The following is a 72,089-nucleotide window of genomic DNA, read 5'->3' on the forward strand; positions in this document are numbered from 1 at the left end:
AATTAAATAATGAGCTGTGCGATTATTTGCTTAATGTCTGTCTCCCCATTGAATTTGAAACTCTGAGGGAGCAAAGATGATGTTCATCTGGAGCTTGGCACCGTTTCTGACACCTGAGGCCGTGACGGATAGTGATGGTGATGATAATGCATGAATGGTCAGCTGTAGGACCTGGAGCGGTTTCCCCCAAAGTATAGTGTGCAAGATAAGCACCTAATGGGCTTTAAGCAAATAAACAGATAGATAGATAAGTAAGTAAATAAATAATAGTATTTATTATATGTAGCCTCTATATATTTATTCTTACATAAATACATATTTTTAAATTGTGGTAAAATACACATAACATACAATTGGCCGTTTTAACCATACTCAAGTGTACGGTTCAGTGGCTTACCTACATTCTCATGGGCAACCATCCCCACCATCCGTCCACAGAACATTTTCCATCTTGTGAAGAAACTCTATACCCCTTAAACAGTAACTCCCCATTTTGTCCTTCCCTTGCTCCCAGCGACCATCATTCTACATTCTGTCTCTATGAATTTTTCTGCTCCTAGAGGAAACACAATTTCCTCTAGGAAATTAAAACACAAATTCTTGAGCCTGATTCCCCAGCTTTCAGATTCGGTCCGTCTGGGGTGCTGCCTGAGACTGCACTGTAGCAAGCTCCCAGCTGATGCGGATGCTGTAGAGACAGAGACAAGCCTTCGAGAACATGGCTCTGGAGAATCCCAAGGTCAACACTTCATGCTCGGTTTTGTTGCATCTCCTGCAACTCCTGGACACATTCGGAGTTCTGAAAATGTTGGTGGCAGGTGGGTTGATTACAGTCAGCTGTCCATTGAAGGACAAGTGAGCTCTTTTGATTGAGATGTAGGATCTCAATTCTGCTCATGGTAGTCTCTTGGGAGACTTTTTAAAAAAAATTATGAATATATGGGCCTCATTGCATACAAATAAGCTAGAATCTCAGGGGGTGGGGTCTCGGTATTAGTATTTATTGACACTTCCCAAGTGATTCTGCTGTGAAGCCAGGGGTGAGAATCACCAGGCTAAGGAAAGAGGTAGTTGGAGGAGTGCCTGGGTGGCTCAGTTGGTTAAATGTCTGACTCTTGGTTTTGGATTAGGTCATGATCTCAGGGTCATGAGAGGAAGCCCTGCACCAGGCTCTGTGCTCAGCATGGAGTCTGCTTGAGTTTCCCTCCCTCTGCACCTACCCTGCTCGTGTACTCTCTCTTTCTCTCTCTGAAATAAATCCTTAAAAAAAAAAAGGCAGTTAGAAATTGGAAAGACAAACACTTCCAGGGACGGCACCCTTTGATTTTAATAGAAACACCTTTGTGACCTCAGCATGGAAATTATTATTTGTCCAACCCTGGAGGAAGGGGAGGCACACCTTCTGAGTGTAAAAACCCATTCTCTAGGGACCAGTGAAGTTTTCAGAGATCTGAAATAATGGGAAGAGCTATCAGTATGGGGGCCGACCAAGTCCCAGCCAACTGCCCCCAGAGCCATTGTTTTGGGGCATCACCTCGTATTTCCAGGAGTGTACACAATCGTCTGCAGGTATGCCTTGTGGTTCTCTCTTAACCCTCGTTCAGATGTACAGCCATCGCTGTCTAGTTTTCTCAACCATTTTGGAATAAGAGTCTTTTCTTTATTTATTGGTGAAAGTAAGCAAAGTCTTGGTTAACATGCAGCCCCTCTTGCTAAATTCAACCTGGCTAAGGCTTCGTTCTGCAAAGGAACCTGCAAACGAAGCTCTGCCTACTCCAGAGACAAGTGAATCCGGACAACATTAGTTCTAGGTCAATGCTACTCAAGGTGTGCTCTGCGGACCAGTGTCGACCGTGACCTGGTACTGTTCTGCCATGACATAGATATGGAACTTGAAACTCAGTATTTAGACATGTGTATGGCAATGTGATGATGAGGGGGCATCCGTGTGTGATCAGAAGACTTCCCTTGGTGAACGGGGAACTGACCAATCCAGGAATTGTTGACCCGGGTGGCAGGCTGGGTGTGGTGTGACCTGGGGATACATGCAGAGGGGTAGGGCCACACGTTGGTCGGTGATTGAATTCAACTGCTCTTTCCCATTTGTGTATTCTAACAAGACTGTATATTTTTGTTGTGAAATTTTTTTTGGCATTTCCTTGGTGACTACCAAAGTTGAGCTCCGTTGCTTAAGTTTATTGGCCTTTGTGTATCCTATTTTTTCAAAGCAGCTGTTCAAGTATTTTGCCCATTTTTCTATTGAGTTTCTATTAGGTTTTCGATTTTTTTTCTTACTGAAGAGTAGGAGTCATTTCGATATTCTGGATATTACTCTTTTTTTTTTCAAGAATTTATTTATTTATTTGACAGAGATCACAAGTAGGCAGAGAGGCAGGCAGAGAGAAAGGAAGGGAAGCAGGCTCCCTGCTGAGCAGAGAGCCTGATGTGGGGTTTGATCCCAGGACCCCGGGATCACGACCCGAGCTGAAGGCAGAGGCTTAACCCACTGAGCCACCAGGCACCCCTGGATATTACTCTTTTGTTGGATGTGCAGAACTTAAAAAGTGGATGGGATAGACAGAACTAAAAACTTTAAAAAGATTTTTCACCCAGGTAGTCTGAGAAGCAAGACCATGAGGATTAACCTGGTGGTCCTAGTCATGGTAATACCTTGCAAATTTATTTATTTGTTTATTAAAAAAATTTTATGCATTTGAGACATAAATGTTTATGCATTTGAGACAAAAATGTTTATGCTTTTGAGACAGATACAGAGATAGAGAGAGAGAGCACAAGCAGGGGGGAGAGGCAGAGGGAGAAGCAGACTCCCCACGGAGCACGGCTCAGAGCAGGGAGTCCGATGCGGGACTCAATCCCAGGACCTGGAGATCATGACCAGAGCCGAAGGCAGAGGCTTAACCAGCTGAGAAACCCAGACGCCCTACAAATTTATTTTTTAGGGTTAGAGATAAGAGTTAGGAATTTACATAATATCCTCAAGCAGGACTATTAAGGTGTAAGAAAATGATGTCCAATTCAAGTAGTTTAAGCAAGAAAAGGAATAAATCAACTGCCACATCTGGGATGGACTGAGGCCTAGCTAGAACCAAGTGTTGGAGGGGCTGGCTCTCTCTTTCGCTCTCTCTAGTTCCCTCTCTCTTCCTCGCTCCATCTTCTGCCCTGCTTTCTCCATGTTGACTTTATTCTGTGGCATATTCTCTCTTTCTGCTGGAGAGAATGGCTCTCAGAAATAAGACACGGTTCTTACTTGTCCTACCTTTTTTTTAAATTTTAATTTTATTTATTTATTTATTTATTGGACAGAGAGAGAGATCACAAGTAGGCAGAGAGACAGGCAGAGAGAGTGAGAGGGAAGCAGGCTCCCTGCGGAGCAGAGAGCCCGATGCGGGACTCGATCCCAGGACCCTGAGATCATGACCTGAGCCGAAGGCAGCGGCTTAAACCACTGAGCCACCCAGGCGCCCATTTGTCCTACTTTGAAGGACACCTTTTGTCTCCTGAAGTCTATATAAATTTTCCCAAAGGACTTTGGTGGACCATGTTTGGACTATGGAGCCACCAAGGGACCAGTCTAAGTTCCCCCATAGTGTGGGGGGGGCAGAACTGTGAGCCTGAGAACCAGAAAGTGCTTGGATTCAAGGATAGTCAGTACACAAAGGGAAGAAAGGGATGTGGAGTAGATCCACAAAAAAGTTGATATTCACTCCTTCACCTGTAGAGGCAAAAGGGAACCATGGGAAACTCAGGAATGAGGCTTTGTGATGTTGGCAGAGGAGGAGGAAGCTGTCATGTGAAATATGTGTCTGGCATCACTGGACGGTAGGAGCCAGAAGCGACTGGTGGCAAGGAAAATTAGTAGGTGAATGTACATTTTGAAACATGCTTCTCTCTTCATGACCCTCTCATTTATTTATGCACTTAGTCACCCAATAAACACCTGTTGAGCACAAATCTTCTTGCCAGCCTTTCCCTCATAATGGTATTACTGTGATGCATGAGACAGATATAGTCCATGACATCATGGAATATCTCAAAAACGTTTTTTTTCCCAAGAAAAAGGTAATGTAGACTTATCACTATACAGGGCATGAGCAGAACCAGTGGGCTGGGCCATGCTAAGAATTCAGAGGGCAGCAGTTTTTATCAGTGGTATCTTCCACCAGAGATGAGGGATGAGATAATCCCTGCTGATAGGTATGGAATTTATCTCTGAGCTTCCTGGCAGCTAAGACGAAAAGGAAAATCTGTTGGATTATCTCACTCTCATTGTCTGATGCCAATTCATCATGGAAAGGTAAGTACTTTGGAGTTCCTTCGGTTCAATACTTGGAGGAATTTACTAAATGGGCCTATATAAAAAATATATTGAGTAACATCATAAGATCTTGTCCCCTAACCTGACAGAATAACCAGGAGCGTCACACAAGTATTTCACACAGCTGCGTTTTGTGCCTACTCCCCCTCAGTTTTTCCCCAAAACAACACGAAATCAGAATGACAACACATCCCTGGACATAAAACGCTCCTAGGGAAATCTTTTCAAATCTTCTTTCTGTTGCTTCTATATCCTCTTCCGTACACCTATGGTTCTACTGGCACATCTGCATGTCCCTGAATTCTGACTATTTACTACATATCTGTTCCCTCATCTTGCCTCTCTGCTAGATTTCCATTGCTTAAGCGCAGGTCCCATGCCTTTTAAAAGTCTGTATTCCCAATGTCTATCACTGTGTCCCGTCTAAGAAGGTGAGTGTGGTGGGAATGGATGGAAGGAGAGAAGGAAGGAAGGAAAAAAGGAGGGAAGGAAAGAGAAAGAAAGAAAGAAAGAGGAAAGGGAAGGAGGAAAGGAGAAAGCGAAAGGGAAAAAGGAAGAGGGAGAAGGAGGGTATCTCTCCCAGGAGAAGAAACTCATCAAAGAGGTCCCCAGGTCAGGCTAACAGAAGGCAGTTTGGTCTAACGGAACGTAGGCAGTGAGTAACACAAGGAGACTTGTGGGAAGGCTATTCAGGAAAGCATAAAGAGCTAATGAGGGCTAAATTAAAGATTGTTCTGTTTCAACAAAACTTTAAGAACTTGACATGTTAAAAAAAAATCAATGCCCAGTGGGGATTTCCATCCATCAATTATGATAAAGAGAGAAGGAGGTCCTATCTTTACCCACATTTTTCTGTTGTCTCACCAAGGGCTGTGGTGGTCCCTGGGGTTTGCTGTTCAGGGACAGGCAAGGCCCGGGCCTGTGGGTGTGGTGATCCCTGTCTTTGTGCCCAGCAGGCATGGACCATGTGTTTTAGGAGGGGGGAGATGAGCTCAGGGGCATCACGTATGACCAGAGCCATTTCCAGCTCTCTGTTGCCTTAGGCACACTCTGATTTTGATGGCCCCACCCTATGTCATGTCAAAAATATTAAAGGCACTCACATTATAGCAAAATTTATTTTTTTGCTATAAAGGAACTTCAAAGGACTTTTATGATTTTGCTTTTGAAATGAGATGCTCCGAGTAACTCATTTATTTTGTGATTAGTCATGGTTTCTCAGGTTTCACAGTTAATTGTGCATGGCAACGCAAGAAAATCGAACCTACAAATTGCATTCAAGTGCTGTAAAATTTGAATGCATTCTACATTTAACAAGTAATGACATTTGTGTATATCAATTAAGCATTTACGTGTCTTTCATTTGCACTTTGCTTTTAGTGTTTTGGAGCCAACGAATAGTTTGGATCTCAAGCATCTTTGTGAGCCCTTGTAAAGAATGTGGGCCCCAGGCCCTGAGCCTGGGGTAGGCTGTGGGTAAAAAGGCGTCCTATATGACAGGCTGGCTTATGTCATGTCAGGCTGGACACACCTAAGAGATTTGATGTTAAGAGAAGGACGGAGTCATTTTGCTTCGAACTCAGGGCTCACGAACGCCTCCCCATCAGTTCAGGGCCTCATTAAAATGAAGAGAGGGTGAGTTTTATAGCCAACTGTCTTGTTCTAAAGGAGTTCTGGTGTGAGGACACCAGCCTTTAACATTATAGACCAGAGTTCAGGTCCCAGCTGTGCTCTGCGTAACTGAGTCACATGAAAGAATCTTTTGAATTCCAGGGGGACTTAGTTTCCTCATCTGTGAAATGGAGTCAATGCTAGAAATCCATCACCACTCCTAGGGCTGTTTGGAGCTTCAAATGGGGTAATCTACAAGAAAGTCACTTGTTGAAAGACACCAGCTATTAAGACAGCTTAGGACAGTCTTTCTTTTTTTTTTTTTAAGATTTTATTTATTTATTTGACAGAGAAGAGAGAGATCACAAGTAGGCAGAGAGGCAGGAAGAGAGAAAGGGAGAAGCAGGCTCCCTGCCGAGCAGAGAACCCGATGTGGATCTTGATCCCAAGACCCCAAGATCATGACCCAAGCTGAAGGCAGAGGCCTAACCCACTGAGCCACCCAGGTGCCCCCAGGACAGTCATTCTTAATCCTGGCTTCACTTGAGCATCTCCCCGGGGGCTTCCAAAAAGTACTGAATTCTGGGTCCCACCTGAGACCAATTAAATTGGAATCGCTGGAGATGGAGGGCAATAGTCATTTTTTCCTGGCAACTGTAACGTGCAGCTGAAGTTGAAGACAGAGGTGCCCAGCAAGGCTGTCTGTGCCCAGGACACAGCAGCTGTGCCCTAACCAGGCTCATCCTTTGGCACGGGTTTGGCACGCTCTGTCTGCCCGGCTTCTTGGCAGTGGGTTCTGTGATTCTGGCAGAGACTGAAGGGCTCACGATGCATGTGATTTCCTGGCACATGGCCAGGCTCCGCTCCCCAGGCCTGCAGCCTTATGGAGCTGTGTGGTGAGTCTGGGCTAGTGGATGTGGACCTGGCTGGTGGGCACCGCTTCCTGGCCTTCCCCAGCGTATTGGTTTCCTAGGGCTGCTGTAACAAATGACCACAGATGGGGGCTGAAACAACAGAAATTAATTTTCCCACAGTTCTGGAGGCCAGAAATCTGGAACCGAGGTGTCAGCAGTGTTGGTTCCTTCTGGAAGCTCAGAGGCAGAATCTGGTCCGTGTTCCTTTTCTGGCATCTGGTGGCTCCGGACATCCTTGGCATCTTTCGACTTCTAGAGGCATCGCTCCGATTTCTGCTTCCATCTTCCTGTGACTCCTTTCGTGTCTCTGTCTTAAACCTCCCTCTTTTCTAGTGTAAGGACACCAATCATCATACCATAAATGCAGAATAACTTCCTTCCAAGATTGTTTATTACGTCTGCAAGATCGTATTTCCAAATAAAGTCCTGTTCACAGGTACCAGGGGTCAAGACTTGGATATATCTTTTCAGGGCCGGGGGGAGGACCCTTTCCAAACTCCTATACTCCCAAACCAGTGCAAAAGAAAGAAGCCCTCATAGGTCATCCCCCAGCTGTCTCTTCCGGCCAGGTACCTGCTGAACCGAGGGTACCGTGAGGCCTTCGAGGAGGGGGAGGCCACTGGAAGCCGGGAGCCTGGATCCCTGCGTGACTGCAAACTGTGATGCATGGGAGGAAGTTTCCTTCGCTAAACCACTGCAATTTCGTGGTGTTACCACAGTTGGCCCCTCCTGGCAAACACGCAGATTCTGAGTCTTCCAATAAATTTATTTCCTGCCTAAGCCAGCCTGCGAAACTGAGCGCATCTATACACACTACGCTTCCATCGTTTGAAACCCCTACTACTACATCCTCCCACCGGCCTCTCCCGCATCCTCCAGCCAGAGGCTGCTTGCTGTCCGTGCAGGAGAGCACCTTGGTGACCATCTTTTCCAAAGCTCCTGCTTCAGTGGTGAGAAAATTGAGACCTAGAGCCAAGGTTCGGTGGCGAAGGCAGGACCCAGCTTCATCCCCTGTGTTAGTTTCGGGGTGGGGGGAAGGTTGCTATAAAAACTCTGTGGCTTCAAACAACAGAAATGTGTTCACAGCTCTGGAGATCGAGGGAGCATCCGGGTGTTGGCAGGGTCATGCTTGCAAGGGAGGGCCTCCTGGCCTCCTCCAGCTGTTGGAGGCTCCAGGTGCCCCTTTGCTTATGGCCGCGTTGGGCCAACCTGCCTCGGGCCCCACGTTTCCTGGGAGATGTCTGTCATCCTTCTCTGTTTCCTTTCTTTGTATTTTCTCCCCATTTTATAAGGATACCTGTCATCGGGTTTAGGGTCCAGTGAATACAGGATGATCTCATCCTGAGCTCCTTAACGTCATTCTATCTGCAATGACCGTTTTCCCCCAAATAAGATCACATTCGCTGATATGAATGGGGGGAAGACTGGGACACATGAGCCTGATACTCAGCCGAGAGGCAGATGCCCTTTCAACCACCCTCTTCACAGCACTTCCTCCAATTCTCGTGTCTCTCCTCCGTGTACGAACGGCGCACGGTGTGGGGAATATGAAGGAAGTGCAACGAGGTGTGCTAAAGGTTTATTTCCATCAGGCGGGAGTAAACTTATGTTGTATCTAAGATCAGGGTCTGGTGCCTGGCTTACCAGAAACCCACACTCTTGGGGGACGTGAGTGAGTCTTGTATTTACTGCCTTCCCCCCAGCCCGGGCTATCATCTGCGTTATTTCGCTTGGCTCGCGGACTCACCAGCTGGAGGGCTGCCGCCACTGTCTTGATACACAGGAAAATCAAGAATGAGATCGTTTGTCCAGCAGACCCTAAGACAAGAGTTTGAGTGCAAGTTGATTTAGAGCGTGCTTCCAGAAAGAACTGGGAAGAGAGAGGAGCCGAGAGATGGGAGGCGGAGGGCGCCAGCACACGGCACACTAACAGGCAGGTTAACGCTGCAGACAGCTGGACGATGATCCGCCTGGGGGGCCTCTGAGCCAACGATGTGGAGTCGGAGTCAGAGACGTGAGGAAGCTCTACTCTTTCTCCCCTGACTCCCATCTGATACTGGTCCAAAAGGATCCCTCCCCAGCTCTTCCAGTTTGCTGATGGGTGGAGTAAGCTCTGGTGGCTGGAGAAAGCCTCATAAAGTTGCAGGTGTTTTAGCTTGGTGCCAAGGGAATGGACGAGGGCTGGGGGATGAGGCTGGCAAGCAGACGCTGTTCGTCTCCAGAACCTCGCCTTTGCTCCTTCCACCATGCTCGTCGCACCAGCTCGGGGCCAGGCGTGTGGCCTCATGCCAGCCCCAGTGCCTGCTCTCCAACCCGTTCTTACTGAAATCCCCTGCTGTTTGCAAGACTTCCTGAAACCTAAGGCTTTGAGATCAAGTCCAGAAGATTCTTCCCTTGGATGCTTCTGCAGTGTGTGTTTTTGTGTGATGGGTTCTTTGTGACCCAGTGACATGCATCATACTTGAAATATTTCCACTGCTGACAAAATAAATCAGCTTTCCCTGTCGTAGCGCTCAGCTTATTAGGGGAAAATGGAAAAGGGGCATTAAATATTAATGCTGCATATTTTCCTCTCCCTTGGCGTCTTCTATGCCACTGATCACTGCCCAGCCAGCACAGCCTTCTGTCTTTTTTCTCCTGACGATGGTAGGGGACAGAAGGGCCCTTTGACAAGGCAGGGAGGGACCAGAGTGTAAAATGGGGCTCCAACTGGTTTTCGAGGTTCTGGCTTTGGAACGTCCCTATCTCCACCAGATGCCAAAGATTCACCAGGAAACTTCTCTCCAGTGGGAAGCTTGCCACTCTGCTAGTTTAGCTTGGAAGCCTTCACAGCGCAGAGAAAGCAGTTTCTCAAAGGAAAGGTGGTTTCTGATGAGGCAGGCTGGAGAAACGAACCTCAGAGAAGCAGTCGATAAGTCCGGAGCTAACAGACTGAGGAGACCACTGGCTTTGCCCCGTGGGGGCTCCTTTTCAGCAAACATTCACAAAGGTGACCCTCACTGGTTGGGCCAGGCCACTGAGGAGAGAGGTGTGTTGGCACATTTTCGGCCTCAAAAAGAAATGCTCCCGGAGATATGGGTGCTTCATGCCGCAAATTTATGGAAAACCCTGTACAGAAATTAAAAAAAAAAAAAAAAAAGAATCCTTCAGAGGGATCCTTTTAGAACAATGGGACGGTGGATTTCTTAGGATTTTTTTAATTATTTTTTTTCAGTACACAAGTAATGCATTAATCCAATTAAATCATTACACATAAGGCAAGAACAACTTTCCCACTTCCCTTCGTTGGTCCCAATGCCCTTCTCCCACTGCCTCGGTAGCGTGGGAAGGATGGTGACAAAGGGTCAAGGGGAGGAGCGCTGAGGTTTGTATGTCTGCTTGTTCATTTTTGATGCTTCTTCTCCAAAAAGCTTCCGTTCATTGCAGGTGAAATCTCTGTGACTTGGCCTTGTGACTGCTCTCTCTTGTCCCTAGATGGCCTCCCTCCTCCACTCACGCCATTTACACACAGACCCTTCTTCTCATGTGGGGACCATTTTGGCCCTCGGTGGGGGAGCCCAAGAGCTTCTGAGGGCTCTGTGCCCTGTGGCCTCAGCCAAACCAGCCTGGCTTTCAACACTTCCCTTGATGGTCCCTCCCTGTTCCCTCCTCGCCTCCCTGGCCCCAGTCCTCCTGTGTCTGGCTGGGGGCCCTCCCCTCTGGGGCAGCGGACATCATTTCACTGGGTGATCTCTGGCCCTTTGCTGTTCTGTTCCTTTCTCCTTCCTTTCCTCTTGGTCATGCTCTTATTTCAAGACAGCACGTCCTCTGGAAGCATCCTCTTGCCTGTGCCACTGCCCTGGGCCTTTCTTCCTGGGACTCATCAACAGTTTGTTCATTTTCCCCCCAGCCACAGGGCCTTTGAGGTCTGGGTCTGCGCTTCAGGCACCCACACCCTCAGCGCTGGCAGGAGACTCCTGTTTCCCAGACTGGGTCCTGGCACTTCACGCCAGGCCTCTTACTTAACCCCATTCCCGTTTACGGCTAAGCATCTCAGACTGGGGGAGGCTGTGTCTCTTGTCAAAAGTTCCGCAGCTGGTAGGGGTCAGAGGTGGGATTCAAACCCAGGGCGGACTCCCAAGGGTGTGAATGACAAGGATGAATGGGTGACGAACTCCTGCTGATGAAATTCCCTAATTTTGCTTAGCCGGTGGCCCTTTTCCTAGAAGCCCCATATCCCAATCCATGGAGGATTCCCAGGGGGCGAGTCCTGGAGTTTGGGGCTCTCTCAGCTTCCTCTGTGCCCAGGCCCTCGGCGAGGTAAGCTCTGGAGGGTCTGGGGCAGGGCTGCCTCTCCAGCGGGTGTGGGCCTCCAGGGAGCCGGCAAAGCTGTCAGCAGTTTAGACTAAATGAGCATCCAAAGGCCAGCGCCGCGGAGAGATCATGGGAAGACATTATCCACGGTTGTTTACAAGTGAGAGTGAGAGACTCCTGAGTGGCTTTCTTGAGGCGGGAAGACATGTCCCTTGAGGGAAAATTAGGCAAATTATGTTCCTGCTTGGGCCACACGGGCTCAAATCCTCACCGGGGAAATTAACTTGTCACTGACTCGGCTGTCACTTGGGCTCTTTTCATGGCCTCCGTGTTTCAGCATCGTTGCAGCAGCAGGGAGATGTGGCGCCGGGGCCTCACACCGCAGCACTTGCACCGGGGGCGAGGGGGCTTCATTTAGGGTACTTTGCAGGCTGGGTAGAATGTTCCGGCTATTCCCATGAAGGATAATGGTAATCTGTTCCCTCTTCTGCACCTGCCAAAGCTCCATGAGCTCCCCTCCGCTGAGCTGCTTTGACGTTCTGCCTCCCCTGCTCAGAAGGAAGTGCTGTAGTAGAGCGTACGGGTCCCCAGTTCCAAGACGATTCACAGACGACAGCTGAAAAAATGGCTCAGTGGTCAAGTAAATGTGGAGAATACTCTTGCAAGTGTCTTGCTGCAGGACTTCTCAGAGCCTTCATTGTGCTAATGTGTTGAATAACTCTCCTAAAGAGGGTTGACATCACGTCCCTGAAATCTTTATTTTAGAGTAAAACATCTACTTCCAGAGAGGAGTGGTCCATTCCTCGCACTGACATTGGAGTGGAGAAAGAAGGAGAATCATAGAGCAGACCAGATGGGGTGAGAACGTCTTCCTATCCCCCACCTCCCCAGCGGCATATCCTCTGGCCTCTGTCTTCTCATCTCAAAGCATGGGGGATGGAATATCTTCAAGGAATTGTTGAGAAGAGTAAATGAGATAAGGTTCTTGGTGTCTACTGGGAACATGACCAACATTGGATTCTTCTTCCTCCCACACAGACCCAGCACAGTACCCTGTACCACTGCACCTGTCTCAAAGCAGGCTCCAAGGCTGACCTGAGTTGTAGCTATTTTCATATGCATTTTTCCCTTCTCATTAAAGATTGTGAGCCGCATGAGGGCCGAGGCTGTATCTTTGTTCTCTGAGTCCCTTCATGTGTCTGCAAGATACCTGACTCCCAGAAGGTGCCTGACATATGGTAATTACATTCATATCAAATCTTGTCACTTCTTCAGTTACGTGGGACCCCAAGAGTCTACAGATGCCTTAGAGACTCTGCAGAGTGGGATGGAGCCTATGCATGAATAAATGACCTGAGGAGGGGTAAGTGGGTCCTTTTTTATTTTCAAATTCACTGAAACTTTGCTGTGCTTAGATAAATTTTAAACACTGATTTGGAGGAGAGTCATTTTTTTTTGTTTTTCTATTTAGGCCTTCAATTGATTGAGTGAGGCCCACCCATAGGAGGGTGGGCAATACGCTTATTCTGGCTACTGATTTAAATGTTAATCTCACCTGCCAGCCCCACCCCAGAAACATCCAGAATCCTGTTTGATCAAATATCTGGGCACCCTGTGGTCAATCAAGTGGACACATAAAATTAACCATCAATACCTCCTAGTTACCAGACTCAATCTTTATCCTTCAACTTGATTCTGCCTAACTCAAGCAAAATGTCATTTTCTCATCACTGAAACTTCTGCCTCTTCTGTCCCCTGCCCACGCCCTGAGCATTTCCTTCTCCTCAGTCTGCAGTAGAGTCTAGGTGCTATGAGCTTGTGTTGTGGAGCCTGGTTTTAAATCCTGGTTCCTTTGTTTGCTAGTGTTTGACCTTGAACCTTGGTCTCATTGTCTAAAAAATGAGTCTCATTAATATTTATGGTGGAGAAGTTCTTGGTGCTATACCTGAAACCCACTAAGAACAGCTTCTGTGTCTTAGCGACCTGGTCTGGGAATCTCTACCCTGTCTCATTTTAAATAACCATGTTTCCCAGAGCAATCTTTTCTTTTTTATTCTGACCTTTCTTGCTTTGAGAGTGCCCACTCTACTGGTTGGGTACCACCCTCCACGGCTGGTTTCCCGCGTAGTCTATGTACATTAAACTTCTATAAATCTCAGATCATTACTTGGTGGCCAATAATGACCTGGTTTAGAAACTCACAGAAACTTGTATCTAAAGCCATCAAGTAACTTGTAAAACAAATGGTTAACCTCCTGCCTTGCAAAAATCCAAACTTACAATAAAACTTTTACCTGATGTCGAAAAACACAATTTCTGTTTCAACTTACCTTCCTGTTCTCGGCCCCCGGCCCACCCTCTACGTCCCCACCAGAAATCTCCACAGGGAGAGAATTTCAGATAATGTCACAGGACTTAGATCTAACAGGAAAAACACGAGTCCAGCTCCACCTGGCCCGAGAGTGTTTCCAGAAGGTTTGAAGGCATCACGGTCTCGTCTTCCAAATCATGCATCCTCCAAAGTATTTAACTGCAATCAATTTTCGAGTTTTGAAATGTTGCCTGATTTCCCTTACTTCCTATAAAGAAACAAGAAACAAAAAGTGAGTGCACGCACACATATTATTCCAGGAGAGCTGGCGTTTCTTACTGTGAGCCACTTATCGTGATCCAAAAGATTTACTCAGAGGCATAATTAATTGGAACTTATTTCAGTGGAACTTACTTCCCTTCATCTCATTACAGAAACAAAGGAAGATTGTAGGCCAGGGGATCCGTGAGGTTTCACGGGAGCCTTACTGATGAATGAAGTTGGCAGGAATTGACACACGGTCAGAGATGGTTAACATCCAGAAATTCTTACAAAGAAACAGCAATTCTTGCCCATGAACCCCGCTCTGGCTCTTTGATCTTGAGGGGTTCCATGGCTGCAAGTTAAGTGCAAAGCCACCGTGGCATCAAAGAACCCCAATAACCTTGCCCCAGAGAAGGGTTCCTCAAGAACACGGAGGATGAAAAATAGCAACGGCAGTAATAATAAAAACAAAAACAAAGCAACGAAACCAAAGTCCAGAAAATGTAAACAAGCAGAGGGTCCTTTAGGACGATGTTTGAGCTGGTGTGTTCTAAATCTGCCAGCTGTGTGTGTGTGGGAGGACGAGTCCCTGTGGATTCACCACTCGGCTGACGTGGAGATGGACCCGGTTGGGTCAGGGTGGGTCACAGTTGCCCCTTGTCATCAGGTGAGTCATTAAATGAAGGAGAGAGTTGGATGAGATACAGTTTGGGAGGCACTTGAAAGAGTTTTTGATAGATGACCTATTGATTTTCCCTCTGTGCTCTGTTTTTCTTAGGCTCTCTAGAGCTTTCCAAGGCCCTCAGAACCCCAGCAAGGAAGGCTGTGGAAGTTTGAGAGCCCCAACATTTGTGGCAACAATTCGAGATGCCCCGAAATGAGAAGGGGCTCAGGGAACCGACCCTCTCCTTTGTATCCTCTTTGGACTCAACAGACGGAGCCCCAAATCTTTTTAACATTCTTTTAATTCTGGAAGTGGCTGTGGGCCATGAAACATTCCTTTAATTCTGGAAATGGGGAGAAAGGGGGGGCACTACGGCTGTAGAATAAGGATGTTATCACCCGGCACGGCTGGTGGTCAGGCTTCATGCTCAAAATTGTCCAATTAAAGAAATGAAAAAATGTAAGCTCTGTCGGGAAAAAATGCAAATAAAGTGGCTCAGGGTTAAGATTTTGAGTGGTTTGCTGGTTAAAATTATGCTCTTGTTTATGGGGGAAATGGATTTACAAAAATCTATATACAGTGGGGTGAATCAGGCAACCATCTATTATGTTACTGAATAACAACGTAATCCGTCATAATGGTGGCTGGGCAGGCCAAAGCCATTCCAGATTCAGGGGACTCCTGCTTTCTCGTTCTTTCTGCTTTAGCTGTTGGAAAACCAAGAGTTTGGGACAGCTGTCTCTTTCACTTTTCTTTTTGTGTGTGTGTGTTTCCAAGGGTGATGTCTCACAGTGCTTTCTTGCCCCTTTCCATTTTGGGGGCCTGGAGCTGGGCTGCAGAAGCGGGTTCCCGGTCTGTTTGTGTGTGTGCTATGGTGCACCCCCTGGGTCTGTCTTTAGAATCGGGGTGCTTATTGACTCAGTGGCTGGCAGCGGGGGCTGCCAGAGGCTCACAACCAAAAATTGTCCTCCGTCAAAGGGAGCTGCCTCATTTGACTGCCCATCCCTGGGCAGCCTGCGTGCGATGGCTGGTCCCTGGTCAGGGGGTGTGGGGGGGCCGAAACTTTAGTGTCCTGCCTGTATTCAGAGCAATAGCAGGGGGGGCCGTCCCAGTTCCAGAGCCTGAACTCAGCTCCTTCTGCCTCCAAGATGCTGCTCCCCCCTTCCCTCGCAGCCCTTCTGGTGGGGATGGAGGAGAACACCCCCAGAACCCTCCCGCAGGCGGGTCTCCCAGGGTGGGTCCAGGAAGACGGCCCACTGACCAAATGTCGCCTCTTCACTTCCAGCAGGCCGTAAACGAGATTGGGCCGAGGCATCCCGGAGCTGCTATTGCACGATCACAAAGGTGCCTGGTTTGACACAGTCACCGGCGTTTCTGGAAACAGCGCTGGTTTCCTTCCTCAGGACCCCCGAGGGCGCTGACGGTGACCAAGCCACCTCAGGGGGTTTGGGACGCAGGAGCGCATTTCCACCCATGTGGCCTGTCATCCTGCTTCAAATTCTACCTTTTTGCTCCTCATTTCTTTTCACCGGAGGCTTTTCGGGTTTTCAGAGGCTCCTGTTGCAAATCTCTTAAAGAGGCAGTGCGGTGCTGGGGGAGAACCCACGTTCAAGGCCCAGCTCTGCCAATTACTAGCTGTGTGATCTTAGAGCTGATGGAGCACACCTGTCTGAGTGTCAGGAGGCGGGTGTCAGGACTGTCACCTGCCCCCCTGACACAGCAGTGGTGGGGTCTGAGGAGATGCCGCGGGGGGCACCGGCGAGGGCAGCGGGAGAGGCCCAGGCTGGGTGGATGGGGGCGGGTAGGCCTCAACCTGTCACGGAGCATCTCGGCTGACCTTAGCAACCTGGCCACAGCCGGTCTCTCCAGAGAGGACCTCGGAGGAGAGCTGAGAAGGGGCCCTGGGCAGAACCTCTGCTTTGGGGCCCGGGTGGACTCGAGTTCAAATATCACCTCTACCTTCCACGTGGGCAAATGATTTAGCCTTTCTCGGCTTCAGTTTCTTTATCCATGTAATAGCATGATTATTGATGCAGAGGGAATGAAGACATTTAGACACACTGTCCAGAGCAAATTTTAGGAACTAGAGAAAAGCTAGCTTTGAGGAGAGGCAGAACGGAATGGACTCCCAGCTCTGTGACATCCTGTCTCGGAGACTCAGCGTGCTTATCTGTAAAATGCAGTCGCACTACCTAGTGCATGTGCTGGTTTGGGAAGCAGAAGGGAATGCATGCAGGGGCGTCTGGGTGGCTCAGTCGGTTAAGCATTTGACTCTCGGTTCAAGTCATGGTCTCAGGGTGGTGAGATCAAGCCCTGCATCAGTCTCCAAGCTTGTGCAGAGTCTGCTTGAGATTCTCTCTCTCTCTCAATCTCCCTCTGCTCCTCCCACTTGGGCACTCTCTCTCTAAAAAAATTCAATCACTCAATCTTTTAAAAAAAGAGAGAGGATGTACTGAAGGGCCTGGTAGGGGTGCTGAGAAGCTCAGTAGTTACTATTATTGTTGTTATTTTGAGCAGGTTTATCTTTTTACTGAGGGTCCCAAAAAAATGGCAGCTGCACGATGGGCTGATGGAGAAGTTGCATGGATTGTTCTGTAAGGACAGCTCCGGACCGAACGCTCCCAGCTCTCTCACTGATGGTGGGAAGCTCCCCAGTGTCTCCGCCTGCCAAGTTATTTGTTATTGGTTTCCTAGCAGGGAAATAATACAGGGAACTTGGCCACTGTAGGCTGGAGCCTCACTGTTCTGTGGAAACCACCTGATGCCAGGATCCAACCTGAGTGCCTGGTCCAGAACAGGGAGCCCTGCCAGGCCACAGACAAAGGCTCCTTTGGTCCCTCAGCTGGCATTTGCCACTGCCTTGGCAGGATGTCTGCTGTTGGGTGTTCAGATGACCGTCCCTAGTTAGAAATTTCAGATAGAGACTTAGGCCATTTCTGGGCATTGGGTCCCATCCAGGACTTTGGGAGGACGTAAGAAAAATTACACTCTCACTATAAGATACCTCAACAGATTGAGTAAGTACCAAGGAAATCTGCCTTCCTTTAAGGGAGGAAGTCGGTGTTGGGGTGACTTAGAGACAGAGCATGGGGCTGGGTCCCTCTCTGGTGACTTGGGCTCAGGGATTGCTGATTGCAGGGGAAAAAAAGCTTCTCTGATTCAGCTCAGATCGAAAGCAGGGGTTCTACTGTGGGTATTCAGGGGCAGCTCTTGGGACCCCGTTGCAGGAAGCTGAGTGGGGCAGCAGAGCAAGCAGGAAGTCACCACCTCTCTCGGGCCCCTCGGGCAGCCTGTTTCCGGTCCTCAAATACCTGCCCGGTTCACCTCCCCACAGAAGACGAATTCCCCTGCCAGGCTTACTTTTTGCTCCTCCTCACTTCATGTGCCCAGGGCTTTGGCTGCCCTTGGCAATGATTCCAGACTTGACAGCTCAGCTCCTCGCAGCTCAGGGGCATAGTAGAGACCAACAATCAGTTTGCTTAAATAGCGAGGAAAGAGAACCTGATTGGTTTAACTTGGGTCAGGTGTTAGCTCCCGGTCCAATGAGCTGTGATCAGGGAACATGATCCCATGATGAGGCCATCACAGGCTCTCTAGGAAGGGGAGGTAGCTGGTAGAGTAAGTCACAAATATTTGGAAAACTTGGCTGAGCTTTCTGGGTCTTACTTTCCCCAACTGTAAAAGAATACTAATTATTATTATATAGGTCATGAAGCATCAGATTACATCATTTTACAGAAGGACACAGGTTGACCTCCACACCCCCCACTGACCTTGACATCTCCACACTGAACAGATGACCTGTTCCATCATCTGTGGGCACATAATGACAATCCTAACCCCTAGCTCACCAGCTAAAGGAAGTACATTCCTCAAGGAAGTTTTCTAGGGTATTTCTGGGAACCCCCAGGAGCACGTGTACAGTCCACAAGTCTACCGGGGTGGTGGGCTGTCATCCGTCCCAGCCTCCTTGTTCTGCATTATTGCTTCTTTTGAGCACAGCTGGGCACCTTTTAGCATCCCATTTTCCAGGCTGTTGACACTCAACCTTGTGTATCTTTATCCCCAGCATGGATGTGAGCTCCTTCCTTCTGTTCCCAAAGCATAGCTTAAAGAGAATGGAGATGATATTCACACCTCCCAGCTTTATTGCATTATGATCGTCAAATAAAAGTTGTATATATGGAAATTGTACAACATGATTTTTTTAAATGGAAATGATGTAATTTCACTGAATTTTTTTTAAAAAAGATTTTATTTATTTATCAGAGAGAAAGAGATCATGAGCAAGGGGGAGGGACAGAGGAAGAAGCAGGCTCCCCACTGAGCAGGGAGCCCCATGTGGGACTCGACCCATGATCCTGGGATCATGACCTGAGTCGACGGCAGATGCTTAACCAACTGAGCCACCGGGGCATCCTTGAATGCTTGAGGAAAATAGAATTTAACAAAAAGACAAACCTTGGCTTTGTGTAGCTTCTACTGGGCCTTCATGAGACCAGAGGACCCAAAAGGTACCCGGACAATATTTCTGCTGAGGGGTTCAGGCCACTCTCAGGGAGCGGAAGAGCTTCATCTCATCTAGCCCCCTGTGCCCCTCATCCCTTTGGCAGGATTCAGCCCCACTCCCAGGAAGCCTGACCGTGGGAACCTTCATTACCTCTGGAGGAAATGCCCACTCCCACCTGTCAGGTTGCCGTCGGACCCAATCACAATCAACACAGACCTTCCTGGCTTCACCAAGTCTGGGCTCCTTCAGTTTAAAAAGCCCCACAGGAGCAGCACAGCATGCTGAGCCCCGTGTTGGGGGCCAAGCCTGCCTCTCCCTTCTTGAGGGGGTAGATCTTGGCACTCGATCACTTGTGAGCTCATTTTTGGTCAAAAAAACAAACTAATCTCCCAAGAATATACAGTGATTTTTCAAGCATTAGACCCTGAAGTTCCAAGTTTTACAGAAAAAGAATTTCTAACTTTGGGATTCATCTGGAGAGTCTCCAACTGACATTTGTAAATGGTATACATTAGGATGAGAACTCGCCTTACCGGTAGGACCAAACAGGCTCCGTGATGTGGCCATTTCTTAAACAAAGGGAGTGTCTGTTCCAAAGACAAATTCATTTTTCCCCTTCATAAACTACAGAGACTGTCTGACATTCCCAAAATGGCTGCTTTCCAACCTCAAATATTTAAAGCCCCAGTCTCCTCCAAGTGCCTTGTTCTAATAAATGACTTTCTTTGATGCTCCCAGCAACTTTAGGAGGTAAGGTATTACTTCCTTCATTTTACAAACAAGGAAACTGAGGCTCGGAGGTGGGTGAAAATTAGCCTAAGGCTAATCAGTTGCAGGGTGGGTTTCGAACACAACTTGGGCTTTTGTCCTACCTCCCCTTGTCCCTGGACACTTTCCAGGTCCAATGTTCTGAATCGGAGGTCCCGGAGATCCTGGGAATCCCTGAGCCTAGTGTGTGGGAAGGCAGCCTGTGATGCGCAGGAGTGGAGGCCAAAGGACGGCACCAGCTCCCGGCTTCGTGGTGCTAATCAGGTCTGGGGGCTAATGGGAAGGTGGACTTTTGTTCCAAAGTCACGAAGAATTCAAGACCACGGCAGCAGAGCATGAAACCAAATGCAGGTCCTTGCGAATGCTGGGTACCATGTGACCTGGCATCCTGGACCAGTCACCTTGCTCCTGGGAGAAGCCAGGGCTGCAGATCACCCTGGTCCGGAGGAGACCGGGCAGTGTTCTGGGAGCTGCCTACACCTGCTCCCCACACCCTGTGCGTGAGGCGCTCCTCGGAGAAATGCAGACACCTGACCGCTCTGTGCTCCAGAGAATTTTTTTTTCTTTCTTTCTTTTCTTTCTCTTTCTTTCCTTCCTTCTTTCTTTCTTTCTTTCTTTCTCTTTTTTTCTTCCTTCCTTCCTTCCTTCTTTCTTTTTGCAATTTAGCTGCTTTTATTCCTCCCCATATTGTTGTTGTTTTGAATACTTTGTGTGGTTTTTGAGGAACTGGCTGGAACTGCTTTGGGCCTTAACAAGCTAGGAAGCGACTGGAGGCAAGGTGGAGCTTTCATTTGGCACCGCAGGTGTTCCTAGTGGTGGGAGCTCCTGAGGGAGGTGCCCTGTGTGGGGCAGAAGCAGCGTGGAGGGTGGTGGCCAGAGAGCTGTCCTCAGATCCCGGCCACGGAATGACACTTGGAAACATAAAACCCAAGGTGGAAAGTGAGAAAGAATTAGAGAAGAACAAACCCCCAGCTCAGCCACCACCACCTGAACGAGGGGGAGCTGTGGGAACGAGGAAAGGGCTGTGGGATTGTAAGTGGTTAGCAAACCCTGCTGGAAGAGAAGAGGACCCTAATTGCTTCCCCCAGCAAGGGAGGCATTGGGGCCCTGGGCTGGGTCTCCCCCAGGAGGCAGGGCCTGCCAGGGGTGTTTGATTCCAGCTGAAGCCTCCCTAGTTCTCAGGTAACTGCTGTTTGACCTACACCTTCCAAAGCCTGCTTCCGGCTTTCTGACTCAGTGATTCTTGTATCCTGTGGGAAGCATGGGGCTAGCCTTTGGGATACAGCAGCTAACAGTTAGGTGTGGGCTCTGCCCTCCTAAAATTCTCAGCTGGAGGGAGATCCAGAAAAACTAGCAGGCATGGGTCCAGAAAGGGGAGATGTTGAGGCAAGCACAGAGGAGCGGTGCCTCACCTAGAGAAGGCTTCTCCCCGCGGAAGCAAGATTCCTACAGAAATCTGAAAGATGAGTAGAATTTTTCCAGGTTTTGGGGATGGTAGGGGTGAAGTGGGGATTCTGGGCTCAAAGGAAAACATGTGCAAAGGCCAGGAAGTAAGAAAGAGGATGTCGTATTTGCAGGGTGAACATGACTGTGAGGAGAGAACTTTCTATCAACAAATATGAGTTGAGTGCTGCTCCGGGCTTTGAGTGCTGGAGATCCAGCCTGCACACTGGATCATGCCTGTCCCCAGCACATGCTTTTCCAACTGTAGACCCTTAAGCCTGCTTCTCTGTTCCCTTGATTCTTCCCATCTCATATATCGACTGGCTTTCTTCCTCAGATTTATTCTATGTGTTAGCAGAATACAAATAACATTGGAAGTAGCAAGAAAGATGGAAATTAATTTCACTTTCATAAGATTGCCCAAGAATAAGTTGGTTGATGGGATGGCTCCATAGAGGTGAGGACCCAGAATCTTGATCTCTTGCTCCTCCATCATCCCCAAGGAATTGTTCTTGAATGCATGCTCCAAAATGGCTTGCCATATGTCAGATTTCCAAGAGGCAAGATAAAGAAAAGAGGAGTACACACTCTTTTCTTTTAAGGTTGCGGCGTGGAAGTCACGTATGTCATTTCTTTTTTTTTTTTTTAACATACGTCATTGCTGCTCACATGCCATTGGCCGGTGCTCAGTCATGTGACCACACCCAGCTGCAGGGCAGTCTGGGAAATGTAGTTAAGCTGGCTCCCATGTTCAGAGAAAGCTTAGAGGGAAATGGATCTTCAGAGAGCTAGCAGTCTCTTTTCTGTTCTGTATCTAGTTTGTGATTTTGGAGATCTGTCTTTACAGACTAATATTTCAGTGATGATTCCTCTTTGGTTTAGCCCTGGACTTGCCATCTCTCATGTGGACACTAGAAAGGTGGAGAACATCAATCCTGGAAAGCTTTCATCCTGTATCCAAGCTAAAACTTACAATAGACAAGGGGTAAAACATTTACTGGATGTTTTATGTCAATAAAAGTTCTTCTAATGTCAGAGCAAGGGAGGTCTTCTCACTTTATTGAAAAGAGTTTTGTGGATTAGATTGCATGGAAGGTCAGCTCTCACATGGACCTTAAAAGCTCTCCATTGAGCAGAGACAATGAAGGCTGTGGACTTGCCCGTAGCTCTCAATCGAGCCCCAGCCTGAATTCTTCAGGTTTTTTTTCCTTTGAAGGGCAGGGAAGGAAAAAAGAAACGGATGGATTCACAAGGAGAGCTGGTGTGTAGCGAATGCATTCTCTCAAAAGAAGCTTTGGGAGTGTGATAGGTGGTCTATCCCTGAGTGAATGGGTTCAACCAGACAGATGATCCAGATAATCCAATAAAACACTGCTTGTTTTTGTGACTAATCCTACTGCCATACTCCAGCCATCATCAAAAGATGGTTCTGAGTCTTGATGTTCACTTGCTGGTTTGCCTACAATTAAATTTTCATCTCAGCCCTCTGCAAGCTGCCTACTCATGTTCCAGACAATATCATACAAAGTAAGAAGAAATTAAGAAGGAGAAGGATCATTTCATCCACTCCAGACCCAATGCTTATTGTTTGGAGTTTATTGGCAGCTCTGAGTTCTGCCTGTCTCATGAGTCCCTGTCCTCCTTGTCACACTAGGTAGCATGAAGGTTTTTTGTGTACTACATGTGTCTGACTCAGATGGAGATGATTTGAGAGACAATTTCCATCCCTGTCCTCCTGGTTCCCAGCCTCCAGGTTGGTGCCTGGCCCATGGTAAGTACTGAATCAATGTTTGTTGAATTTATTCTGATAACCAAGCTTGACTGTGGTTCTTTTTTGGTTAATGAACATTGCCATTGTCAGCAGCATGAGTTAGCAGAATACCATGTTTCTGTCGTGTTTTCTAACTGTGACTCCAAGCGTCCCCCTCCTCCATGTTCCTTCCAAGAGTCCCTTGCAGCCTTTAAAAGTGGAAAGAGTGTTTATCAGAGGCTGGAGGGAGTCTGTGCATCATAAAAATTAACCATATGGGACAATTGGCAATGTCTTGCCAAGTAAACATACATATGCCCCTTAATCCAGAAGTTGCCCTCTTGGATATTTATCCCAGAAAACTAAAAAGTTCTGTTTAGACCAAAACCTGTTCATGAACGTTGGTGACAGCTTTATTCATAATGGCCCAAGACTAGAAACAATACAAATGTCTTCCAGTGGGTGAATGGCTAAATGCACTCTCATATATCCATACCGTAGAATGCTATCAGCAATGAAAACGAACAAATTTTTGAGATATACAATGTATTAGTCTGCCTGGGTTGCTGTAACAAAGTTCTAAGGACCAAGTGGCTTAAGCAACAGAAATTTATAGTCTTAATGGTTCTGGAGGCTGGAAGTCTGAGATCAAGGTGTCCTTCTCATTCTGAAGATGCTAGGGAAGGAACTGTTCCCACCTGTCTCCTAGTTTCTGGCTGTTCCTTGGCGGGTGACAGCCCAACTCCAGTCCTTCATGGCGTCCTCCCTGTGTGTGTATCCATGTCTCAGTTTCTCCTTTTCATAAGGACACCAGTCTACCAGTCCTAATGGATTAGGGGCCCACCCTACTCTAGTCTGACCTACTCTTTATATCTGCAGAGACCCTATTTTTAAATTTCACATTCTGAGGTACTGGGGGTTAGGACTTCGACATGTGAATTTGATGGGGACACAATTCAACTCAACAGTCACAACGTGGGGAAGGGCATCATGCTTAGTGAAAACAGCCAGTCTCTAACTGCTGCACGATTCCATTTATTTAACACAAACAGACAAAACTCTGGAGATGGAGAACAAATTGGTGGTTGCCAGGAGACAGGAACAGGGGTGGGGAGGTGAGTCCATAAAGGGTAGCATGAGGGAGTTTGTTTGTAGTGACAGAATGGTCTGGATCTTATTTGGTGGTGATTATATGAATCTAGATGAAGGTTCAAACTGCATTGAACTACAGCCCTCTCCCCAACAACATGCAGGAGTGGGTATGAAAACTGGTGAATACTGAACAAGATTTGTAATCTAGGTAACAGTATTGTACCCATGTTGATTTTCTGCTTTTGACATTGTACTTATTACATAGAGATGTCACCACTGGGGGCAGCTGGGTGAAGGGTTCACAGAACTATCCTATCTACCATTCTTCCAACTTCTTATATGTCTGCAATCATTTAAAAATTTAAAAATTTAAAAAAATAATATGATTCTGTTGGGGGATGGGAGGGAGGAAATGAAAGACTGGGGGTGCACGTTGGGTTAAAAAGATCCACATAATCCCACAAAAGGTCTTTGCTTCCTAAATTCCATGACCTTTGCAGTCACTCCACCTTCCTCTGCTTGTGAGATGAGGAGCCATGTTCAGGGGCCATGGACAGTGAAGGGCAGAGGTCAGAACACAGGTATTTATCTATTTCCCTCTAGACTTCTACCTAAGACTTGATTTTCTAGATTTTCAGATTTGAGATACGTGGAATCTGGACTGGCATTCCCTGTCAGGACCTCAGCTTCTTAGATGGGCCACTGCCTGACTCATCCGCTACGTCTTTCCTTAAAGTCCTTGTGCCAGTCACCTCCCTGGGTGCCAGTCACCTCCCTGGGCTCCGTCTGTCATGTGGGGGCATCTTATCTAGCCCATCCCCCCTTCAACTGTGCACAGATTTGCTGCGTGCCTTCACCTGGATCAAACTGACCCCCCAGAAAGTTGGCTTTGCAGTTCCCAAGACTTGGTTCAGATGACCCGGATTCCAGGCTGACTCTGCTGCATGCACTTAAGCCAAGTCATTTCTCTGTGCTTCAGTTTTATCAACTCATCAGGGAGGGTAAACGCTTTCTACCTAATCTTGAAGGCTGGACTACCCTAAAGCTTCACCATTCTAGTTGATGGGAAGGTTTCATGCAGATGCAAAGTTCTGTTATAATGACCTCATAATAATAATTTAATAATGATTAGTTATTGAGCATCTCCCATATATTAAGTGCAGATATTACCTGTTAACTCTTCTAAGTGTTATGGATCTTCTGGCACTATACCAAGTCTGTCCCATGCCTACCTAGGAGACTGCCCCTCTGACCCTATTCACTCTGAGTGCATCTCTAAATGCTACAGGAAGCTTTGTCTCTGAGTGTTGATCCAGGAGACCAAGAGCTTTGTTTGCTTTCAGAAGTCCAGATCAACCTTTTACCCAGGATCCCTGGGGTGGTAGTATGACTGAGCCAGGTTAACAGGCTCACAGAAACCTACCTCCTCCCAGGTCTGAACTCCATACATCACCCTGGGCCTTGAAATTGGCCATGGTGAGGGTATTTATACTAGGGAAGTCAGAAAACACTATAAACCAGGTCTTCAAGCCTAGGCAGATCCATTACAAATGGGATTTCAGGGGGTTCTTTAAGATATCTCTCAATTGCCAAGGCAGATGGGAGGAGTTGGCCACCAACATAACATAGTAATTATGAATGTTCTTGAGAAATGTGCTGTAGAGTTTGCTGTCTGTGTTACCATGGCAATTACTGTCTTCAGGTCTCCATTCCCTCCTCTCAAAAATGAGGATATTGATGAGGTCTATCTCCTACCCTCAAAACATTTCTCATGTTAGCTTTTCTTTCTTTTTTTTTTTAAGATTTTGTTTATTTATTTATTTATTTATTTATTTATTTATTTATCTGAGAGAGAGAGAGAGCACAAGAAGGAGAAGTACCAGAGGGCAAAGGACCAGCAGACTCCATGCTGAGCATGGAGCCCAATGCAGGCTTGATCCCACCAACTGGAGATCATGACCTGAGCTGAAATCAAGAGTCAGGTATTTAACTGACTGAGCTACCCAGGCACCCCATAGCTTTTCTTATTGTACTTTTGGTTGCTACTATTTTTTTAATGAGGTACCTGGTCTGTATAGGAAGGTAAGTTTTAAGCAGTTGAGCATCCCACTCTTCTGAGAGGTAATCCAGTACAATGTTGAGAGGACAGATTCTGAAAATTTCTATGTGGCTTCAAATTCTTACTCTATTACTTATTAGCCGTATGACCTCAAGCAAGTTACTTAACCTCTCTATACACCAGTTTCCTCATCTGTAGGGTGGAGATTATAATAATATCTACCTCTTAGAGTCACCCTAAAGATTACCTGAGTCAGTATATATAAAGCACATAAAGCAGTTCCTGACTCATAGTAAGTACTATTAGGAGTTCGCTATAATTATTCTGAAAGCAATTGTATTGGGTTGAAGATAATCCCCCAAGACTTTGTTATTTTCCCAGAACCTCAGAAATGTGACCTTATGTGAGAACACGGTTCTTGCAGATATAAGTACGGAAGATGAAAGTGCTGGAGTAGGGTGGGTCCCCAATCTAATAGGAGTGGTAAGAACAGGCAAGCCACAGACACACACACACACACACACACACACACACACACACACACACACACAGGGAGATGCTGTGAAGATACACAGGGATACCAGCAAGTGATGATAGAGGCAGACATTGGCTTGATGTCACCTCGAGCCAAGGAAGGCTGGCATTGCTGGCAACAGCCAGGGGCTTAGAGGAGGCAAGGAAGCATGCTCCCTTTGAGCCATTGGAGAGCCAACGACCTTGTGGACGCCATGATTTTGGACCTCTAGCCTCCAGAACAGTGAGACAATAAATTTTGTTGTGTGAAGCTGACCAGTTGGTGATCATTTGTTATAGCAGCTGCAGGAAACTGATATGGTGATCCTGTTGGAAGGTTGAAATGAGGTCAAGATACCCTTTTCCACAGCCTCCCTTTTGAAGCTCACTACTTATATCTTTAAATATCCTTTCTGCTTTTGTTCTGTTGGTTCTTTAAAAAAAATCTTTTTCTTTTTTAAAGTAATCTCTATGCCCAATGTGGGGCTTGAACCTTGTGATTGAGAGTCACATGCTCTACTGACTGAGACTGCCAGGCCCCCCTGCTCTGTTGGCTCTTTCCCCATGGTCAGGGCCCCAGTAGTACCTGAACTCCTTGAAGCTACAAAATGGGGCTTGGGAGTGGCTTGGCCAGGATGTGTGTGAGGCCTGTGGGAGGACCATTCAGGTTTCATGGTGTCCCTTCTTGAGATCTGTGGGCTACCCCCAGAGACGCCCTAGGATCTACCTCTAAATATCTGCCCTAGAAAGATGACCAAAAAAACCCCAGCTTGGAAGCTGAGTCTGAGTTTATGAATCACATTTAGAGGGACTCACTCATTCTGTACATACTTATTCCCCTCTGAGATGGTACCTCTCTCTTCCAGAAATTATGTTGTGCTGACTCTTTTTATTTTAATGACTGAAGGCAGAGATTTTCTAAGCCCTATTGAGAGGTGACTGGCTTTCCAGTAGTACGTGCACAGTTCTACCTGCCACATTCTGATGTCGTACCCTATGCACGGGGGCATTGTACCCACATTTACCCAAAAGTATTACCAGCTTAGCATGTTCCAGGTACTGGTGTGAACTTTTATTTACATTATCTAATTTTAACATCTTGGTGACCTTGAGAGATGGTCATGATTTTGCCCGTTTTATGAAATAGAAAACTGAGGCCAAGAAGTTTATGTGACAGATTCAGGATCACACAGCCAGAGGCAGGGCTGGGAGTTTTTTGAGCCCCTGACATCTGACTCAAGGCTCAGTCCTTCAGCACTAGACCAGGGTTTGCCAAAGTGTGGCCTGTGGGACCCAGGTCTTGTAAATGCCCATGGAAAGGGGTTCTGAAGTGAACTATGTTTGACAAACAGTAGCTGCAGATTATAGCTCCTTCCTTAGGAGCCAACTTCCTTAGGGTTGCCAAATAAAACCCAAACCTCTAGTTAAGTTTGAATTTCAGATAAATGACAAAAAATTGTTTTATATGTTCAAATTATCAAGTATGTTCAAATAAAAAAATAATTTGTTCAGGTGAAATTCATATAACATTCCATGAACCATTTTATTTTTTTAAAATATTTTATTTATTTATTTGACAGAGAGAGAGGTCACAAGTAGGCAGAGAGGCAGGCAGAGAGAGAGGGAGAAACAGGATCCCCACTGAGCAGAGAGCCCGATGCGGGGCTCGATCCCAGGACCCTGAGATCATGACCTGAGCCGAAGGCAGAGGCTTAAACCACTGAGCCACCCAGGTGCCCCCCATGAGCCATTTTAAAGTGAACAATTGGGGGGCGCCTGGGTGGCTCAGTGGGTTAAAGCCTCTGCCTTCAGCTCAGATCATGATCCCAGGGTCCTGGGATCGAGCCCCGCATGGGGCTCTCTGCTCAGCAGGGAGCCTGCTTCCCTTCCTCTCTCTCTGTCTGCCTCTCTGCCTACCTGTGATCTCTGTCTGTCAAATAAATAAAAAAAATAAAATCTTTAAAAAAAAATAAATAAACTGAACAATTGGGGACACCTGGGTGGCTCAGTCAGTTAAGCGTCGGACTCTTGATTTCAGCTCAGGGCATGATGTCAGGTCATGGGATTGAGTCCCACTTCAGGCTCCATGCTCAGCGTGGAGTCTCCCTGAGACTCTCTCTCCCTCTCCCTCTGCTCTGCCCCCCTCAAATAAATAAATAAAATCTAAAAAAAAAAAGTGAACAATGGCATGACATTTAGTATGTTCCCTCTGTGGTACAACCCCTACTTCTCACTAGTTCCAAAACATTTTCAACATTCAGAAGTAAAAGACCTTATTCCTTAAACACCTTTTCCACATTTCTCCCTCTCCTGGTTCCTGACAGCCACCTGTCAGTTTTCTATCTCAGTGGATTTCTCAATTTTGAATAATTCACATAGATGGTATCATACAATATGTGTCTGTGTCTGGCTTCTTTCCTTTAGTGTTTTAGTTTTCAAGGTTCAGCCACTGTGGCAGCATGTTTCCATCCTTGATCCCTGTTCTGTTGTATGTGCACACCACAATTTGTCCATCATCAGTTGATGGTGTACTGGATGGTGTCTGCTTTTTAGCAGATCATAGCCCATGGGATTTCTTGTGCAGTAATTTGCTTCATTTACTTTCTATAAGAATTTCTCACTAGTGATGCTACCAATGGGGAAAACAGTCTCAGAGACTCAAGTAACTGCCCTCTGGATGAAGCAGTGGGGAGGAAGGGATGGTCCATAGAGGGGGTAACAGGAAAGTTGTTTTTTTTGTTGTTTTGTTTTTTTTTTTATAGAGTCTGAGCAAGGAGAAGGGCAGAGGGAGAGAAAGAATCTTAAGCAGGCTCCACGTCCAGCATGGAGCCTGATGTGGAACTCAATCTCACAACCCTGAGATCATGACCTGTGCTGAAATCAAGAGTTGGACACTTAACGAACAGAGCCACCCAGATGCCCCACAATGAAAGTTTCATGAAGGTATTACTGATAGAAGTTGCCAGCAGGGGCAAGGACACCACGACAGTATGGGGAAGCACCCAAAGCTTGCCATAGTAGGAAGCCATGACTATCCTTTAGCCTGCAGGAGTGGAGGGAGAAGGATGCTAGGCTCTGGTGGGGAAGGGAAGACGGGGCTGCCTGGCAGGAATCAAGGCCTTCAAAAAGAAACCCATCAGCTGACAATCCACAGCCTTGGGGGAAAGAATGGGGATCTCAGGATCTCCCTTTCCTTAAGCCCTCCTACTCCTACTTCCATTGGCCAGACCCAGTGGGGACCAGAGGGTAAGGGAACCAGCCCTCCCATAGACCAGAGTGGGGAAGGGTGGAGAGTGTCTGGGGGACAAATCAAACCTATAGAATATAGATTTTGTCACAAGCCCAAGTTGGGACATGAACCAGGGCCTTTGGACCCCAGATCCCAGGTTTTTCTAGTTCCAAGTGCCGGCTGGCCCATCTCAAGCACCTCACTGTTAACATATCTCTGTTTCCCTGTAGCTGCCATTTGTTTGCCCTGTCCTCCAAGGGATATAAGGTCTGCAGAGGTGCCTGGGCTGCTCCTTGGCCTCCCTTTCCACCCTCCCTCTGCCTCAGCCCCAGGGCTGCTCAGGGCCATGCTGTGCTCCTTGTCTTTGCACACCAAGTAAGGCTGCTCTGGGCACACCAAGCCATTTCCCACCTGCAGACTTTTCCACCCACTGATCTGCTACTGGGAGGCACCTTCACTCTCCCGCGGGCGAGACCCTGCTCTTGCTGAAGGTCTCACATGGAAGGCCTTTCTTGGCCCTAACTAGACCTCCCGTTCCCCCCCAACAACCAATTTTCTCTCTTGACAGCTTGGTAGCCTATCTGTCTCTGCACCGGGTTCGAATAGCGGTAAGGACACGGAGCCCTTCGGCCTCACATAATGCCCACCACTGTGCCCAGCAGAGCCCAGCAGAAGGCAAGCCCTGAGAATGTGTTTGTAGAATCAGGAAGTGGGTGAAATATTTTAACATGTCAGCTGTTTAGATTTGACCTATTTGGGTTTCTGATTTCAGATAACATACAAAAACATCTCCGAACAAGGACAGAGTGGCACACACTGTGTTCTGTCAGCCGAGGTTCTGGCTTTTCCTCCACTGTTTCCCCTACAGTTGCTAGGATATGGGGATATCCATCACTCGTGTACTGAATTCATCATGGGCTGCCATGAGTTCAAACTCTGGGGATTAAATCTACTGGGGACCTTGTCCGTGTGTCTCCTTCCCCTCCATTCTGCTTCCCCTCCCCTCTCCCGGTTTCTCTCCTCATGGCACATGGCATGCGCCCAAAATATTTGATGATTTTGATGAAATGATGCGGTGCTGACCTCCATGTACTCTACTAATAAGGAGCACCTTGCTGGCACCAGCAGCTACTTGGTAACTATTGAACGTCAGTGGGTAACTCCGTTCTGAGTCTAAGCTCAAAATCGGGTCATCCTATTGTTAGGATCTGAAGTCTCTCCTATGTTGAATGTTTAGGGTTGGAGCAGTGACCCAAGGTTTCCATAGCAGGAGAAGATGGCTGTGGGTGCGTTCTGGGAGGACCTCTGTGAGATGCTCTGGGATGAAATGAGTGGCAGCCCAAAAAAAGGTGAGTGAGCATTCTCTACCAGGCTTACCACTTCCAAGCTGGGCAGCTCAGGTGATTTCTTTGCTTCTTGGTTCTTTAGGTGCCTTTGTTTTCTCAGCTCTAAATGAAGATGTGTCAAACTGCAAATGTCTTCCAAGGCTAATGGTCCAGCAACCCATCACCACCTTACCTTTGTGGGATAGCTCTGCCTTCTTCATCGAATCCAGAAATGTCTGAATAGAGCTGTGGCCAAGGGAAAAGCAAAGCAGGTGGGCAGACAGAAGTCCATTAAGCAAGTTCTCTCCACTCCTCTCCACCCGTGAATACAGTGCTTCCTTCCATTTCTTTTCTTTCTTAATTTCATCCCAGCCCCCACTTGTTGCTTTCTTCTTCTTTTTAAGTTCAGACAATGAGGGGAACAACCTTCCAGCTCGAGACTCAACACATCCCATTAGGGCTTGTGCGGTCTATTCCTTAGCCCTGGACATTTCAGAATCAATTCGTGTGTTTTGGCTGAAACTTGCAAAGATGGTCCATCCCTCAGGTTTAGCTGTGCATAAAGGGGAACACTCTTTTCCTCAACAGAGTGTGATTATGGTGATCTTCTGTCGAGAAAACAATAGTTGTTGTTCATAGGGACCTGGTTGTTTATAAGTAATTCATTCACTGTTGTGTTTATCAAGCAAGACTCCTTTAAATCTAAGGGCTCAGGATACATTTAGTTTTGTAAGTTAAACCAAACTCCTTTTTTGCTGTAAGTGCCTTTTAAAATTCTTGGATAAAATCAATAAACCGTGAAATGTCTCTATTGAAAAATGATATGGCCAAGCCCTCCCTGAGAATTTAGGGGTTAAAATGTGGTTTGAGGCTTAAAGGCTCATGAAGGTACTATTGGATTATGGTGAAATCCTTCTGAATGTGAACTTTACTGCGTTTTTGACTTAGAAATGTAATCCAGCGCCAGGTCCTCAATGCATAGATGTCAAATACTGCTTCTAGAATGCATTAGTGCTGATGGAGACAGCAGCTTGAAAATATGATTCCTTCAGGTTTTACTGTCAATGATCTGGAAAGAGAACCAGTTCCCTACTCAGAACTGGGAGAAAATGGTAACCCAATCATTAGTGAGGGAGTGTTAATAAATTAATGTACAACATGGATAAATTACACATGGATTTTCTTAGGACTCCACCTTCTTGGTTTTGAAATATACATCATGAAATTTTCTTTTGAACTGAAGTCACTCTCTCCTTGAGCTGAGTGTCCACATTTCCAGATGAAGAAAACAGGGCCCATGAAGGAACTGACTTGCCCAAGGTCCCTCGGTAGTAATGCTTTACTCAAACTGGGGATACTGGTGTTTAGTGAGTGTGATGTTTAGAACTTTCCAGAAGGGAAGTTTTAGCCCAGAAGTTTTTGTTATTGTTTCATGGTGAAGGACTGTTTGAAGGAGAGGTGGTTATAGACTCTGGAGTTGTAAGACCTGGGTTCGAGGTGCAGGTCTGGCACTTGTAGTCCTGGGTCATGAGGCAGACCCCTAACTGTTCTAAACTTTACTTTCCTCACCTATAAAATGGGAATGATGGGGATGACAACTGAGGCTGCCTCATGGGTAGTGGTGAGGACTCAGTGAAACAGCGTAGTAAGGTTTAGCGTCATATATGGTGGGACATTGGATGAAGTCACAGGATGATCGTGAGAGTGCTTCTTACCTACATCTTGACTGATCAAGATTCATACATAGAGTCAACAGTCTCGGAGATAAATTAATGTTCTGTATTGCCCTGTACTGCCATTAGACTCTGTGTTGAGTTTTTAGAGGTTGATATGGCATGTGGATTTGCCCTATATAGGGAGTTCATAGTGAAATTCTCCAAAAAGCATCTCTCAAATGAGCCAAGATTGATGTTCATAATGGCCAGATGGGCATGTCATAGAAATGAAAGAATTTTTTAATATAAATGCCTGGCACACAGAAAGCAACCAACACACATCTGTTGAATTAAATTACATTAAACAAGGAGGTAGGGAGGTCTTGCCACCAGATTTAACAGAACCCAGGAAACAGACGCTTCATTTAAGCCTCTTATCCCATGGAGCAGGGATGACAAATACCACTTTCAAATTCCATGCTCAGGGCAGACATCACTAATCCATCCCAGCACTCTCATCCTCCAACCCTATATTTGTTTATAGGGGTGGGTCTCCTGCTAGGAGGTGGGTCCTTGGAGAGTACTTTATTTCCCACAGATCATATAGAATTGGTGTTTAACACTTGCAGAATGGATGGGCTCGAGGGGTTTAAAGAAGTTGCCCAAAGCTACTGAGTAAATTTGACACAAATCGAGTTTGACGCCAATTGAGAAATAGATGCAGGAGCTGGCAGGAGAGGAAAACGCCATCTTTATTACCTTCTTAAGGAGGTTGGAGGTTATGGTTTGGGTCCATGGTAACCTGGCAACAGTGACCCGTTCCATGATGATACCCAGGTGGAGACCCTCTCAAACACAAGTAAGCAAGCTCAGGGTTCAAAGCATACCTCAACTTAGTGTCCCCCCCAAAAGTAGAACCTAGTGGTTAAACTTAGGGACCGGAAGGACAGAGCTGAAGTGGGACTCTGTGCAAGTGGTTGGGTCCCAAAGAGAGGCAGAGGAAGGGGCGGAGACGCGCATGCTCTTTCTCCGCCATGCCCCATCGGCTAAGTAGCTCTTCCTCCATTGGAGGGGAATGAGGGATAAGGAGGCTGGAAGTGGTATGTGATGCTGAGCGGTTTCCCCCAAAACACAAGGAGGAAATTAGTGACCCTCTAACAGGCCTTGGGCAGGAAACCAAATATTCACCTGATATGGGTTTAGCGCAGTAATGAGTGCACAGTGGGTACACGACATACCTTGACTTCCAGCTCACACATCACTGCTCTGAAATTCTTGGAAGAGGGCTGGAAATGCTACTCCTTGGAAGTAAATTAAAAGCTTCCAATATAGTTGGGTCCACTCAGTGTCTCGTTTCCCCTTCCCCTACTTGATCATCTGCAAGAAAAGGAAAAGCACGTTTTGGAGGAGCTGAGCTCCCAGCGTGCATGAGGGCACTGCAGCATGTCAAGTAGATATTGACTTTGGAGCTCGTGCTAGCTCAGCGTGATCAATGTGCGCCGTCCCGACCCTGCTCGTCACCTTGCCCAGCTGGCTCAGCTCACCGCCACGACTTCGGGGGGGGGGGGGGGCGCACACAGGGTCGGATTGTTCTCCACTCCGCAGCAGCGTCACAGCCCTCATCTATAGGGCGGAGAGCTGTACTAACACAGCAGAGAGATGCCCCGCAGGGCCGAGGGGGACCACAGTTTCTGCTCTGGCTGGGCCTTTGCAAAATGTGTCTCTGGGCTTCTTTTCTTCTGCAGATCCGGCTCTTCACTGGCATCTCACCTGCCAAGTTTTCAAATCTGGAGAAATAGCAGGGTTGAGGATGCGTTGAGCTATTTGCCTCTGAGGAGCGTGTTGTATATTGTGTGTGCATGTGTGTATGTGTGTGTGCATTCACATAGCACTGGTGGCTGACTCTCCATCTGCTCTATCAAAGCCAATAGCATGGTGGGTGAGAACACCAGCTCTGGTGCAAGGCTGTCAAAAGTCAAACTTGATCATCTAACACCTAACATGGAACACGTGAGTGGCTCTTTATACTTCAGTTTCCTTGCCCATAAAATGATGAGGATGACACCTGTTTCTATGGTGTTTATGATGTATAGAAAGCATTTAGTATTCAGCACACAAAAACAATAAAAATTTAGTTTTTCCTGGTCTACAGTTCATACTGTCATTTTGGAAGGAACTTGAGATGTTCTACAAGAAGTACATACAACAAAACATGTAATTAAACAAAAATTGTCAGCAAGAGGAAAATGGGAATGAAAGGAAACTATGAGGACTAACACAAAGATAAATCAGAACCAGAAGGGTAGGCTGTGGTGGGAGGGGCTGGTGGATGAGAAAGCAAAGAAGTAGAATTCAGAATGTCAGAGTATAAGATCATATACAGTTGTTATAATAAGTTGTCAATTTAGTTCTGAGCTTCCTGGCAGCCAAATAAAAAAGAGAAATGAGTCAGACAATGTGGTGCAACTGTAACATTTAGACTGTAGAAGGATCTAGATCTAACTCACCTACTTTCTTTCCTAGAAGTCGACAACTTCTAGGAAATTAATTCTGGATTAATCATTATATTCTTTGTGTGTGTGTGTGTGTGTGTGTGTGTTTGGGCACGTACATGTGTGCACACATCCACATGCATTCCATAAATAGCTGTCTGTAGAGTTAAAGTTGTTCACAAATTGTCGGGATATTACCTATTATTCTTCAAGTCAGTGATCATTTCATTTTGGTCAAGTTATATACATCCCATTGCAAGGTTACTGTTTTCTATATCCTGTTGCCGATTTGTCTTCCAATCTTAAAACAGATTGTAAAGGAAAGTTGTTCTTCTTGACTCTGTAACTGAAGCTTTCCAGAGAAGCCCACTCACCTTATTCCCACTGAAGTTTAGATGAGATGACCCAAGACTGTTCGTGGTATCATACTGGCCCCTCCTGCTCAGCCCCGAGTTGCTCTGATAATGATTATGCCTCTCCTGGCCTTCTGAGCCTGAACACACAGCATGGTCTGCTTCCCACGTGCAGCTCTGCTTTTGTGTCCCCTCAAGTCGGCAGTCATGTTTGGTCTTACTGTCTCTGTGGGTCCTCCTTCAGGTCTTGGGTTAGAGAGATCTTGGGGCTTTCTGTGGTCGGTCTGAGAATGGGAAGTCAGATAAAGAGTCATTTGGAACCCAATCCTGCAACGCTCCTCCCCCCGCCCAACCCCCAGATCACCACGGGCAAAAGGATTCAGACAAATAGGGTGTAAGAAGATGTCAGAAATCCATCTTGATCCTGGGAATAATGCCAGGAACAGGGGTGCGGTAGATGGCTTCTCAAAATGGCGCTGGGTGTTCCCTCTTTCATGTCAGGCAACCACACGCAAGCACCAGTGACTGGCAGCCCACAGATCGTGAGGGTACCATAGTTCTGCACTCTGCTTCAATGGAGTGGAATGAAGTTGGGATCAGAAGCTGCTGTGCTCTGAAATCCTTTGCCATGTTTTTGCTGAAGCCACAATTCCGACTGACTGCTCCCAGCCCATGATACGACAGGGACACTAAGGCAGGCAAGTTCCTGGGGGAGTCAGAACTCATTTGATGGGTAACTTGGGCTGAAGGATTCCTCAGCAGCCTTGCCAGGTTTTCCTTAGGCTACATGGCAATCTAAGATGTTACCACACTAACTAACTAACTAACTAACTAACTAACTAACTTTCTTTTCATCGTGGTCTGCTTGCTCTCCTGGTCTCTCCTGGCTTCTCTCATACCTCCCGCCATGAATTCCTTGCAGTTTGACCCCATCTTGGTGTCTGCTTCTCAGAGGGCTGAGATTAGCACACCATTTGCAGGGTCAATGGGGCTGGATTTTATTTTTTTAAGATTTTGTGTATTCCTTTGTCAGAGAGAGAGAGAGAACTAGAGAGCACAATAGAGGGAGAAGCAGGTTCCTCGCAGAGCAAGGATGCCGATGTGGGGCTCGATCCCAGGACGCTGGGATTGTGACCCAAGCTGAAGGCAGACACTTAACTGACTGAGCCACCCAGGCGCCCCCTAACAGGACTGGATTTTGAAGATGGCTCCTCCACAGTTCTGACGGTCAAATCTGGCTGCTGTTTGAAACATCATCTGGGGCCCTTAAAGAGAGCACCTACACTGACATGAGGTCCTTCACAGCAAGGTAGCCAGACTGACGGCTCCAATAGGGGATGCCTCAGGGAATAAAGGGGAAACCGTGTTGCCTTTTCTGACCCAGCCTCAGAAGGCATACGGCAGCACTCTGCTAGTTTCTGTTGGTTACAAGTGAGCCACAACCCCGCCCAGCTTCAAGGGGGTGGGGGACATAGACTCCAGCTCTTGGTGGTAGATATGTCAAGGTCACAACATAGAATAGGACTTGGGATGGATGATATCGTTGGAAAAGACAGTCTGACAGATTAGATAAAGAACTTTCTATTGCTGTGTTGCAAACCATCCCAGAACTCAGTGGCTAGAAACAACCATTCCTTTATTCTGATTATCTCTAAATCTTCCGAGGGCTAAGAGGGCTCAGCCAACAGGTCCTCGCTTGGGGTCTTCATGCCTTTCCAGTGGCTGAGCTGGAGTCCTCCAGAAGGGAAGGCTTCCTCCTGTACATGTATAGTAGGCCATTCTGACAGCGAGCTGGAACCTCAGCTGGAACAGCTATATGTGGCCTCCCCAGATGGCCTGGGCTTCCTCCCCACATGGCAGCTAAGCTCCAAAGACAAACATCTTGGAAGACAGCCAGCAAAAACTGCATGGCCCCTTATGAGCTAGCCTTAGCAGTCCCATGACCTCACTTCCCCTCACACAGACATTCTACTCACCAGAAGTGAGTCGCTGAAGCTGGCCCGTAGTTAGAGGGGCCCCTTGGTGGGGACATCTCGAAGACTGTGTGGACATATTTTAAGCCACCGCAGGGAGTGTTGCGTCCGCCATTTGCCGGAAGTCTTTTGGTTCAAGTCCGTGGCAGATGGGCTCCCTGAAGTTCCCCATGGGCATGCTGCCGACCTTTCAGAAGAGCTGTGGAGCTGGGATGGACTTAGAGTCGCTTCACGGCAATCAAAGCTGACCTCATGCCAGCCTGCTTGGCCCTCGTGAGGTCGATGATGGGTTGGTTGGACTGGGACCCCAAGCCCCAGCCACGCGGTGAGCTGGTGCAAGACGCAGAACTCAAAACACCAAGACCCATGGTATCAAGCGCCACCAATGTTTTCTTCCCCTTGTTAGAGCTTGAGTTTTCTTACCACCAACTGTGAATGTGTGTATTTTAAAAACTCACAGCAGTTTCTTTGTGACTACCTGCTTTCGTTCTGCCTTGCCATCCCCCAGGTCACACATGAAGACAGCAAGTTAAGAAAGTGAAATTAATTCAGTGATATTTGCCATTCAGTCTCACTCAGCATCCTTGTTCCCTGGACACATCTGGGCGGGGGTGAAGGGGTGGGAGGGGGCAGGGGGAGGGGGGAACTTGAGACTCTGCCTTCTTATTACCTTTCACTTCCAGTCCTCCCAGGGTGGCACGGAAGGGGTCATAATGACAGAAAATGTAGACAGCTCAGTGATTCCCTCAAAAGTTTCCTTTCCTACCAGTGGTATTGATGAGTTTTTATTTCTCACTTGATGACGTTAAAAGCAAGGCATTGATTAAGGTAAAATATATTAATGACACCAAGATTCTGCCTTGCTTTACTAAAGTCAAGAAAAGTGAAGAAGAGGGACCTGAGTGGCTCAGTGGGTTAAAGCCTCTGCCTTCGCCTCAGGTCATGATCTCGGGGCCCTGGGATCGAGCCCTGCATCGGGCTCTCTGCTCAGCAGGGAGCCTGCCTTCCCCTCTCTCTGCCTGCCTCTCTGCCTACTTGTGGTCTATGTCTGCAAATAAATAAATAAAATCTTTTAAAAAAGAAAGAAAACTGAAGACGATATTATTTATTTATTAATGAAATGGACTAATAAATCCATAATAAATAATATTTATTAATAAGTGGATTGAATTAGCAGTTATGTTTTTACCTGTTCTTCTCCTCAAAGACAACCTCCTGAAAAGCACATCTGAAATCACCTTTAATTTCACAACTCTGAATCCCATTTCTGCATCACTGTCATTGTTAGACATGCAAAGGCTGACTCTCATAACATTTACAATGTCATTCCAGGGTTAAAAAAAAGAGAATTGCTAGGAGATAGGAGAAGAATCAATGAAACAAGATGGGATTGGGAGGGAGACAAACCATAAATGACTCTTAATCTCACAAAACAAACTGGGGGTTGCTGCGGGGAGGTGGGATTGGGGGAGGGGGAGCGGGCTATGGACATTGGGGAGGGGAAGCGAACCATAAGAGACTATGGACTCTGAAAAACAACCTGAGGGTTTTGAAGGGTCAGGGGTGGGAGGTTGGGGCAACCTGAGGGTTTTGAAGGGTCAGGGGTGGGAGGTTGGGGGAACAGGTGGTGGGTAATGGAGAGGGCACGTTTTGCATGGAGCACTGGGTGTTGTGCAAAAAGAATGAATACTGTTACGCTGAAAAAATAAATAAAATGAGAAAAAAAAAAAAAAAAAAAAAAAAAAAAAAGAGAATTGCTATTGTTTTTTACTGGTGACCATAATTCACGTTATGCTAAATGTCAAACAGACCACAATTGCTCCAAATAAACTAATCTCCAGAAAATCTGGCAGAGGCTTCATTATTTTGAAGTCATGTTTTCAGGGTATTTTTTGGTGGAGATATTTACTCTCTGCATTAGATATCATTTGTCTCCATTACAGTTTCCATATGCATATACAGTTGTAACCAACAGAGAGGGTTCCTAGATGCTTTTATGGGGGTCTCTAGGGTGCACGATACCCTGCTGGGGTTCCTGACCATCTCAAGAGCACTTCTCCAACCCCACCTGCGTTCTGGTGCCTCCGTGCCGCTTCTCTGCGCTGACGTGCCCAGGTACTGAGAGCTGCTCTTTCAAAACACAAGGCAGAAGCTGGGGCAAGGGGTAAAGTTGAGTGTATATATCTTCTCCAACTCCCCGGGCAGTTCTGGGCCATTCCTAAAAACCCTGAGTGGACATCCGTGGAAAGATGATGAAAGAAACAGACCTTATCAATCTCAGCATTTCAAGGAATTGTGAAGCCTGTACTCCTCATTCTCCCCATGAGAGGTGAAGTGAGTTTCCTTGCGAAGGGCCTCAAGGACACCGCAGAGCTGAGATCAGAACCAGTTCCGTTGTGCTGAGACCTGGACAGGAAGCAGGGCTGGGCACTCTTCCCCAGGCTGGTAGGCATGAAGTGGAAAAAGAAATACAAAGAAACGAAGGAAAGGAACCAGAGACCATAGCCTCATAGAGAGCCTGATCCCCAGGACGCCTGAGAAACAGCGTGTCTCTGACACTCAAGTCAGAATGCAGAATCTGGACCAATCGCTGGCCATCCCAAGGTTTATTATTCTGTAAACGACGAGCAGCCTGCTTGTGCCTGCCAGTCTGAACTCTGGGCTCTTGGAAATGCCTAAGGAAGAGGGAAGTTTTGAGAGCAAAGTGCAGTTTTCGGGAAACATGAAAATGAGCAGCAAGCCCCCTGGGGGCCTGTGTGCGCTTGCCTTCACACGAAAGACTGTCCTTTCTTGCTGCCTGCAACAGTAGATCGTCCTCTCCAGCCGGCTTCATGTGCTTTGTTTTCCAGGTTTTAAGAAGAGAATGGGAGGCCTTGTAAAGCTGTGATGAGGCACGGCTCTCGCTGGTGCGTGCACCCCGTGCAGACGACAGGCAGCCTGCACGGAGTCCTGTCCGACTGTGCAACACAACTCTTTTAAGTGAGCCCTCTGGGTAAAGTTTGCACTCTGACACCTGACAGCCCGGGTCCCCCATGTTCTTGCAGGACGCCCTGAGGATGGCGGCTCAGCCTCATCTGTCCTCCCACTCCTGGTTCCAGTGTGCCCAGCATGAGCGGCACTGCCCTCCTGGCCGCCCACTCCTGCCTTCTTCCTGCTGTCTCTGTGCTGAGATGCCCGCCCTCCTGCCGCTTCTAGCGGCTGAACTCCTACTGATCCTTCAGGACTCCACTTCTGGCCGCCTCCCATGCAAGCCGTCTCTAACAATGCCCTCACTCCCCGCTGGGATGAAAGGGACAAGCGAGGAACCAGACATCCTCAGACCCGCAGAGTTAAAGGTTGTAGCTTCAGCCAGCAAAATATTTTCAAATGAAGTCACAGCCCTAGGACAAACACCAAAATGAGAGCTTGGCCATCATGCATTTACTATGACCTCTGAATAGTATATGTTCTCCCCCTTGAGTCCTCGAGTCTCCCCCTTGCCTATGCACAGATTTTGCAGGTTCCAATATCCTAAGGTAGTCCCACGAAGGCCTGGTAAGTTTAGATCTAGAGTCTGTAGAAAGAGGCAGGTCTGGAAAAAGATTGTGTGTGCTGCTGTTGGTGCGGGGAGCTTCTGGGAACCAAGCTGATTAAACACACACACGTGCACAGATGCACACGCACCCACACGCCTAACCGAGTTTCTGATAGAGCTGGACTGCCAGAAGTGCCACCTGACTGAACAAAAGGGACAGTGATTATCCAAGATGTCAAACAACCCTTAGGTGGGCACTTGTGTGGGTGGGAAGAGCTCACGGAAAAAGCTGTTTGACCCCCAGGATGGGCAGAATTTCCAGTGTTGGGTAATGGAAAAGGAAGAGAGAGTGTGGTCAGGAGCCATGGAGGACAATAGGCTGCGGAGCTTCTCCGGGGAATTGTGACTAAGGTCTAACCGAGAAGGGTTCCAGGCCCTCCCGTAGGGCTCCTCAACATTTGCTGAGAGAGATATCAGGACTGCATTGAAGCACACTTGGTCAAGGTTCTCCAGAGAAACTGAACCAACAGGAGACAGTATATATTATAAGTACATAGATATTATAAATATATAAAAATTATATACATGTTGGCTCTACCTCACTCTCACGAGAGAGAGAGAAAGGGAGAGACAGAGACAGAGAGATCGAGTTGGCATATGCAATCATGTAGGCTTAGCAAAGCCAACATCTGCAGGGTAGACCAGCAGGCTGGAGACCCAAGGAAGAATTGCAGTTCAAGTCCAAAGGTAGTCTGCTGGCAGAATTTCTTGCTTGGGAGAGGTCAGGTTTTGTTCTGTTAAAGCCTGTGACTGATTGAGATGAGGCCGACCCACACTGTGAGGGGTAATCTGCTTTACTCAAATTCTACTCATTTTAATATTAATCTCAACCAGAAACACTTTCACAGAAACATCCAGAATAATGTTTGACCAAATATCTGGGTACCATGGCCCAAACAAGCTGACATATCAAATGAATCATCATGAGTACTCACTGAGTGCTGTTTCCCAATCTTTCCTTTCCAGCCGAAGGTGTTTGTTGTAGCTTTCTACTGCTGTAGTGTGTGTGTGTGTGTGTGTGTGTGTAGGGGAGGGAGTGTCAATAATTTGTCCTTTGGTTTATAGTTCTCAAAGCAAGAGTAACCACATCTAAATCTGATATAGATCATGAGGTTCTTGGCTTTAAGTCTGATGCCATGACTGAGTGAGGCTCGTGGAATGGCTTAGGGAGGAGAAGTGAATATATTTTTTTGCTAGGAGAAAAATAAATATTTGTGACCAAGAAGGTAGGCTATAGTAGATTGGATGATGATACTCGACTACATTCACTCTCTTCCATTCTCTATCATATAGTCCTGTCTCATTTTCCTTAGTCCTACCCATTTGGCTTGCTTTGGTCGATGCATATGAGCAGATGTGACAGTGTGCCAATTCTGAGCAGAGACTTTAAAAAGTATCATGTGCTTTGATTTGTCCTGTTGAGTATTTGCTGTTCACCATGAGGACATGAAGGAGAAGACACAGGTTGCTGAGTTAAACTAATCACAGCAAAGCCCAGCAGATCTCAGCAAAGCCATAGCTAATCCACAGCTCTCCCTGCTTCTGAGCAGGAAATAAATGTTATTGAAATCACTGAGACATCAGGGATATTTGTTACTGTAGCAGAAGCTGACACATACAATCAATGTAGCTCACTAATTTGGGTCATCCACATCAGGTGATCACATCCTCCATTCCAAATGGGAAGACTTAAGAATTAAGCAGATACTACCCCAATTCCTCACCCTTTTTTGGCCTTATTTAAAAAACAAAGCTATTTAAAAGACATATTAAAGAATTAAACCATATTCTCAGTACAGAATCTTGGACACTATTGTAAGCTTTGAGAATGCAATACGGATGGCTTATGGATTTCAGTGTAGAAGGAATGAAGGCCTTCTACAGTCAGTGGCTATTAAGCTACTAAACACACCCCAGGCAGCATTTCCAGTTAAATCACTCTGATGTCAAAGCACTAGGTGACCCAGGATGACCTTCACAGGGAAGTCTCTATTTTCTCTTGTGCTTTGTCCCTCCTCCTTCTGTTGGTGTCTGAGCTTAATAAAAAAGAAAAGAATTTGGGGCGTCTCTTCTTAACTGTGTCAACAAATTCCAAAAGCCATCTTCAATTAGAAATAAAACTTGAGAAAGCACAACCCGAGCCTAAATCACTTGGGTAGCTTGTTTTGTGGAAATGATAGAAAGGCTTAAATCCCATTCATTTTTTCCTATTTCTTCCTCCAGCTCTTTACTTAGTTTGGGCTGGGAAACTAGTCATTTTCAGTTCTAATCCTGAGGCTCCATTCCTCCGTGACAGTTTAAGTTTCCAGCTCCGTGGGAGGATATGAAATTATTTTTGCTATTAGAACTTGAGTTGAATTTTTTTCTTTTTTTTTTTTTTATAAATGAGAACATTCATTCTGAGCAATAAAAGACTCAAATTCACAAATACGAGGAGTGACCTTGCACAAACAATCATGGTGTGGGATCTTATACAACCCATCTGGGTATTTTAAGAGCAGGGCAGACCAAGAGTGTTCATGTAAAAGGTTAGAGAACTGGGTTAAAGAAAAAAGTCTCCTTCTCATCAATGTGACTCATCCACCCTCCCTGGGACCGGCAAAATGACTCAGACTTTCAAGTAGGTGACAATGCTTATAGAAAAATATGACCTAGCGGTTTTCATCAGGACTTCTCAGTTGGCTGGTTGTCACTCTTTTGATTCTCCTGTCCCTGAGGAATTTTGGGTATTTTGGTAGGGTATTTTGGGCTTTTTCACAGAATGGTCCAAAGGACCCTGCTGACAGTTCACAAGTAACCCTCTGAATGTCTAGATTCCAACCTTCACACTCAAAGGCTATGAAAAGAATTGAAGGAAATTTCTGATTAAACTCCTGGGAGAAATCAAGCCCCAAGGCCATATGCACAAGCCCACAGGGCGCGCTTGGAGCTGACCCCGCTCAGATCCAGAATCAGTGTAAATCTTAAGCCGAGGTCGGCTCCAAGTGCATAGCCAAATTCCCAGGCTCTGTGGCTGTGCCCTTTGCCTCTGTTCTGTCTATCTGGAGGCAAGAGGCACTGGTTTGCAGAAAGGGGCTACCAGGAGGCTGGGATTTCATATCAGCTTTGTTCAGGCCAGCTGGGTCACTTCAGCCTGATTTCTTTTTTGCTTCAAGTTCTTCATCAGCTGAATGGGGATGATCCTATCAGTCTCCTTTGTTGGGTTATAGTCAGAAACAGTAAGATAATGTGCTTGGAGCCTTAGAATGTTATGGAACACAAAGGCACTAAGAATTTCAGCTATCATGCTATTGAAGAGAGGCCCAGCTTATTAGGTATGCAGATGGCTTTCTGGCAATTTCTGCATCTACACGGGGGTGGGGGAGTGGGAGCTCAGATGGCTTGCAGGTGGAAGAAAACAAACCGGGATTTGATTTGGTGGACGTACACATACCCATGGTACCTTCCCTAGAAATGGCAATTTGGCCGAGCCTCAAGGTGGTGTGCTGGTATGCTCTGGCTACATTTGAAAGCTTGGCGCTCTCTCAGTTCCCACTATGAGCTCAGGCAGATCCAATCTTTGGGTTCTCTCTTTAATTCTCTCTCACTCTCTCTCTCCCTTTCAGCTACAGCCCTGTCATCTATCCAAGGACAAACCTAGCTCTCTTTCTCACTGGCCAGATGTAAGGAAAGTGTCACTTCTGTCCAGTTGGGGCCCATTTCTCTGTCCTTAATGCTGGTTGGGCACATCCAAAAGGAACACAGCTTTGGAGCCAAAGACCTCAAAGAATAAATCTTTGCAGAAGAGCCTTTGTAAAGGGCTGGGGAGAGGGATAAATGAAGGCATGCTCCCCACATTAAATCTTTATGAAAATGTTTCTTGCCCTTATATTATACCACATCCTTGCTCCACTGGCTTCTCCCCAACCCAATCACTGCCCACCTACCCATCTCTATCATGTGAGACACTCTCACTCCCCTGGGGGTTCTCCTATCTGCATACTACCTATGAGGCAAAGAAATGGCATCAATAGAGATTTGTCTGGTGGTGGTGGTGGAGGGGACTGAAGTCTGGGGATGTTGGGAGAATGTCTTTGGTTTACTGGTCATGGACAACTCAATCACTTCCACTCCCCACTCCACTTCTGATGGACCCCGTGGCAAGGTGGGTTTATTATTTGCTCTGTGGATCCCAACTCAGAGATGACAGGTCCTGGCAGAAAGTCTGACATGGGCAGGGTTTGACATGTGATCCCAGGACCACAACTTGCAGCCTCCTACCTTCCCACCCTCTTCCTGACTCTGCCATTTTGTTTGAGAGAGAGAGCACTCAAGGGGAGAAGGGCAGAGGGAGAAGCAGACTCCCCATGGAGCTGGGAGCCCAAAGCTGGACTCGATCCCGGTACTCCCAGATCATGACCTGAGCCGAAGGCAGTTGCTTAACCAACTGAGCCACCCAGGAACCACTCGACTCCGCCATTTTGTAAACTGGGTCTGGTGAGGGTCCCGAGGACCAGGGGACAGGTGCATCTGGCACTTAAAGTTAGATGCTTCTTCTTGTCAATCAGCACAAAACCCTACACTAACCACAGTTGACACTGGGTGATACATTCCAACTGGAATTCTTAAAGCATTTTTATAGACACACTTTCATTGACCCTTCAACAGCTCTGGGAGGGAGTCCCATCTTTCAACCATTCAACAAATACTTGCTGAAAGCTGTGTTTAGGGTGACTGAGGGGATTCCCGAGACATGGCATGTTCCCTTATAAAACCAGGACAGTCTCAGTCAAACTGGGACAAGTGGACTTTTCTAGGCCCCGAAACTGCCCCTGCCCCCCACCCCCCCACCAAGATGAACAGGATGGAAACAGCACCCATGGTGCCTATGTGCTGATTATTTTCATGCTTTTGATATTTGGCTGGATATGGAACTGGGTTGGTGCAACCTAAGGTTCAGAAAACGTTAAATTCTTATCTTCATTCTTTAGCTCTGCGGCTCATTCATTAGGCCCAGGGATAGACCCTGCATAGGAAAAGACAGAAAGGTAAATTACCTATAGTCAGGCTTATAAAGAGCTTATGGCTTAGTGCTGGTGGGGAGTGGAGGGACATTAGGAAAACAATGACTTGTGGAGCTTTGGGTCAAGTCTTTCAGGTTGTCCCCACTCTCTTTTGTTTTTTTGTGGGTTTTGTTTTTGTTTTTGTTTTTGCCTCCTCTTTTGATTCCTCTGCGGTCACCTGCCCATCCCCCTTTGCATCCTCTGTCTCCTTGTCTGACATTTACTCCCTCTTCTTGTGGCCTGTTCCTTTCCTGTGTCTTCAATGATCACCTCCACGTGGATACCGTTGGTTAAGACTCAGATTAAAATAACAAAATTGATTAAATGCCTGTTGTGTCCTTTTGGTGAGAAACACTCTGATCTCAAATAGACCTCCCAGGAAATCCCTCCTGGGGGAGATGATGCGCCGACCCAGAGATACGAGTTTCTGTCTGGTTGTCAAGAATGTCATTTGATTGTTTTTCTGGGACACCAGAGCTTAGGGCAAACTTGGGCAGCAGGAGACAGATTCTTTTGTGTCATGAAGCTCCCTCTGAAAGGCAACCACTTTTCCTGTACTTTTCAGAACAACCAGGAACCTTGCTAATTGAATAGTGTCCCATTATGTGACCAGATCACGCATCTCCAGGAAGGACGGAGTAATCCAATTTGTGTTGAAATGTCAGCCCGAGCTGCAGAGACTCTTTTGGTATGAGCTGTAGCGTTTTCTTTGGCTGTTGGCAACCGTGTGGTTGCTTAACTCTGAAAGCTATCTATGGCATTTGGCACAAATCCTCTTCTTGAAGAAGCATGACCCTCAGCTCATTGTTGTTCTGAGGAGTCATGTTTTCTGGTTTTTCTCTGGCATAGTGGACGGGTGTTTGGAGGGGATGGGTTGATCTCTCTCTCCCTAAAGTACACGGAAAGCCTCGTAGAAGGAATGAGTGCTGTCACCTTTCACTAGGGTGTGGTTGTCATCTCGTATAAAACTGTGTCCAATTGTTTGACTCTTCAGTCATTCATTCGCCCACAAACATCCATGGAGTGCGTTCTATGTGCCAGACATCCTTTTGGGTGCTGGGAAGATGGCAGAGAACAAGCCATTCTGATGAGGCGACAGCCGAGTTGAGATCATAGGGGATATGCAGGAGCCAGGCATGCAAAGATCTGGGTGCTGAAGGTTCCAGGCAGTGGGAATAGTAAGGACAGGCTCCGAAGGAGAGAAAAGGCTTGAGTCAAAAAGAAGGACGGTGTGGCTGGAACAGAGTGAGCATGGGCAGACAAGGTATTCGATGATGAATCAAGAGCAGTGGACAGGAGCTGGACGACACTGGGACTGCGGGTTTCATTCTAAGGGCAGTGACAAGGCACTGCAGGATTTCCAAGCAGAGAGAACAAAGGGTCTAATCTGATTTCTTAAAGGGAGTATTCTGGGCGCTCTGTGGAAAAATGGGTTAGGGGGGAGCAAGAACGGATCGATCAGGAAAAATACTGCAAAATTCCAGGAGAGAAATGATGGTGGTTTGGAATGGAGTAGTGGCAGGGGAGTGGGAGAACTGATGAGAGACACAAAATATATTTGGGAGATAGCCCCTGCTGATGGACCGGATTTGGGTTGTGCAGGGAGGAGAAAGGACAAAAGAAAAATCAAGAACGAGTCCCAGGCTTCTGGCTTGAGCAAAAGGGAGGATGGTGCCATCATTAGCAGAGAGACTCGGGGGAGGAAATCCTAAGTGTGGATCGCGTCTCCAGGCCCTGCTGACCCCTCCAGTATGCTACTTTCCTCGGGCCAGTCATACACGATCCTTTTGGCTTCATGTTCTATCAACACAAGAATAAATTTCCAGTAAACTCTAAGAAGCAGTGATTGAGACCCAGAAATGATTTCCTTCCCAGGAAGACAGGGAGACCAGGAAAAAAATATTCTGAGCTTCTATCGCATATAGAATAAACAGAAAATTGCCCAAGATGTCATTTTTTAAGAACTGTTTTAATTTTGTTATCTCTGACCATTAAAAACAGCGACGATACCCAGTATACAGTGTCAGGAAGAGCTCGAAGTGCTTTCCATAGATTATTTCATTTAGTCTTTTCATGACCTAGGAGGTAAATGAAATTTTACCCCACTTTTAGATGACAAAATTGAAGCTTAGGGAGGTTAAGTAATGGTTCAAGCTTACTCAGCAAGGATATAGCAGAGTTCGAACTGAAACCCAGGTTTCTGACCCCTGGCCTGTGCCCCTAAGCACCGCACATCCAGCCTCCCTTGGACTATTGGCTGAGGTCCCTTGCTTATCCTACAGGCTGGGATGGAGGTGTTGTCACAGCTGACGGACACCCCCTTACAGGGGGCTGGGTGCGTCCACACCATGTTGACAGTCTACGGTGGTGATTACTCCCCGTCTCTCATGAGCAGAACATACTATGGGTGTTAGAGGGACAAGGAGAATTCTTTATGGACTGAGGCTGCTGAGAAGGTCTTTCATTTGAAATAGGGTAGCACCTCCCACCCCAGGAGAGAATTTGGAAATGTTTGGAGGCATTTTTGCTTGACCCACCGACTGACATTGAGTGTGGGGTGGGGGAGAGGGAGCAGAAATGTTGAAGATCTTGGCATGCCTAGATGAACTGTCCCATCCCAAATGCCAAGAGCACCACTGAGACCCTGGGCCATTGGGTGAGTCTCTGAACTCTAGCCACTGTGTGGGAGGCATTTCTCTTCTTCAAAGAGGCCAGAAAATCTTGATGGTTGTTGGCTGTGCTAACAGAGCCCTGATTTAGGATTTGGACTGATGACCTAGTTCTGACTTCAGAGCTCTTATAAAACCTTGGACAAACCGAGGTAAGTTTGGGGTGTCTGGTGGGGCTGAGGTATATGTTCCCTTTTTCTCCAATTTTTTTTTTTTCGCCAGTAAGACGAGTACTTAACTGGGAGGCTACAGCTGGCGTAGTTGGTATTACAATCCACTTGAGAGTCCTTAATGAAGAATATCTGATTATACAAGGAAACTAGAATCTGTTTGTTTTCTGTTCATTTAATTTGATGTTTTAATGATGCTGCTAGTTATTTGAAATATTCTATTTCAATATACCCTTTATTTATTGTACTTGTACCCTGAGGCATATTGGCAAAGAGTGACATGTTTAAAAGTCTGCCCTCAAATAATAAATTTCTCTTGGAAACCAGAAGCAGAGAAGTTTTATATTAGGAATGTTTTAGAATATTTTTTTAAAAACCCGTCCACATTGGATTCCAGAGATAAGTACAGGGGGACTTAAAAAAAACTAACTTAATTTTCAGGTGGCTTTTAAAATATAAAAACCAACTAGAAATACAGTAATGTTGCGGGTGAGCTAAATGGAGATTCTGGACTTTAGTTCCTGTTGATGGGAAGTAGGAAATTAATAAGTGTCTTTGAAGGCACAGCATAACTGCTTTTATCCCTCTCCCTCCCAATTTTAGTTCAAATCAGTTAGGACTACTTACATATTTGCTTACTTCTTTATAGGCTCTCCCACTCTGGATCACAAGCTCTCCAAGCACAAGAACCTTATCTGTTCATCCCGTCCTAGCACTAAAAGTTTGGCACATGGTCGTTGCTCAGTAAATGTTTGCTCAGTGCAGTGGGCTGAATGATGGGCCCTGAAATGTCCAAGTCCAAATCCCCAGAATTTGAGGATATGTTATGTTACATGGCAAAGGGGAATTGAAGTTACAGATGGAATTAAGTTTGCTAATCAGCTGATCTTAAGGGAGATTACTCTGAGTTCTTTGGGTGGGCCCAATGTAATTATAAATGTTCTTTAAAGTGGAAGAGGAAGGCAAAGGAGGTCCTCTCCTCCAATGTGTTATGAGAAGAACTCAGTCCCTTTTTGTTGGTTTTGAGGATGGAGGAAGAGGGTTACAGGCCAAGGAATGCGAGAAGCCTCTAGAAGTTGAAAAAGGCAAGGAAATGAATTCTTCTTAGAGCTCCCAGAGAAGAACTCAGTCCTGCCCACATCTTGATCTTAACCCATGAGACCTGTGTTGAACTTCTAAACTACAGAACTGCAAGTTAATACATGTGTGTTATTTTAGGCAAATAAGTTTGTGTAAACTGTTACAACAACAATGACAATGAATGCACCCAGTGGGTAAACCCCAGCCCCACTTACCCAGCTATATGAAATAAGCATTTATTAGAAGAACTACCATTCATCTCCAGGTTCCATGGCAGGCACTGTGATTAGCAGTGCCTCTTCTCACCACAGGACCTTTGCTCCTGCCATTCCCTCTGCCTGGAGCTCTTCTTTCATTTCCTTATTTAGTTATCTCTGCCAGACTAGGCAAAGCCTTTCTTAAGCCTTTTCAGTCCCTGAAACTTCTCCTTAGTAGCATTTATATCAATTGTAATATTTTATTTTTATTTATTTACTTATTTTTTAAAGAGTTTGTTTATTTATTTGACAGACAGAGATCACAAGTAGGCAGAGAGGCAGGCAGAGAGAGAGAGAGGAGGAAGCAGGCTCCCTGCTGAGCAGACAGCCTGATGTGGGGCTCGATCCCAGGACCCTGGGATCCTGACCTGAGCTGAAGGCAGAGGCTTCAACCCACTGAGCCACACAGGTGCCCCTCAATTGTGATATTTTAAAATGTATGTAATTAAGTGTTTTTAACTGTTTCCCTGTGAAATGTAAGATACAGAAAACTAGATAAAAAGTGTAGCTTCATGGCTTATTATAAAGTACGTAACATTGGCACCACTATTCAGCTCAAGAAATAGAACTTTGCCAATAGACCCTACAGAAGCTCTACAGAAGGGGCTTCTATCCAAAAGTCACCGTTCTCCTAACATTTATGTTCATCTCTTCCTTGTTTTATTACCTCCCTCCTTTTCTGTTTTATTACATGAGATCCTCCTTTTTGTTTATCTTGGTATGTCTTTTAAGTATTTGTTTACCAACAGTTTCCTCCTCGATCTCTTTCCCCTCTTTGCAATTTATTTGTGAACAAACTCAGTTTGTCTGTTCTGTAGAGTTTCCCATAGTCCAGGTTTTGCTGATTGCATCGCCTTTGTGTGATTGAACATGTTCCTCTGTCCTCTGACCCTCCTGTAACTGAGAGAGGGTTCTTAAGACTTGATTGGATTAAAGATCAATTCTTTTCTCCCCAGGGACTGGGGGTCAGCAAGTCTACTTCATAAGAGGTGATGTCTTCCTCCATCAGGAGGCCTGTAATATCTGGTTGTCTCTCTCTTTCATATTAATGGTCTCTGATGCTTAACATCTAGATCCATTCATTCATTGTAAGAGCTATAAAATAGTGACACTCTATTTTCTTTCTTTGTTTATTAGGGAGAATATATCTTCCTTTTTTCCCCCCTTTTTGGTTATTTAAGATTTTATCTCTTTATCTGAGAGAGAGAATCTGAAGCAGACTCCGTGCAGAATACAGAGCTTGACACAGGGTTCGATCCCACAGCCCTGAGATCATGACCTGAGTGGAAACCAAGAGTTGGCAGTCCAACTGACTGAGCCACCCAGGTGCCCCTAGTGAGAATATTTCTAAAAAGAGAAACTTGCCTTCAACTTCTGTTTAGTTACTCCAAGACACAGTTTGTATTGGAAAGGCAGGGTGCTTGATGCATTTCTTTTATTTGCTAGGTTTCAAATGAATGATTAGGGTAACATATGTGTAATTAATTGCTTAGTGTTTTTTCTCTCCTCTAACATGTACCCCTAATCCCTACGAGGGCAAAGCCTGGATAATTTTTCATTACCCCAAAACCCCTGGGCCAAATTCAGGCCTATGATGTAATTGACACTTTGTAGGTATTTATTGAAAGAATGGATGAGTGAATAGAATAACCTTTCTTCTTTCTTGTCTCTTTCTTTTCACTGTCCCTCCAGTTTATCTTAAATTCTCCCTTAGCTTCATGTAGCTAAACCATGGTCAAAATGATTTGGATCAGGGGTGCCTCGGTGGCTCAGTGGTTTAGGCCACTGCCTTCGGCTCAGGTCATGATCTCAGGGTCCTGGGATCGAGTCCCGCATCGGGCTCTCTGCTTGGCAGGGAGCCTGCTTCCCTCTCACTCTCTCTGCTTGCCTCTCTGCCTACTTGTGATTCTCTCTCTGTCAAATAAATAAATAAAATCTTTAAAAAAAAATGATTTGGATCAAAAGCATAAAATTAGTGAGGAAGTATCCAGAGAGGCATCAAAAGGGGCTGAGATACTGTGGCTCAGAAACAAAAATACTAATTTAGGGCATTTAATGTGAATACCTTGTAAGAGACCCAAATGGGTTTTTAAACAACATATACTTGATTTTTTTTGCTTATCTTCTAAGTGATGTCACCTTAGGGGGCTTCCTAATGAGATCCCTAAGAAGATGTAGCATTATTATGGCTAAGAATTAACTGAATGTCTGCCTTTTGAATGGTTCAAAGTGATTCCATACTGAATATTAAATTTGTCCTTGGAAATACCCTGTGAGGGGCCCAGCCTAAGAGGTTTAAGAGGGATAAGGATTATCATTCTCTATTTAAAATAGGCCTAAGGCAGTAAAAAGAACTACCAATGTTTCCTGGAGGTGGGTGGGTACAATTAGGGCTGGATTAGGTTCTAAGTAGCTGATAGAATTTGGTCTGGAATGGACCTTAGAAGTCATCCAACAGCACCATCTATCAGGCATGTATTGTCACAATAATGCTGAATGACAAATAGCTGGGGACTTCAGTGGCTCACAATAACAAGCATTTACTGTTCTCATGTCTGGGGTCAACGACCCTGCTGATCTTGGCTGGACTTATTCATACCTGTAAGGATTGGCTGGTGGGTGGCTGACCAAGGCTGACCTTAACCTTGGAACCCAGGGTGACTCAGCCTTGCTCCATGTGTCTCTCATCCCCCAGGACGCTAGGTTAGAGAGTACTTGGAAACATCAGTGCCCCACAAGGCCTCCACTTTGAACTAGCACATTGTCCCATCTACTGGCATTCTACTGGTTAGGCAAGTTGTAAGACCAGCCCAGATTCAAGGAAGAGGGACATGGACTCTGCCTCTTAGGGGACAGGAATTGCAAAGTCACATGGCGAAGAATTTGGATTTGGGGTGATGGTGGTGAAGAATTGGGACTCTTGCTGTAATCGTCAACCACCACACCATCTCACTTGACAGAGGAGCAAACCGAGCATCATAGCAGGAACAGCGACGTACCCAAGGTCGCTCAGCGGAAAGCACACTAGAGCTCAAGACTCGGGCCTCCCACTGTCTGGTCTTCCCTTTGACCCCACGGGCTCCCACTAAAAGCAGAAGGGTGTGACAGGAATTAGCATACATTCAGCAGATAATTCAGCCCGGACGTGGTGTGTTTCCCTGCTGTGTGCAAAGCATTTAGGGCTCACTAGGGGCTGCAGTGTGTGCTGGGGGCCACCTCCTGTTCTCCAAGGCTGGGCCTCGCTCAAGTTCAACTTCATGCAGCCTATAGAGTCAAAGGAATGACCGCATTCCCGGGGGCAGGTCTTCTGTCCTGAGCCATTTCTTCGCCCCACTCCAAGTGAGAGCTGTGGCTCCCTGGCAAGACTAGGACCAGGGAAGTTGGTCCAAGAAGGCTCCCATTCTGTTTCTCCTCTTCCTAATCTTTCTCCTTTTGGTACTTTGCTTCCTCTCCCATTCCCTTTCCAAAACAACTCTTAGGAAATGTTGGGAGAATATTAAGTCATTTATAACTGCATGTGAATTTTAGTCAAAGGATCACTTCTCCCAGTTACCCAAAGGTTTGTTTTTGGGTAGTAGGATTCCAGGCAGGTGGAGGAACAGGTCCCCCACCTGTCCCTCCTTGGCACTTTGGAAGTCACACCCATAGGAGGACGCACACTGCCCCAAGACAGGAGACTGCCCCTGGCCTCTAGAATAAAATCCTACATTTTTCTACTTTGATGAAAGGTCATCTTAGTGTCCCTAGAAGGATACCCCTTCCCTTATCACCCAACAGGTGGTTCCAGCAAAAGTGGGTTTTTGTACCAGAGTTTCCCTCTGACTCAAGGGGGAAATAACACAGTCATTTTGGGGGTCTGTTTAGTCTCAAAGGGAAACAACTTACTAATTAGGCTAAGAGTCTTTACAAAAATATGTTTTCGATTCCACTGATGGTCAGTTACAAGCGATAACACTGTTAAATGTAGTGCCTAATAAATCTGGAAAAACTACCCAATAAATGTAAGTAATAACAATGATTAACAATAAATTAAATGCAGAGAACCAGGAATGTACCACATTATTTTTAACTAGTTTGGGCCATCGGGTTCTGATTATTCAGTTTGTCCTGGGCACCTGGAGTTTATTAGCGTGTAATGCAAACTGAACGGGCCCTCAGAGAGGCCACTGAAAGGACTTTAGTATAAAACAATATACAAGTTTAATAGTGGTAACTGACCTTGCTTTCTTTTACAAAAACATATCTTTGTAACTCGAGCCCTAAGGAAATGTAATGCTTTTTACCTAATCCTGATTGTTAATTTTCCTTTTATTTAATTTAGGAGGTTTCATTTGTTTCATGAGATAGGAAGATACAATTTATAGTCAATAATTCTTCCTGCTCTGGAAAGAGATTCAAAATGGCTAAATGTTTCTTTCCTTCTGCCCTGTCTATTGCAAGAAGAGGGAAATACAGACAAGCAGCCACTTGCTATTAATGGCAGCTGGTTAAAACCCACATTTTAAAATAGCCAAATGAAATGGGTACATGTGTTTATAATCAAGGTGCATTTGACTAATTTTCCCTAAATCTTTAAATATTACTTGTTCTCAAATGCCAGAAAATTGGGCTCTTTCTCAGTTGAGGACAGGAAGGCCATGCCAGGCTTTCTGAGGGAGGAGGTTTTCTCTAATTTCCCAGAACACTTATCTTACAGGTGCTGTCTAGCGGGACAGAGCCTGCCAATTTGAGAAAAGTCTCCGTATGTAGATGTCTTTCTCCTTTTGAAGTTTTTCTAAGACATTCTCAATGTTTTCTAGAAGAAGGAGGTGTTCAGTGTCCCTCTCCTGGGGGTTTCTCACATCTTCCATCCCACACATTAGTCCCTAAACTGAATGCCATTTGCAAGAAACAGAATCTTAACTAGGGTCAACTCCTATAAATGTCTGAAACTTGAGGTGCCCCCAGCAAACATGACATCTGGCAAATAGTCCATAAAACTCTGCTTTAAAAATAATTAAATGAAATGGTCACCAGGGAGGGCAAGAATGGCATGGCCCAGGGGCGTCAACAGAGCGTAGACTCTATTTTCTTTAGCCTGCTGATCGGTATGGTGGCCTCAGACCTCCTGTACCCTTTCGGTGGAACCTCAAATCCCCCTTCTCACTGGCTAACAGCCTTCATTTTATAATCAAAACCATTTTTGTTCAGAAGCTAGTCTTTATCTGAAAAAGACAGAGTGAGTTCAACTTAACATTTAGCAGGAGAATTTTGCTCCAGAGGGAGGAGGGCTTGACTTTCTGATCAGAAGGGTCGCGTCAAGCAGAAGGTGGATTGATTTCTCTACCTGTGCTCTGAAGGAGCATCATGGAGCCCAGCTCCCCTCCCCACCTCTTCCACCTCCCACCGCCCCTTGGCTGGGTGGGAAGGGAGAGGAGGGAGAGAGGGAAGAGATGGCGTTTCTAGAGGCAGTGGGCAGGAATCTCCTTGGGAAAACATGCCTGGTTATCCCAGGTTGGAACTGAGAAGTGAGTGTAATTCCTCGTGAAGATCATCATCTTCTGAATTGCTGAGTAGAAGGATAACCACCGTTCTCTTAGGATTGCTGGGCAGCGGCTGTGTGCTAGAGGCTAACACACATTTGCACGTTGACTCTGCACACACTCTCTTTTTTTAAGACTTTATTTATTTATTTGGCACAAGGGGAGATCACAAGTAGGCAGAGAGACAGGCAGAGAGAGGGGGAAGCAGGCTCCCTGCTGAGCAGAAAGCCCGATGCGAAGCGGGGCTCGATCCCAGGACTCTGGGATCATGACCTGAGCTGAAGGCAGCGGCTTAACCCACTGAGCCACTCGGGCGCCCCCCTGCACACGCTCTTAACGCCTCCACCCGACATGCCGTTGGTTCCCCGTGAGCTCTCCTACTCTGCTTTGAAGCCAGCAAGAGGACAGCCATTTGACGTGACGTGGGGAGGCAATACGCCCGTCTCCTGCGGTGGGGACCCTCTTGACTGATGGCTCCTGCTGCGGGTTCTCTGGATTCTCCGCGGAGTCTGTGCCGCACTTCCTGGGAACCGCGCGCAGCCCGTGACTGAGTGGGGGTACCCACGAAGACGCAGTCGGAGAGACCCCAGACACTTTCCATCAGGCAATTTTGCCTCAAGGAGTACCTGTCAGCCTAGCCAAACCCTTCTTGGAACTGCACTGCTGTGAGACGTTTTTAAAATGATTTTATTGATTTGTTGATTGATTGATTAATTTATTTATTTGGAAGAGAGAGAGAGAGAATAAGTGGGGGCGGGGGTGGGACAGAGGGAGAAGCAGACCCCCCACTAAGTGGGAAGCCCAGTGTGAGGCTCAACCCCAGGACCCTGAGATCCTGACCTGAGCTGAAGGCAGACGTTTAACCAACTGATTCCTCCAGGTGCTCCTGACACTTATAATTTTTTAAGATTTTATTTATTTATTTGAAAGAGAGAGAGCTCACAAGCAGGAGAGCAAAAGAGGGAGAGGCAGACTCGCTGCTGAACCGAGAGCCCGAGGTGGGGCTCTATCCAGCGCCCCAAGATCCTGACCTGAGCTGAAGGCAGAGGCTTAACTGACTGAGCCACCCAGGCGCCCCTGAGACTGTGTCTACCAACCCCTCCCTCCTTCCTTCTCTCCTTCACAGGGAATCAGACTGACACTGTAGTCTGGAGGTACCCGCCACCTTTCTTTCTCCTTCCAAGCTTTCCCCCTGAGCAAATCCCTCACACTCCTGGTCCTGTCTGAGAGTCGTCTTCTCAGATGATCCAAAATAACACACCAGTCAGTGTGGCAACAACCACCGCCATGGGTAACAACCGGCTTGGACTTGGTTTTTCAGTTATTCTAGGTCTTACGACAGCCTTGTCAGGCAGACTGAGAGCCCAAGAAGGAAGAAATGTTTCCCTTTCTGAGCTGGATATCTCTGTTGGGAGATCACACTCTGTTCCCTGACCCTAACTTTCTCCGCCTTCTTGGGTACCTGTGGTCATGTCCCTTCTTGTACTCTGAAACCTGCTTCCGGCTTTGTTCCCATCATCACCGTCTACCCAAATGGGGCCCAACTGCCTTTTCTCTTGCTTATGTGAGAGAGTCTCCTCACAGGAGGACCCTGGCCTTGTATTCCTCAAGCTCTGCTCTTTCCTTCCTCAGTCCTCCGAAGTCTGACTAGAATGTCTCCCTCCCTTTTCAGAGTTAGGGAAGCCCCAGCTTTGAGGACGGACATGGACAGGACTGGGAGCCCCACTGAGCAGATTCAAACCCCAGCTCTGTGACTTAACTGCTGTGTGATCTTGGCAAGTTACTTAACCTCTCCGAGCTTCAGTTTCTTTATTTGTCAAATAATGATAACACTACCTGATTGGTAGGGTTCTTGTAAGGACTAAATGAGGTATTTAATGCAAAGCACTTAGCTCATAACCTAGCACATGTAAGTACTCAAAAAAAAAAATGGTAGCTATTTCTTGTGGTTAGAGCTGTTAAACGATCTAACTAGCACGTCTGGGGATCAAAGATAAGAGTACTGATCACTATTTCTACGAGTTTTATAGTTTAATTTCTTTCTAAGGAAAAAAAATCAGAGGGGTTGCTTACCAAATGGTGATAAGGATCTCCATATTTAGAATCACAATTCCTTCCCAGGGACTTGGGGGATGGGGGGCAGTGAGCCTTTTCACTGAAGCCCTGAGGAAATCTTGGCAATTTCAATGTAATCTTCTATCTTTGTTTCCGTGGAATCCTCTCAAAGAGAGACTGTGGTGGGAGGAAGGAACGCCACACTTCATAGCTTGTTTCTGGGAAGAACTGGAAACATCTTTGTGTCCTCCAAAGAAGATGGAAACAGCACCTGCAGGCCCTTCTCTCACTTGACTTTTTGGGATAAAAGTCAGGTTCTTTAAAAAAAAAATGTCTATTAAAGAGAGACACTTTCCCTCACCAGATTGGGGGGTAGAGTGCATAGCCCGTGTTCCTTTCGAAATTTGCTAAACTTCCTTAGGCAAAGAGGATGCACACCTGCCCACAAGACAGAGGACGGTTTTAAGACTTGACTGTCTCCCTCCCTCCTTCCCCCATTAGCTTGTTCACAGCCCAGTTTCATGTTGCCTTACAGCCAATAAAATAATCACGGCGAGATGATTCCGTCTTGGTCCTTAAGTCAGGAGAGCGCCCGTGCTATCAGTGATGGAGGTAGATGCACTTGGGATTAATTGCGAGTGACCCTGGATGGGAAGCTGGTCCTGGGCTCGTACTGGAGTGGTCCAGCTGTTCTTTCATCCTCTAACCAGAACGCCGGTCACAAGTTTCTCCGGCTCATCTGTGCATTCTTGATTCTTCCTCCAACATTTTATTTCTAATTCCCCTGATGGCCCCAGTGAAAGTTCCCGGCAGAGATTGATTGCAGGGCATGACCCAAATTTGTAACTGGCCACAAAACGCTGTAAAGCAAAGTTCACCGAATACCTTCCAGCTGATTGTGATTTTCAAAAAAAGGATCTGGACATGTTTTTCTTCTTCTTTATTTTTTTTTTCTTTTTCCACATAAAATATCAGAAAAGAAGGACTTTTCGCCAAGTGCTGATTTTTGTAACATCATCTGTAAAACATGCCCGTGACAACACGGACGGCGTAATGCTGCCTGTGGCGGCTAATCGGCCTCACGGGGAAGGTTTTGTTTGCCAAGATCTCACCGGTTACAGACCACGAGGGCAGGGAGGAGGCATGGCAAGGGAGGTTAGAGACCTGGGTTCTAGAACATCGTGGAAGGTGTCTTACCCTCCCTCCAGGGCGTTTTCCTTATTTGCAAAATGCTCAAGAGCATTTGTGAAGCTATGTATTTGCAGAACCCTGGAACTCTTTCCCAAAAATGGAACAAGAGATGGCTTTTCCAGATTTGCAAAGTATCATTAAATTACTTGAAGGAAGCTTCCCGACTTCAAGCTTTTGCCCACACCTCCCTTTCATGCCTCTGACACCAGCTTACCTGCTGCAAATGAGCCAGCATCGAAAATGCTAATGAGAACATGAAAACACATGGCCTTGAAGAGAGAATGTACTTTCCTCTGGGGTCCCAGATGCATGTGGCTTTGTCATATTATTGTCAGTGAACTGGTTCCTGGCACTGTCTCCTCACACTTTTCTCACACTATGGAATGGAATACGTCAGAATGTATTTGCTCTAGGAATCCAGGCACGTCTGGGCTTGCGGGGGAGGCTGTGGACTGTTCCCTCCCAAGCTCTGTTTTATGAAGAGTTGCTGGTTACAATCTGTCCTAAGGAAGAGAGAGTGAGAGCCGTGCGTGAGGGCCAGTGGGAGGGCTGGGGAAGGCATGGGAGCCTCTCTTGTAGATGGCCTTTTCACTCTACCGCCACAATCTTATCCTCGTGTTCCCAGGCAGGGGAAACTGCAGAAGCTGGAGAAGGCAGCAAACAGCTAAGGCCTCAGTGGCATTTGTGCCAAGGGAATTAGCAACCCCAGGAGAACGAGTCATTGACATCGCCTCCTGTGGCAGCAGACTTGGGTGGACTCTGGCTCTTTTCAAAGGCACTGAGACCTTCGAGTTGGATGCCATCAGGAGCAGCAACACCACCACAGGACTGTGTCCATCAGAAGGCAAACTGGTGATGTCCCAGAAGAGAAAAATGAGCAGACCCACTGAGATGTGACCTGAGCCGGGGGCACAGAGAAGCAATTACTCTGTCTTACGGATAAGAGGGAGCCATTGAGAGCTTTGGAAAGAGGGACTCTGGGTCAAAATTGGTCTTCTGGCTGATGTTCTGGCCTGGTATGAACAGGCCAAGTGGGGAGGGTCAGAGGAGGCTGGAGGCAGAGAGACCAGCTGGGATGCTGTGTATAATAATCCACTGTTGATATCCACACGGAAGGCCTGTGCTAGGCTGAGGTTTAGAAGATCCTATTGGAAAACTTGAGCAGACATCATGTCCCGCTGAAGAGATGTCTCCAAAGGGCATCTTTCTCATCTCCAGAGGGCATCTTTCTACCAAGTGAGTCATGGAACTCATACTGTAAGGGTTTGCCCCATGCATCCAGTGAGATAAACCAGAGCCAGCTGGACAGTTGTCAAGGGTCTGAGCAAACAGCTATAAACCCAGGCCATCTCCCTGTCTTAAGTGCCAAGCTGCCTGCCCTTTGGGGTTTCTTTAGATTAGAAGGAACAAGAGATGGGGAAGAAGTGGCCTGGGATGAATGGGCTGTGGTTTGGCGTGGTCTCCTGGGAAATCCCTGGGACCTTTGTTGGGGTAGGAGGTCCCAGAGCCAGGGTAGCTACCAGGGGTCCAGCTCCTGTGCAGACCTTGTCTTCCTTTCAACTGGTGCCCCCATTAAACGGAAGTAAGGACAGGATATCTTCCCCTGAGTCATTTTCCTGGGCTATTAACATCCCAGTCACGAGCACGGATACAATCCCAGCTCTCTCATTTCTTTTTATCTCTCCATTTTGGGACAAAAGATGATTCCTTCTTACAATTTAATTTGACTTAACCTAATTTTTTATTTTTTTAAAATTTACTTATTTATTTGAGAGTGGAGGTGGGGGGATGAGGAGGGGCAGAAGGAGAGAGTCCCAAGCAGATTCTGCACCGAGCACAGAGCTGGACACAGGGCTCCATCCCAAGACCCTGAGATCACAGCCTGAGCCAAAACCTAGAGTTGGACACTTAACCCACTGCACCAACTAGGTGCCCCAAGGATTATTATTATTATTATTTTTTATAGCCAGATGGCTAGAAAATGAAGTTATATGGACAAAAATTGAGGCCTAGAGTTTGGTAGAAAGAGCATGGGCTCGTAGGAAGCCGGGGGCCCTGAGTCCTATTCCCGGCCCTTCCACCGACTAGCGGCACTGACCTGGGCCTCAGTTTGCTCTTCTGTACAATGGGAGCTTGGACCTGGAGATGAGAAGTCCCCTTCCTGCGTACACTCTCTAAGTTTTAACCCCAAGACAGGCGAATTCCCTGCTTGTGGTTAAGGAGCAATGAACTGGCCATTTCAGGTCTTTCTAGCTAGAAAATCCGAGGAAAAGTTATGAGCTCAGGCTCCGGGGTTAGAACTTCACTCTGTAACAAAGTGTTTGTGGCCTGGGGCAAGTTCCTTCACCTGTCTGTGCTTTCTTGTCCTCTTCTGTGAAACAGGGGTCAGCATGTGTACTCTGGGGTTGAGGTAGTTCCTTGAGCACAGGCCACGGCACACATGAAGCTCTGGGGCACGGATAGGGTCCGGCATGGGGGTTGCTGGTGTTGAATGCAGCCCTTTTGGTGTGGGGCAAGGCATCCTGATGCCGGATCCCAGAGCTGGAGGGAGCTGGCCGCCCCTCTCACATCCTGCTCTCCCCCAGGGGAGCTGGATCAACATCCTTGAGCCAGTCCTCTTTGTCCTCTGCAAAAAGAGCTCACCATGCAGGGGGGGGGGGGGGGGGGGTGGGTGTAGAACTCCTGAGCAAGGGGGGAAATATACCACTTTGCTTTTAATATATTTTTTAAAGATTATTTATTTATCTGACAGAGAAAGACACAGTGAGAGAGGGAACACAAGCAGGGGGAGCGGGAGAGGGAGAAGCCAACTTCCCACTGAGCAGGGAGCCTGATGGGGGGCTCAATCCTAGGACCCTGGGACCATGACCTGAGCCAAAGACAGATGTTTAACCACTGAGCCACCCAGGCACCCCTGCTTTTAATATTAATATATGTACTGCATAGAATTAGAAAATACAGACATTAATAGAGAGGTGAAGAAAGCGTATACCTACAGTGATAAGCCAAATAAGTCTTTCCTCTTCCCCAAAGATACCTATGTCCTAATCCCCAAAAGCCAAGAATGTGTTGCCCTACGTAGTGAAAGGGGCCTGCTAATTATAGGTAAGTCAAAGATCTTGAGAAAGGACGGTACCCTGGATTATCTGGGTATCTTCAAGATCATCACAAGGGTCACTGTAAGAGGGAGGCAGAATGGCCAGAGTCAGAGAAGACAGCATGACAGTGAAGCAGAGATCAGAGTGAGGTGCGGTCGTGGACCAAGGAGTGGGGGTTGTCCTCAGAAGCTGGAAAAAGCAAGACAGTGGATTTTCCCAAGAACATCCAGAAGAAGTCTCTGGTCTTAGTCCAATGAGAGCGTTTTCACACTTCTGACTTCCAGAACTGCGAGATAATAAATTTGTGCTATTTTAAGCCCAAAGTTTGTGGTCATTCGTTATGGCAGTAATAGGAAACTAATTCACACACACACACACACACACACACACACACACACACACCCCAAGGTCACCAATGTAATTTAGTATATGTGTGCATATCCTTCCAGATCTTTACACACACGCACACACACATACACACACAACACACAATTTTTGTTTTATTTTGTTTTAACCAGCACGATCTCATACTGCCCATCCTTTTTTGTCACCTGCTTTTTTGGTCAACTCTACCTTTCCATTTTAGTAAAATTTAAAAAAGATTTTATTTACGAGCACGCATGAGCAGGGGGGATAGAGGGAGAAGGAGAAGCAGGCTCCCCACCGAGCAGGGAGCCCAGTGTGGAACTCGAGCCGAGGACCCCGGGATCACGACTTGAGTAGAAGGCAGACGCTTCACTGACTGAGCCACCCAGGCGTCCCTTCATTTTAGTCAATTGTCATCTCTCCTAAAAGCCAGACCGTATTTAAATTCCAGTAACCGAAACCGAAGTGTCATTACAGGCGCCGGTCCCAACCCCTATGTGTTTAGAGCCCTGCACGTTGCATTTACTGGCTGTGACTTTGGATCTCTTTTCAGTGGCACCGACTGGTTGGAGGGGTCAGGCCAGAGGTTCTGCGAAACGTCTGCTCTCTAGATTTGTCCGGTTGCTTCCTTGTGGTGTCGTTCAGGTTCTTCCTCTACCGTTTCTAGTTCTTGTAAGCCGGGTATTATATGTAAAAGCTTGATGGACTCGGTTATGCCCTTGGGCTGAACTACAACATAATGACGTGTGTTTGTGGCCGCATCATGTAATTGTCAGCTGATCTACGAAACCATGTACTTTCCTAGACTGTTTCTAGGACCAGAGTAACCAGGGCCATGTGACGTTTCAGAGGAATGAGTGATTCACTCTGACTTTGTGGCCTAGCCGTTATGAAGGAACACTACTTCCAGGAACGGCTTAAATTTAAGGCAACTCATTTGCCGGCCTAATGGAGCAGAGCCCCAACTCAACTCCAAAGGAGGGCAAACCAGAGGAAATGCAAACTTGCAGGCCACATTCGAACTCATAAATTACTGGGAATAAACTTGAAGAAAACAAGCAGGTTCAATTTCAACAGACCTTTCCCAGCTAGGTGTACTAACATGTGACTGTAGACATCATTAAAATACATTGCACCCAATATGTTTACCGCAGTCATCCCTATTACCCGGGCAGGCCATTCATTAGCTTGTCAGTTTAAATGGATTTCTATATGTAAGTGATTGTAACGTGCAGAGAACTTTTAAGGAGAAATCTGTTGTGCCAGCGTGTTAGAAAAATGTGAACTACCCAAAGCCTTTTTCGAGGGGACTGTCTCGACCTGAATCAAATGAGGAGCAACCATATTTTTTACCTAAGCTATAATTTTATCTTAAACCTTTATGATTATTACTAATAACAATAATAAAAGTATTATTAAGGCTGTATAGACAAGGCTTATTTAGGTGAAGATTCTGAAACTGGCGTTTATCCATTGGCCCACTGTTGAACTATTGCATTTTGCGTACGTGTGTATGTGTGTGTGTGTGCGTGTATGTTTCTCGTGATCCTACCCAAACATTTCCCTCACATAATTAAATGTATTGATGACATCACAGGAACTGAGCGAACCTTCGGGTTTATATCACTTTTAGGAGATTATAAACTCTAATTCAAGTTTTTAAAGTCTTAACCAAATCTGGGACGCTCTCAGCAGGAGTATAGTGTTTCGAGGCTCATTGTAATGCGTAATGAGAAACTCTGCGGTGCATTCCACTAGCTAGCTCTCCCGCTTTCCTCAGCCTGAAAGCCCAAAGTGTAGATATGTCCTAGTGAGAAACTTACAGCATAAAAAAAGCATGCTTTTGGCAGAACTCAGAAAATAATAATGCTATGTATTTTGCCATTTGGGAAAAGAGATTTAAAGGGGAAACCTTGAAAATGAAAGATACGAGCAGAATGAAACTAACCAAAGAACACTGGGTAGAATTTTTTTTTTAAAGAAACTTTCCAAAACATATTGGAAGACAGTGTATTCTTCAAATTTCTTCACTGCTCTTTAGCATGAATTAAAGATGGAGAAGGCCCATGAATGGACATCACTTGCTTAATGAGAACACCAGATGCCTGCATTTAGGAAATATAAGGAAAGCTAAACCCTTGTAAAATTTTATATATTATCCCTTTCACCAAAATATGAAAAACAGATTAGAAGGGAGAAGGAAAAGTTCTTCTATAAATAAACTTGGAGAAACACTGGACCAAAAGCAGACACTTGTTTAAATACAATGTCCAAGGAAGAAAAATCGTCAAATAAACAAGAATCCCCACTTTTGACTGAGCAGCAGAACATTCGGCGTGTCTAGGTTCTGAAGCACGATTGTCTTCGTCCTGCTCATGGAGGATGCCTTTCTGAACCCAGGCTTTTTCAGCAGTCACATCTGTTAGGAATAATAAATAAGAGGAGTTGTGGACCCGGAGCCTTCTTTCAAAGACATGTAGACATCATAAAGACGTTTTTATCAAGTGTCTATCGAAATCCACAGGTTCACGTTTGGCCTGGATCCCTGAATTACTTGTTGCTTTTCCCCCAGCTTCCTTCAAGGAGTCTTGGATCCTTCCTGCTCTAAAATCATAAACAATTTGCCATTTGCAGGGTTGTCATTGAACTGTGAGCGAGAGATGTGCCTGTCGGCGAGAGTTCCCGTCAGAGGCCGGGCTGCATAGCTGAGCCGGCCGAGTCTGTGCTCACTGCATACAGCAACAAGAAATCTAACTGCGGGGAGGGAGAAAACACATTTAATTCATGCTTCATGGTTTAGAAAGAAAAAAAAAAGAGAGACTCTCTGTTCTTGGAAAAGACAAAACAATGCAACAACGGAGACATGCTATTTTCCCTGAGAATCAATGGTGTTCGTAAGGGCCTCCAAAGGATTGAACCGGAGACATTTAGTAGGAAAGTTGGCAGAGTGGAGTGGAGCGAGAAGCCCTGGTCTGGGCATATGGTACTTTGAATTTAGTCATTTCCGAGTTATACTATCTTGAGTGAGATCTTGGACCACGTGGAGCTTCAGTCTCCTCATTGGTAGATGGGAATGGCATGGCATGCCCAACCCTTGAAGCCAGCCCTTGAGTGGAGTGCTATTTGAGACCTGAGGAATCTTCTAGAACCCTCTACTTCCATCCTTTGCTTGTTCCTCACTGGCTTTTCTGAGTTGCTCCCATCTAAACTCAGTTTGGAACTCTTGACTTGGTGACCCAGGCTGTGGTCATGCGCAGGGTGTTTGGAAGGGTGCTCCCTGGGACTCTCCTGGCCATCTACTCCTTGGCCCTTCGTTTCTTCCTTCCGCTCACTTTGGCTTATATCTCATCTCCACCTCTCTGATTCCGTCAAGTTAGAACTCTATACACAGCTGGACTACCAGTCCCTGCTCACCCTGCTTCTTGGCAAATTCTAGCCCTCTGGGAAGGTAGCTTGGTCATATCAGCTAACATTTACTCGTTCCTTGTCACGTGTTTGATTAACCTCCTAAAGTCTTATGAGCCGGAGATGAGTGGATGAGGCGGATTATCGCCACTTTTAAAAAATTATCTCCATTTTCCAGTAGAGGAAACTGGTCACAGAGCTCATAACGGGCAGAGCTGGGATTTGAACCTAGGTTGGGGGTCAGCACACTTCTGTAGAGTGTCTTATAACCAGTATTGGGGGGTTGGCAGGCCAACCAGTCTCTGCCCCCACTCCTCAACACTTTCGGTGTCGTGCAAAAATGTGACAGACAACGAGCAAGGCTGTGTCCCAATAAAACTTTATTGGTTGACATTTATATTGGAATTGTATTTAATTTTATTTAATTTTCAGGTGTCACAGTATATTATTTCTCTTTCGATTTTCTTTCTTTCTTTCTTTTTTTTTTTTTTTTGATGATTTAACATTATAAAATCCCTCTCGGCCACACAAAATGAGACAGTGGCCTGGAGCTGGCTCGTGGACTGGAGTTTACTGTCCCTGACTGAGGTTCTTATTCCTGCAGCCCATGACGGTCACCACCTCAGAATGCTGCCTCTCAGTAATACCATCATCACCCCTGTCTACAGATGAGGAAGCTGAGGTCACACAGCTAGCAGGGAGGGGGCTACGGGAGCCCAGGAAGCCCAAGTCCAGCACCTGGACTTGACCTCTAAGTTATGTCAAGGGGTTGAGGTACGTTGAAGGGGCCATGCCTGCTGCATGGCATGAATACATGAAAACAAAGACCAAATGAGGTCCTATGCCTAGCAAAATAAAAGATGATGCTCACTGGAGTTTTGTATTTTTTTTTTAATGTGTGGAAGCTCTTAGAAACTGTACAATACAAGCAATTAGGCTAGTTTCTAAAAACAAATTTCCTAGTGGAAATGTGTTACTACCTGTCATTCATTTTATAGACATTGATCTACATTTTATAGACATTTATAGACACAGATCTATAGACATTGGCCTCATCTGTGCCAAGACTGGGTGCTTCTGTGTGATGATAGAGATGATGGGCAACAGCCCTTAGTCTGGGGGGGAGACAGACGTGCCCAGACGTGATCAACACCCAAGGATTGACTGCTACCGTAAATGGGGTGCAGTGAGAGAACCGTAGCCACATCCCGGGGACAGAGGTCATGCAGGCTGGAGGCTGCAAGGTAACGGGAGAAGAGACTTGGAGGCTGACGGAATAGCATGGGCAAAGTCGCTGGGTGCCTGTCGTGTGAGGGATCCGGCGGTAAGTGGTAGCGAAGAGGCAGAGAAGAAGGTAGAGCCAGCTCTACGGGAAACGTATAGTCTATGCCAAGCCCTGAACTTGATCCTCTGGGATCTAGCTCCTCAGACTCGGGGGCATGCACAAAGTCACAGGATAAAGAGGAGGCAGCTTTCCTGGACATCAGTTGTACTCAAAGAATTTTAGAGAAATATCATTTCACTGTGTAAAAACAAAAAACATCTGAGAATACATGGAGTAGAATTTTAAAAATCCATATTAAAGTTTAAGATAAAGCATGATATTTCAAAGAAATTTGGACTCCATCCCACAGCTCTGTAACTTTCCTGGTAGAGACGCTAAATCAGCAAGTTTTGCGAAGCAAGCTATGGGGCCTGGAGAGCCTTTTGACCCCATTAAACTGTGCAGTGACAGAACCGTAAGGCTGGTGACAACCAGGAGGAGAGACCGGAACCAGGTCTCAGGGGTCTCGAGATGAGTCAGGAGCTGCAGCAGTAACTGTGCAGGGAAGGTGGGATAGAAGCACCAAACACAGAGGAATTTCGATTTTGTCATTAGATGTACACCCTCTCCACCTAGAAGCAACAGAAAAAGAAATGAGCCCTTGCTCTGTAGCCAAAAGACCAAGATTTGAACCCCGGACTTTGACTAACTGTGTAACCTTGGGCAAAGCACTCCATCTCTCTGAAGCTCACTTTCTTCATCTTCCAAATGAGGGGAACTCTACCTGTCTTGCCTTCCTCAGAGTCTTGGGATCATTTAAGATACTGTCCACGAGCGCTCTTTATCAAGGATCTGAACATCACGTGTGGGTTTCAAGGGAACAAAGGCCAGAGCCCTTTTTGCTTGGTGACCTCCCCAGGAAAAGGCATCGCTATTTTTTCCTCCTTTGCTATTGGAGCTACGGATCAATTGCAACGAGGCTAAACAAAAAAAAAGTAGTCATACATGATCAGCAAAATGGTCCAAATGATGTCATCCATCAAGATGGACATTGCAATTTGCCAACTATTTTCTCATAAATCAAGCCGTGGTCCCTCAAGGAAGAAGGGCTGGGGTTGAGGAGCCGGCATGGCAATGCTTATCGGGAGACCAGACTCAGGGAAGCCAGGGAAGCGCTCCCTCAAGGATACAGTAATTATTTTCACTCGATGGGAAATCAAGAGGGGCACGATGGGAGGGAGAGCTGGAGAGTGTCTGCCTCACTTCATTACTACTCCCCAGACAAGGGACACAACATATGCTTTTCATTGGGAAGCCAATAATTTTGAATCGTGGGACAGGTGAAAACTTAAATGACATTTGCAAACCTTGATTTATTTCTCTGCTTAACTCCGGAACATGCTTTAGACTCAGCTCTATAAGTTTCCATAGATTAGTGGTCAATGTCAAGAATTTTCAATGACATATTCAAGCGTTTCCTGTCCCTATCAGTTAATTAAATATTTTCAGTACTAATCTCTTCTTATTGAAATGGTTTCCCTTCTTTCGGTTATGGGTTGGGAAAACAACGATATGAAGTATGTGCTTTATTGAAAACAAAATAACAAAAATAAAAAAGAATACTTTTTCCCCCACGTGCTATTTGACTTGCTGGAAATCTCATTAAAAGTTATTTATGAGCTGTTAGGGATCCCATAAGGATTACACCTAATTCAGTCTGTAAAGCTTTTGAGTTTCTTTTACGTGAAGGACCTCCTTCCCTATTATTCTACTTTGGTTTGCACCCAAATAAATACTGGAGATCAACTTCTTGGCAGAAGAGGGCTCCTCCATCCCTAACCTGACCACGGCTCACGTGACTCAGGTCAAGTTTGTACCTGCCTCTCCTTTCTGCTGGATCTGATCTGCGATGACCAGTGTGATCGATCTGAGGGCAAACTTATGAAAATGAATGAGTTATCAGCTGGGTTACTGTGATTGTACTGTTGCTGTTGTGAAGACGGTGGAGCTGTAGGAACTATTTCCATCTCTGGGACATGCGACCTATGCAGTTAACACATGGTTAGTATTCACGGACTATCCCATCTTCCTCTTCTCCTCCTCCTCCCCCAATTCCCTCAGAAACAAGAAAATGGAATTTGATCAGAATGAATAATTTCCAGTCCTTTTATAGGCCTACATGCCCGTTCTTTTGCTGTTTCTCAGAACTTGTCCTCAGGCATCTGACCCTCAGTTCATCAAAGACTGAAACACCAATTTAGGCCTCTTTTGCCCTAGCCTCTTTAACAAAATGTCCCAAATAAAGATGCCTTTAATTTCCAAAGAATCTTCCTTGTGTCCATATTTCTAAGACATGGGGAAGAATGTAGGCATTCGAGTAGCCAAATATTCAAAATGGAATTTTGGCAGTTAGAAGATTGGCATAAAAAGTCGGTAGTACCATAACCATCCGATACAAATAAACTCATAAAAGCATTAGCTCTTATTGTTGTTATTATTATTATTATTATCATAACCAGTGCTCCTGCTGCCTTTTCTACTTAAAGTCTGGCCAGAAAGCTGTTCATTTTTCTCTGGGTATTTGCATACTCTCACATACCAGCGCCATTTCTCCAGTCGAAACACCAAGCTCTGATAACACCATGTCCATGGTGAACCAGCACCCAGGCAAATATTTGCCCGCATTGTCATTCTGACCACCACGGGAATCGCCAACGATGATGTCTTCACTTGTAAAAGCTTTCCCTCTTGGATGTACTTACTATGTGAGACTACAGACTCAACCTGTATACACTTCTACACTTGCGTGACGGTTGGTACTGTCCCCAGAGTAGTCCAACAATAAAGGATTGGCTGCATATATCAGAGGAAACTATACTTCCCCTTAATCTCAACCATCTGGAGAATTTTAACATTCTATATTTTTTATAAAATCCTATATAAGAGGTCAGTTTAATTTTTTAAGAGTCATTTAAACACCCTGAAAACATTGTAGGCCCCCAAACAAGAAATGCTTCTCAGGTCAGACCAGGAAAAACCACATGGATTCCTTGTATGTTTAGTCTAGTACAGAGGTTCTCAGCCCGAGCTGCTCTTTAAAAAATGATGCTTGACGGCAGACTGATTCTGTCTTTCCCCACCCCCAGAATTGCTGTTTTTTGTTTTGTTTTATTTATCTTGTCTTTAGGATTCCCAGGTCATCCTGTTGTGGTCGGCGGGCTTGAGAACCACCAGGCTGAGTTTGATGATAAATACAGGCTCAGGTGTTATATGGTAAGACCCTCCCAGAATGCTCAGTGCTCTGCCCTGGCTATAATTAGGAGCAGGATGAATCCGCAGGGCTCTGGCTTATCCCCTGACTCCAAACATAGCCTCAGAGTTGTTACCCACCCACGCCGAATGGGCTGGGTTTCATGTTTTCGGTTGAATTGTGTCTACCTAAAAAAGATGTTGAGGTCCTAACCCCTAGTACTTGTGAATGGGACCTTCTTTGGAAAGGTCTTTTATAGGTTGTCAAGTAAGATGAAATCATTCAGGTGGCCCTAAACCAATGATGTGCCCTTAGAAAAAGAGCACATTCGGACATAGAGAGACAAACACACACAGGGAGAAGGCCATATGAGGATCAAGGCAGAGTTCAGGGTGATGGTCCACGCAGTAAGGAATGCCAAAGATCTGAGAAAAGCACCAGAAGCCAGGGGCAAGGCCTGAAACAGATTTTCTCAGAGCCCTAAAGGAGCTAACCCTGCTGACACCTTGATCTTGGACTTCTACCCTCCAGGACTGTGAGGGAATAAACTTCTGTTGTGTAAGCTACTTCCGTACGGTAGCCCTGGGAATCTAACACACCTAGGGAGTCCACTCAATACACTTTTCAACTCCAGGCAGATGAAGTTTACCCAGACTGAGCCACGGCCTTGGCCACACCCTGCCCAGAAAGGTGACCAAGCTGTCTCCCTAGTTCGAACAGCCTCAAAGTGAGCACAGGGCAAATAACCGATTCCTCTGGGGACAACCAGGGAAGACTTCTAGGAGGAGGTGATGGCATTTGATCTGAGTTTTGGAAGAGGAGTGTTCTCTGTGATAAGGGTGAAGGGAAGCAAAAACATGGGAAGAAAGGTATTTTCCGAAGTGAGGGGCTGTCTCAGTAGTCCGTGAGGGATCCTTGGGAAGCAAGAAGGAACAGCCTTGGGGTGAGTGCACGCGTGCGTGTGTGTGTGTGTGTGTGTGTGTGTGTGTGTGTGTGTCTGGGGTGGGAAGTTGAGCCAAAGTGACAGTAATAAAAATAATAGTGAACATTCAAAGTCAGCACGTGTAAATGAAGCGCTACACTAAGTCATATTCAATCCCAGGACTGACCACATGCCCCTCAGAGGTCTTTCTTATTCCCATTTCACAGATGAGAGAAAGGCAGCTCCAAAGACTGAGTCAGACCCTCACAGTCAGATGCCACATGCTTCCCGTGGCGCTACGCCCCTCGCTCATTTATACTCAGGAGCTTCTTGGATGGAGGCGGAGATAGTATTGAAGCAAATGTCCATCTTTGCTTGACCGGCAGCTGGAGCAACTCTGAAATTTCCATCCAGGTGTGGGTCCCAGGCTGTCCCCCACAACCTGGCCATTTCCAGTTGTAATCCCCCTTCTGGAGGTTAGCGACAGGCCAGGGAGAGCCACACAGAGCAGGGCGTGCTCTCGGATTGAAATCCAGCTTTGTTCTTCAACTCCAGTATTAGAGGGGAAAGCAGAGAGGGGAAGGGAAGGAAACAAAAAGTTTCAGCCTGTGAGTAGTATTTGCAATGTGATCTATGTGTTCCGAGCCAAGTTAGCATACACGCTCCGGG

This window comes from Meles meles, chromosome 13 (genome assembly GCF_922984935.1).
Source record: "Meles meles chromosome 13, mMelMel3.1 paternal haplotype, whole genome shotgun sequence".
NCBI classification, from domain to species: Eukaryota; Metazoa; Chordata; class Mammalia; order Carnivora; family Mustelidae; genus Meles; species Meles meles.